Genomic DNA, 72,089 nt, shown 5'->3' with positions numbered 1-72,089 from the left:
ACAAGGAGTTGTTATTTGATTAACGGGATCACATCATTAGGTGGAATGATCTGATTGACATGACCCATTCCATTAGCTTAGCACCCGATCGTTTAGTATGTTGCTATTGCTTTCTTCATGACTTATACATGTTCCTATGACTATGAGATTATGCAACCTCCCGTTTGCGAGGAACACTTTGTGTGCTACCAAACGTCACAACGTAACTGGGTGATTATAAAGGAGCTCTACAGGTGTCTCCAAAGGTACTGTTGGGTTGGCGTATTTCGAGATTAGGAATTTGTCACTCCTGATTGTCGGAGAGGTATCTCTGGGCCCTTCTCGGTAATGCACATCACTTAAGCCTTGCAAGCATTGCAACTAATGAGTTAGTTGCGTATTACATAACGAGTAAAGAGACTTGCCGATAATGAGATTGAACTAGGTATTGAGATACCGAGGATCGAATCTTGGGCAAGTAACATACCGATGACAAAGGGAACAACGTATGTTCTTATGCGGTCTGACCGATAAAGATCTTAGTAGAATATGTAGGAGCCAATATGAGCATCCAGGTTCTGCTATTAGTTATTGACCGGAGACGTGTCTCGGTCATGTCTACATTGTTCTCGAACCCGTAGGGTCCGCATGCTTAAGGTTTCGATGACAGTTATATTATGAGTTTATGAGTTTTGATGTACTGAAGTTAGTTCGGAGTCCCGGATGTGATCACAGATGTGACGGGGAGTCTCGAAATGGTCGAGACATAAAGATTGATATATTGGACGGCTATATTCGGACACCGGAAGTGTTCCAGGTGATTTCGAAGAAAACCGGAGAGCCGGAGGGTTACCGGAACCCCCCTAGGAGAAGTAATGGGCCATATGGGCCTTAGTGGAGAGAGAGAGGGGCTGCCAGAGGTGGGCTGCGCGCCTCCTCCCCCCTGGTCTGAATTGGACTAGGAGGGGGGCGGCGCCCCCCCTTTCCCTCTCCCTCCCCACTTCTTTCCCCTCCTAGTAGGAGTCCTACTCCTACTAGGAGGAGGACTCCTCCTTGGCGCGCCATAGAGGGCCGGCCGGCCTCCTCCCCTGGATCCTTTATATACGGTGGTAGAGGGAACCCCTAGACACACAAGTAGATCCACATGATCATATTCTTAGCCGTGTGCGGTGCCCCCTTCCACCATAGTCCTCGATAATATTGTAGCGGTGCTTAGGCGAAGCCCTGCGAGGGTAGTACATCAAGATCGTCCCCGACACTTTGCTGGATCAGAGTCCGGGGATCGTCATCGAGCTGAACGTGTGCTAGAAATCGGAGGTGCCGTAGTTTCGGTGCTTGATCGGTCGGGCCGTGGAGACGTACGACTACATCAACCAAACGCTTCCGTTGTCGATCTACAAGGGTACGTAGATCACACTCTCCCCTCTCGTTGCTATGCATCACCATGATCTTGCATGTGTGTAGGAAATTTTTTGAAATTACTACGTTCCCCAACACCCACCACCATCATGGCAGTATGCAAGCATGTGCTTCGTTATTACAAGCCCCAAAAATGGTTCCTTCTAATGGTTGGACATCTAGGGCTCACGCCATTGTCAACATAGTCAATAAACGAGAGAATTACACAACGAGCGGCTGACACCAGGGACCCAGCAGGTTGCGCAGTTGTTATTTACTTTTTTTGAGGAACAAGCAGTTGTTAATTATACTAGTTTTAGCGATAGATCAGGGTAACAACGGGGCTGTGCGGGGGCTGTGGCACGTCTAGTCAGGGTTTTATTTATGTTTACCACATCATGAGCCCAGTTGTGTTTTTTCTTGCTGAAAATGGCTAGCCTGGTTCTATTTTTTTAAGAAATACCCAAACGAGGCCTACTTGCTTTATCATCCCCGCTGGGCTGCAAATCTTTCAAGACAAGGAGAGAGTTTCATTCAGTTTGCCTAGAAATGGGTTGTACATTTTAAAACACATCAAACCGGGAATTAGTTTCATTTTTTTTAATGCCAAGATTTTAAATTCCATTGATTTTTATGCATGGACTATTATTTGGATTTTATATTTATATAAATTATTTTTCAAAATAGTTTGAATGTGACTTGATATTTCGGGATTAAAAACAGTTGACCGCACCGAAATATGCAAATTTTCATATATTTTTTAACCGTGGCCACAATATGGGGTGTAATGCTAACAAAAAGAAGGTGGGCTCCAAAAAAATCTTAAGAATTTGCAAATGGGCTATACATTATTAGAAATAATGGCATATGGGATGTATGTTGTTTTCCACATATTTGAGGCTGACTTGTGCGCCTACTACAGGTTGACGCGTATGCTTTCCTAAAAAATAAGGTTGACGCACACGCAACACCATGTCAACTTAGTCAACACACGAGAGCAGTGTCTGTAGGATGTCCATCCAACGGCCGTCGTGCTTCTTTAATCTCTGCTCTTCCTGCTCCAGCTGCTCAAACAAGCGCCAACGGGACTGCCTGCTCCCTCCTCCCGCAGCCGGCTATGTTGCCGCGCAGGCCTCACCGCCCCATCGTTCTCCCATCGCTGGCCTAGCCATCCCTCTACTCACCCACACCTGCTGTTATTCTCCGACGACGGCAGACGAACCAGTAAACCCTCGCATTCCCCTGTGCATGGGAAACAACTGCCGAGTTTTCCCTGGCTCCGTGTCGTTCCCTTCCTAGGCCTCGCCGTCAGTGGTGGAGCTTGGCCCAATTAGTTGGGCGGGCCGGCTGAAGGAAATACGTATCTGGGCTTATTTTTCATGGCCCAACAGTAGGTATACAATAGAGAAAACTCATGGACTGGGTGGGCCATGGCCCACTCGGCCTTGCTGTACCTCCGCCACTACTCGCCGTCGTCCACCGCCCGAGTGCTCACGGCGCGGTGTGGTCAAAATGGTCAACGGACGACATGCATCAGAAGTGGACTGTATGTGGAGAGGCTGGCAGCTGGGTCCACGACTGCACACAAGGAAATGCCTCCTTATTACGCGCAAAATAATGATTCCTCCACCTGACAGCTGGGACCCATTGGAAGGGCCTCTGTATTTCGCAAAAAAGTTCCCCCATTGATAGGTCGGACCCATTAGCTATGTCTTCGCATGCAAGGAAGTGCCTCGTTATTACGCACACAAAAATGAATACCCCCCTGCTAGCTAGGACCCACCATAGTGGGAGGCTGACTTGTGGGCCTACTAAGATGACGGGGACAGAGGGCTTTGTCAACTTACTCAATATGAACGATCCTAGCTCTAGTGACCGTACGATGTCTATCCAACGGCCGTAGTGCTTCTTCAACCTCTGGTCTTCTTCCTCCAGCCGCCCAAACAAGCGTCGGCCGTGCCTCCTGCTCCTACCTCCCATGTCCGGCTGTGCTACCACCGCTGGCCATGCCATCCCTCTATACTCACCCACACCTCTTGTTATTCTCTAGCGATGGCAGCCTCACACCGTAGCCGAAGCAGTCAACCGATGTTCTCCCCTCCACGTGGGCATCCACTGCCGCGTCTTCCCCGGCTACGCGTCGTCCGCTTCCTAGGCCACGCCGTCGTCCACCGTCCTGGTGCTCTCGGCGCGGCGTGGTCAATGTGGTCAACGAACGACTTCTGTCGGAAGAGTACTGTACGTGGAGAGGCTGACAGCTGGTTCCACGGCCGCAGCAAGGAAGTGCCTCCTTATTACGCGCAAAATAATTATTCCTCCACCTGACAGCAAGGACCCACCGAACACGCCACCGTATTTCGCGAAAAAAATGTTTCCCCCCTGACTGCTGGGACCCACCAGCTACACCTTCGCATGCAAGGAAGTACGTCCATATTACAGGCAAAAAAATGATTCGCCCCCATGACTGCTGGGACCCACCAGCTACATCTTCGCACGCAAGGAAGTGCCTGACAGTCGGGACCCACCTGGTCGAAGCGTACGTGGCTTTGTCATTCTGGTCGCGAACGTGTACGTACATACTGGTCGATGTAGAGGCGCGCACGTGTTATAGTAGAGGCGCGCATGTAGCATGTACACGTACGTACAACGGCCAGGGTGCAAGAAAGAAAATACGGCCATGTACGTACATACGGGAGGGGTCTCGAACGCCTACTCGCGCATACATACGGCCAGGGCTCGTGTACATGCCTGGGTCGGAACGGAGAAGCTGCACCATTGTCGTGTTCATGGGGAGACAACAGAATGCATCTTGTTCATCGGGAGGCAATAGAACGCATGCTATTTATCGGGAGCCGACCGGCTTGGACGGAACAACCGATGGAAACGAGGCCTGGCATACCGTAGAACAAAGGAAACGGCCATGTGTTTGACTGGCGACGGTCGAAATGGGATCCTGTTCATCGGGAGGGGTCTGGCATACCGCAAAACGGAGGAAACGGACTTCTGTTGGACCTCCTATGGTCGAAACGGGGTCCTGTTGACCGGGAGGGGTGTGGCGTACCGCAAAACGGAGGAAACGGACTTGTGTTGGAGCTCTACGGTCGAAACGGAGGTCCTGTTCATCGGGAGGGGTGTGGTGTACCGCAAAACGGGAATCCACGGGATACTGTTCATCTCCACTGTCGACCTCCTCCACCCTCCACGGGGTACTGTTCATCCACCATCGATCTCCTCCAGCCTCCACCCGCGACTGTTCATTCACGGGCTCCTGTTCATCCAGCCTCCACCGCTTGCTCCTCCACCGGCTATTGTTCAACCAGCACTCTACACGAGGGTCCTGTTCAACCACCCCTCCACGGGCTACTGTTCATCCTGCCCTCCACTAGCTACTGTTCAACCAGCCCTCCACCGGCTACTGTTCAACCAGCCCTCCACGAGGTCCTGTTCATCCACTGGCTCGATCGGTTGAGGTACTGTTCATCCAGCGGCAACGGCCTCTACTACCACAGGTTCCTGTTCATCCAACCCCCACCGGGAACTTGAAAGTGCAACTATCCCTAGGTGGTTTTGGTAATTCATAACAACATATAGCTCATTGAGCTAATGCTATTCCAAGATGATTATTTCAGGAAAGCTCAATGATTGGCATGGCATGGATGTGAAAGTGGAACCCTCGAGATACTAAGGACAAAGGATTGGCTCAAGCTCAAAAGCTCAAGACTCTTCATTTTATATTTTAGTGATCCAAGATCACATTGAGTCTTTAGGAAAAGCCAATACTATCAAGGAGGGATGAGGTGTTGCTTAATGAGCCTCTTGCTTCATGTGCTTAGTGATATGCTCCAAAACCCTCAACTACTTTCCCATATCCACATATGACCTAAACCCTAAGCCAAACTCGGTCCTACCGATTCTTCCTATCCGGCGCCACCGAGTTTCACTTGTCATTAGCCACTGCCAAACCCTAGCAATTCGGTCCTACCGATAGGGATCTCGGTCTCACCGAGATGGGGTTGCAAACTCTCTGTTTCCCTTTCGTAACTTTTCGGTCCCACCGAAAGAGCAAATCGGTCCCACCGAGATTGCAATGTAAACTCAGTGTTTCCCCTTTGTAACTTTTCGGTCTCACCGAGTTCCACTCGGTCTCACCGAAAGAGCAAATCGGTCCCACCGAGTTTGCCTGACCAACTCTCTGGTTAGCTAATTACCAAATTCGGTCTCACCGAGTTTGTGTAATCGGTCTCACCGAGATTACGTTATGCCCAAACCCTAACCATATCGGTCCTACCGAGTTGCATGTCAGTCCCACCGAAAATCACTAACGGTCACTAGGTTTACATTTTCGGTCCGACCGAGTTTATTAATTCGGTCCCACTGAGATTGGAAAACTGTGTGTAACGGTTGGATTTTGTGTGGAGGCTATATATACCCCTCCACCTCCTTCTCATTCAGTGAGAGAGCCATCAGAACACACACACCATTCCAACTCATATGTTCTGAGAGAAAACCACCTACTCATGTGTTGGGACCAAGACATTCCATTCCTACCATATGAATCTTGATCTCTAGCCTTCCCAAGTTGCTTTCCACTCAAACCCTCTTTCCACCAAATCCAAATCCTATGAGAGAGAGTTGAGTGTTGGGGAGACTATCATTTGAAGCACAAGAGCAAGGATTTCATTACCTACACACCATTTGTTACTTCTTGGAGAGTGGTGTCTCCTAGATTGGCTAGGTGTCACTTGGGAGCCTCCGACAAGATTGTGGAGTTGAACCAAGGAGTTTGTAAGGGCAAGGAGATCGCCTACTTCGTGAAGATCTACCGCTAGTGAGGCAAGTCCTGTGTGGGCGATGGCCATGGTGGGATAGACAAGGTTGCTTCTTCGTGGACCCTTTGTGGGTGGTTGCTTCTTCGTGGACCCTTCGTGGGTGGAGCCCTGTGTGGACTCGCGCAACCGTTACCCTTGGGTGGAGCCCTATGTGGACTCGCGCAACCGTTACCCTTCGTGGGTTGAAGTCTCCAATAACGTGGATGTAGGATAGCACCACCTATCCGAACCACGGGAAAAACATCCGTGTCTCCAATTGCGTTTGAATCCTCCAAACCCTTCCCTTTACATTCTTGCAAGCTGCATGCTTTACTTTCCGCTGCCAATATACTCTTTGCATGCTTGCTTGAATTGTGTGATGATTGCTTGACTTGTCCTAAAATAGCTAAAATCTGCCAAGAACTAAAATTGGGAAAAGGTTAAGTTTTTATTTGGTCAAGTAGTCTAATCACCCCCCCTCTAGACATACTTCGATCCTACAGAACTGTTCATCCAAACCCCCAACAACGCTCACTGTTCATCCCGAGGTAGCATCGATCAGCTTGAGTTAGCAGCAATAGCGAAGGAATCGCTCGATCGGGTTCAGTTAACAGCCATCGATCGATCGCTCGGGTTCAGTAACGCGTAGCCTGCAGTGCAATCGCTCGGGTTCAGTTAGAGCCCAACGCCTCACTCGGGTTCAGTTAGAGCGCAACGCCTCGCGCACACGCGCGTACATACGAGAGAAACGCGCATCGCACGGCCCCCGACCAGCCACCGTAACCGGGAACTCCCCGATATTTTCCTCGCCCTCACTTGTACCATGGTGTTTTCCGTCATGGACGGCCCAAAGAATGTCATGCAGCTGCGTCTCCGGCCCGCCCAAGACGAAAAGCCCATTTTCTATCATGATTGTTTGTCATAGAATTAGGACCCCACCACATCTATGATGATACTGGGTTTTGTCACAATTATTGTCATAGAAGTGTCATAAGTATGACAGAAAAAAAAACGTTCGGCCATAATGTCATGGATGTGTCTTTTTTATAGTGTAACCAGTAGTCTTGGGGACTACACCCAGTGGGTGCACTTGGCGTGCCCCCACTGGTTCGGCTTACTACTCGACTTGGTCCAACCAGTTGAAAAAGAGAGAGAGAGAGAGAGAGAGAGAGAGAGAGAGAGAGACAGCAACTGCAACATTGATTCTCAAACCACCGCCGACTGCCCGCAGTCGTCCGCGGTCTCGGGGAGGACACCCAGTGGGTGCACTTGGCATGCCCCCACTGATCCTAGAGTTCACTCAACGCGATCCGTCCAAGACCGACTGGATATATTGCAGACAAACAAGTTCTATGACCCCCGCCGAATCAAACATTCGACGGTGTTCTCGAGGACTACACCCAGTGGGTGCACTCTGCGAGCCCCCACTAGTTCAAAGGTACACTCGACACGACCTAGTCGACTCAAGTGGAAGGAATACTCAGCAAACATTGAAACACCCAGTGGGTGTACAGATGCAAGATGCAGATTGACACTAAATGCACATTAAAGGTTTTTGGGTAGCATATCCTAACAGAACAAGTGACAAGTTAAAGATCAGTCGGAAATCAACTAACCAGGATGTTGGTCTGAAGAGCTGAGCTGGCATCATAAGCAGCTTGACTGGCCTCATGCACCGTCTTCAGCTGTTCCATCATAATGTCTGCTTGGCGTATAGCTTCCTTGGCAGCGCTCACTGGATCCTCTGGGACATGATGGGCAACAAAAAGCGGACTTAATGGGGCAGCCACAGTAGCCTGAGGATCCAAGGCATAGAGTTGCACGGACAAAACAGGGACTTGAGCAGTCGACACAGGATCAGCAAAAGTAACAGAGGCCCGGTTAAGGTCTCCAAACTACTGGGTCACTAGTTCTAGCACTGGTGTCGACAAGGGCGCCTTCCTGGCTGGCACCCTCCTACCCGAGGTCCTGCTCCTCCTTCCTGTAGGCTTCTGGGCATATCTTCATCGTCGTCTGGAAGGTCAATAACATTCTACGGCGCTGCAAAAGACTCGACCACAAGAGTTCAGTCGACCGATACTTCAATTGACAGAATGAAGGCAAGATGGCAAGAGTCATACCTACTTTGGAAGTGACCGCATCTTCCATCTCCTCATCATCTTCGTCCTTGTAAATGGAAGTCCCAGAAGGAGCAGCACTGCAAGTCTTCAGGACTCACTCGGTCAAGTTGGAGAATGAGTCGACTGGAATAGAGAAATTTCCGAACAACACAAGAGCAAAGAGATAAAGTAAAATACTTACGCATAGGCAATGGGAACGTCCACCTTGATTTTAGGTAGAGCCTTCCGAGGCTTTGCAGGCGCAACCTTGGGCTGCTTTGGAGCCTTCTCGGTCGGGTCGGGAGTGGATGTCCGAGTGCGCTTCGGGGCTTGCGTACTTGACGCAACGGCTTTGCCCCGTCCACCTGCTGGATTGTGTGTCTGCTTGGAATGTCTTTCAGAGTGGGGCGGTGATTCGTTCTTCGCTGCTGCTTGAGTCGCCAATCTGCTCTTCGTTCGAGTCCTCTGATTGCCAGGGAGTGCTTTTGTCTGCACTCGCATCTCCTTCCTGGGCCAGATCCACGTTCGGCATTGAGTACATTTCAGTGTATATCTACAAGACAAAGTGTCAAACAGACATCAATCAAATTCGAGGATAATTGCAAGTCAGAATTAGAAGACACTCGGTAACAAATGTCAGACCTTGTCCGGTTCATGTTCGGAGTCGAATGGCGCAACTCTTCTGGACCCCCTGGGGTTGTCCTTATTTCCAGTGATGCTCTATAGCCAATGCGCCACCGTCTCCTCGGCGACCTCCTCCGGGTGGATCCGAGCGGTGTCATTCGAGCTCGAGTACATCCACATCGAATGGTCTCGGGCCTGGAGAGGCTAGATGCATCGACTGAGGAACACCTCCAACAAGTCCATACCAGTCATGTCGTCACGGACTAGCTGAACTACCCGGTCAACTTACATCAGCACCTCAGCTTTCTCCTCCGGGGTCTCGAGGAATGAAGGGGGTTGATGAACTTGATCCATGGTGAAGAGACGAAGACCGGTCGACTGACCAGGAGTAGGAGCATCCTTGCAGTAAAACCAAGTCGACTGCCATCCCCTAACCGAGTCAAGAAGAGTCATGGCAGGAAAAGCACTCCTACCCCTCGTCTAAATCCCTAAACTCCCACACATTTGGATCACCCAGGTCTTATCGTCAGTCGGACTGGCCTTCTTCATAGACTGAGATAGGCAGGTGAAAATGTGCTTGAAAAGACCCTAGTGCGGTCGGCAACCCAAGAAGTTTTCGCACAAAGAGACATAAGCGGCGAGATATGTGATTGTGTTGGGGGAAAGGTGGTGAAGTTGGGCTCCGAAAAAGTTCAAGAAACCTCGGCAAAAAGTATGGGGAGGTAGAGAGAAACCATGGTCGATGTGAGTGGCGAGGAGGACGCACTCACCCTCCTACGGCTGCGGCTCGAGCTCGTTTCCCGGCAGCCTCGCGGATTCAGGGACAATCATGCTCCCTACATCCAGATCATCCAGATCTTCCTGCCAGATTGTGGACTGGATCCAATCTCCCTGGATCTAGCTGGGAAGCAATCCGTACCTTGAGGACGACCCGCGACTCGTCTTCTTGCCCTTTGACTTCGCCGTCGCCGTCGCCTTCTTGGCATGCTCCAGGGCCGTTGTCTTGTCCTTCCCCATCGCCGCAGGTTGCTCACGTGCGGAGCGGCAGCGGCGAGAGTGGAGAAGGGCATGGTGGAGAAGCAGAGGAGGAAGAAGGGCAATGATAAGCACTGTGCAAACGCATCTACCTCAACGCCTTTTATGGGCTCTCCTCCGAGTGTCTGACGCGTGGGCCCGAGCAATCCAGTCAAATCCTGCAACAGTCGCGCGCCCGATACGTGGTGATACGTCTCCAACATATCTATAATTTTTTATTGTTCCATGCTATTATATTATCCATCTAGGATGTTTTATATGCATTTATATGCTATTTTATATGATTTTTGGGACTAACCTGTTATATGATCCAACTATGTTATTATTGTTGAGAGAACTTGCACTAGTGAAAGTATGAACCCTAGGCCTTGTTTCAACGCATTGCAATACCGTTTGTGCTCACTTTTACCACTTGCTACCTTGCTGTTTCTATATTTTCAGATTACAAAAACCTATATCTACCATCCATACTCCACTTGTATCACCATCTCTTCGCCGAACTAGTGCACCTATACAATTTACCATTGTATTGGGTGTGTTGGGGACACAAGAGACTCTTTGTTATTTGGTTGCAGGGTTGTTTGAGAGAGACCATCTTCATCCTACGCCTCCCACGGATTGATAAACCTTAGGTCATCCACTTGAGGGAAATTTGCTACTGTCCTACAAACCTCTGCACTTGGAGGCCCAACAACGTCTACAAGAACGTTGTGTAGTAGACATCAGGTGGCGATAAAGGTGGTGCAAGAATCGAGGCGTCTCTGCCTGATCCACTCTGTTTACTACGGCGCTCTTCGTCCCGCGCGCTTCTCCAAATTTTGAATCTCGTGAGATCCGGAAACTGTAGAAAAACCAATCGTGCCCAACATTTCATACCATTCCAACACTCAAAGCATATCAGTATAAGTTCACTCGACAAACTATGAATGAATCAAGGCAACTGAAGATGGATTTGAAGGTTCGGCATGGTTCGTCGACCCAAGTAAAATGCCTCCGAAGCACAAAAGTCGGGTCGGGTCCATCTTCAACCCCTTCTCCACTCGGACCTCGATCCATTTGGGGGATAATGACGATGACATGTACCTAGGGTAGGGTAATATGCCTGACCTAAAACACCCTCCCCAAGGACATTGCCTTAACGTCAAAGACATTCAAAGTACATCAACAATTACCGACTGAAAACACCTCCGAGTGCAACCCACTCGACCAACAATTCCACTCGGATAACCCAATTCCATTCGACCAGGACATAGTCATTCGACCACACCAGGAACCACTCGGAGTACAGAAGATCTAAAATCACTCAGGATGGCAACAGTCAGACATTCACTCCGTAGTCTTAATAGTCATTTATATGTCTTTATTGTTGGCATTACCAGTAACGTCTCACCTTATTGTACATTGAACTCCTTGTAACGTGGGTTGGTTGGGGTTCTGGCACACTCTATATAAGCCACCCCCCTCCATTGGCACAAGGGTTCGCACCCCCTGTAACTTCACGCATAATCCAGTCGACCGCCTCCGGGCACCGAGACGTAGGGCTTTTACTTCCACCGAGAAGGGCCTGAACTCGTAAATCTTGCATGCACAACCTCATCGTAGCTAGGATCTTGCCTCCTCTTACGTACCCCCTATTCTACTATCAGACTTAGAACCACGACACAAGGCACCCTAAGGTAATATTCAAGGACAACCAAGAGCCTAAGTTGAGGCATCCCCTCTTTCGTCTTCGTCTATCGGTAACATTACTTGAGGCTATATTTTTATTCACCACATGATATGTGCTTTGTTTGGAGCGCCTTGTATGATATGAGTCTTTACTTCTTAGTTTGCCACAATCATCCTTGCTATACACACCTTTTGAGAGGGAGACGCATGAATTGTGATTTATTAGAATACTCTATGTGCTTCACTTATATCTTTTGACTTAGGAAATTTTGCTCTAGTGCTTCATGTATATCGAGCACGATGGTGACTTTATTTTATAGAAATTGTTGAACTCTCATGCTTCACTTATATTATTTTGAGAGTCTGTCTAAACAGCGTGGTAATTTTCTTTGGTTATGAATTTATTCCTAATATGATCGGCATCCAAGAGAGATATAAAAAACTTTCATATAAAGTACATTGAATACTAGGAGAAGTTTGATTCCTTATGATTGTTTTGAGATATGAGGATGGTGATACTAGAGTCATGCTAGTGAATAATTGTGGATTGTAGAAATACTTGTGTTAAAGTTTGTGATTCCCGTAGCATGCACGTATGGTGAACCGTTATGTAACGAAGTTGGAGCATGAGATATTTATTGATTGTCTTCCTTATGAGTGGCGGTCGGGGATGAGCGATGGTATTTTCCTACCAATCTACCCCCTAGGAGCATGCGCGTAGTACTTTGTTTTGATGACTAATAGATTTTTGCAATAAGTATGTGAGTTCTTTATGACTAATGTTGAGTCCATGGATTATACGCACTCTCAACCTTCCACCATTTCTAGCCTCTCTAGTATCGCGCAACTTTCACCGGTACCTGATACGTCTCCAACGTATCTACTTGTTCTCATGCTTTTCCTCTTGTTTTGGACTCTAATTTGCATGATTTGGATGAAACTAACCCCGGACTGACGTTGTTTTCAGCAGAACTACCATGGTGTTGTTTTTGTGTGGAAATAAAAGTTCTCGGAATGGAACGAAACTTCGCGAGGATTTTTTATATCAATAATAAGAATTTTTGGAGCCCGGGCGGGTTGTACCCACCTGGTGGCCCCGCTGACGACCCCCTGATACTATAAAATCACATATTTCTGAAAAAAATCATGGAAAAAGAATTATCGCGATCCATGAGACGGGGCTGCTGCCAAGACCTGTTCTTCCTCGGGAGGGCAGATATGGAGTCCGTTTGGGGCTCCAGAGAGGGGGGTCTTTATTCTTCATCATCACCAACCCATCTCCATCGCCAATTCCATGATGCTCCCCACCGGGAGTGAGTAATTCCTTCGTAGGCTCGTTGGTCGGTGAGGAGCTGGATGAGATTCATCATGTAATCGAGTTAGGTTTGTTAGGGCCCGATCCCTATGTTCTTAGATTGACAATGCTATGACTTTGCTATGCTTAATGCTTGTCACTTTGGGCCCGGGTGCCATGAACTCAGATCTGAACGGTTTATGAATTCATCATTATATCCATGTTTTAGATCCGATCTTGCAAGTTATAGTCACCTACTACGGTTATGATCCGACAACCTCGGAGTGATAACAACCGGGCCCACTCTCGATGATGACCGTAGTTTGAGGAGTTCATGTATTCACTATGTGTTAATGCTTTGTTCTGGTTCTCTACTAAAAGGAGGCCTTAATACCCCTTAGTTTCCAATATGGACCCCGCTGCCACGGGAGGTTAGGACAAAAGATGCCATGCAAGTTCCTTTAATAAAGCACGTACGACTATTTAAGGAAACATGCCTACATTATATCGATGAACTGGAGCTAGTGCCGTGTCGCCCTAGGTTATAACTGTCATATGATGAATATCATCCAACAAGTCACTCATCCAATGCCTACGAATTTATCCTTATTGATCTTGCTACGTTACTACTACTATCATCACTGTTACACTTGTTACAAAACTACTGTTGTCACAGTTACAGTTACAGTTGCTATTGTTACTACTATCAAAACTATCATATTACTTTGCTACTGATTACTTGATGTAGATAATTAATCTCCAGGTGTGGTTGAATTGACAACTCAGCTGCTAATACCTTCAAATATTCCCTGGCTCCCCTTGTGTCGAATCTATAAATTTGGGTTGAATATGCTACCATCGAAAATTGTTGCGATCCCCTATACTTGTGGGTTACCAAGACCTTTTTCTGGTGCCGTTGCCGGGGAGCATAGCTATATTTGTTGAGTCACTTGGGATTATTATCATATTACCACTATGAAGAATCTGAAGGATCCTAAGCCTTAGATGCTATGAATTCCAATATGTCGCAAGTTATTGATGATGCTACTTCTACTATGAATGATGCCTATGATGATGCTAGTACCTTGCTTGATAATGATGATGTGTCACTTGGTGATTTTCTTGATGAACAAATTGCTAGAGTCATACAACATGATGTTGTTGAATCTGATGATGAGCTTGAAACTGAAACTCCTGAAACACCTGCTAGAACTAGCCTTCCTAGATATGAATTGCCTAAGGTACCAGAAGGTTATGTTATGAGTGAAGAAGCAACTAGAGATATTCTTGCTTGCAATGATAGAGATGATCTAGAGAAATTATTACAAAAGTATAAAGGAAAATCTCTGAATGCTAGAATGAAATGTGATCCTCAGTTTGCTACTTCACCTATCTTTATTGATGATAAGGACTATGAATTCTCTATCGACCCAGAGTTAATTACTTTGGTTGAATCTGATCCTTTCCATGGTTATGAAACTGAAACTATTGTGGCACATCTTACTAAGTTGAATGACATAGCCACCCTTTTTACTCATGATGAAAAAACTCGCTATTACTTTACTCTCAAATTATTTCCTTTCTCTTTAAAGGGTGATGCTAAAGCTTGGTACAATACTCTTGCTCCTGGTTGTGTGCGTAGTCCCCAGGATATGATTTACTACTTCTCTGGAAAATATTTTCCTGCTCATAAGAAACAAGCTACCTTACAGGAAATATTTAACTTTGTGCAAACTAAAGAAGAGAGTCTCCCACAAGCTAGGGGGAGGCTTTGCCAGTTACTTAATGCTTTGCCTGATCATCCTCTTAAGAAAAATGAAATACTTGATATCTTCTATAATGGACTAACCGATGCTTCTAGGGACTTCCTAGATAGTTGTGCTGGTTGTGTTTTCAGGGAACGAACTGTTGGACAAGCTGAAGAATTATTGAATAACATATTCAAAAATTATGATGATTGGACTCTTCCTAAACCACCGACTAAACCCACTCCGAAGAAGAGGGGTATATTATATCTCAGTCCTGAAGATATGCAAGAGGCAAAGAAATCTATGAAGGAAAAAGGTATTAAAGCTGAGGATGTTAAAAATTTACCTCCTAGTGAAGAAATACATGGGCTTAATACACTTGTTACAAAACTATTGTTGTCACGGTTACTTTTAAAGTTGCTATTGTTACTACTATCAAAACTATCATATTACTTTCCTACTGATTACTTGATGTAGATAATTAATCTCCAGGTGTGGTTGAATTGACAACTCAGCTGCTAATACCTTCAAATATTCTCTGGCTCCCCTTGTGTCGAATTTATAAATTTGGGTTGAATATGCTACCATCGAAAATTGTTGCGATCCCCTATACTTGTGGGTTACCAAGACCTTTTTCTGGTGCCGTTGCTGGGGAGCATAGCTATATTTGTTGAGTCACTTGGGATTATTATCATATTATCACTATGAAGAATCTGAAGGATCCTAAGCCTTACATGCTATGAATTCCAATATGTCGCAAGTTATTGATGATGCTACTTCTACTATGAATGATGCTTATGATGATGCTAGTACCTTGCTTGATAATGATGATGTGTCACTTGGTGATTTTCTTGATGAACAAATTGCTAGTCATACAACATGATGTTGTTGAATCTGATGATGAGCTTGAAACTGAAACTCCTAAAACACCTGCTAGAACTAGCCTTCCTAGATATGAATTGCCTAAGGTACCAGAAGGTTATGTTATGAGTGAAGAAGCAACTAGAGATATTCTTGCTTGCAGTGATAGAGATGATCTAGAGAAATTATTACAAAAGTATAAAGAAAAATCTCTGAATGCTAGAATGAAATGTGATCCTCAGTTTGCTACTTCACCTATCTTTATTGATGATAAGGATTATGAATTCTCTATCGACCCAGAGTTAATTACTTTGGTTGAATCTGATCCTTTCCATGGTTATGAAACTGAAACTATTGTGGCACATCTTACTAAGTTGAATGACATAGCCACCCTTTTTACTCATGATGAAAAAACTCACTATTACTTTACTCTCAAATTATTTCATTTCTCTTTAAAGGGTGATGCTAAAGCTTGGTACAATACTCTTGCTCCTGGTTGTGTGCGTAGTCCCCGGGATATGATTTACTACTTCTCTGGAAAATATTTTCCTGCTCATAAGAAACAAGCTGCCTTACAAGAAATATTTAACTTTGTGCAAACTAAAGAAGAGAGTCTCCCACAAGCTAGGGGGAGGCTTTGCCAGTTACTTAATGCTTTGCCTGATCATCCTCTTAAGAAAAATGAAATACTTGATATCTTCAATAATGGACTAACCGATGCTTCTAGGGACTTCCTAGATAGTTGTGCTGGTTGTGTTTTCAGGGAACGAACTATTGGACAAGCTGAAGAATTATTGAATAACATATTGAAAAATTATGATGATTGGACTCTTCCTAAACCACCGACTAAACCCACTCCGAAGAAGAGGGGTATATTATATCTCAGTCCTAAAGATATGCAAGAGGCAAAGAAATCTATTAAGGAAAATGTATTAAAGCTGAGGATGTTAAAAATTTACCTCCTTGTGAAGAAATACATGGGCTTAATACACCACCAATGCCTAAGGTGGTAGAGGTAAATTCTCTTATGAAGTTCAATGAAAATGACAATCCTCACAATATGCATCCCAGTCAATGCCTTTATGAGTTTGAAAACTACATTAGAAAACAAGATCACTTTAATGCAAATGTTATGAAACAATTGAAATACAATTCTGATATGATTGCTCACTTGAGTGACTTGTTATTTAGAATCTCAAATGATGTTAGAGGTGTTGGAAAACATGCTTCTATGGTTCAAACTCAGTTAGAACAAGTTTCTAAGTCACAAATAGAATTACTAGATAAAATGAATCATAATATGCATGACTTTGCTGTTAGAGTTGCAACTAGAGGAGGTAAAATGACTCAGGAACCACTTTATCCTGAGGGACACCCTAAAAGAATTGAACAAGATTCACAAAGAGCCAACACTAGTGCACCTAGTCCTTCTAGAAAGAAAAAGATAAATTATAGGACTTTGCATACTTCTAGTGAACCTGAAATAGAAAAACCTCCTGATAATGAAAATGAAACTTCTATCTCTGATGCTGAAACTCAATCTGCTGATGAACACTCACCTAGTGATAATGAAAAAGATAATGATGAGGTTCATGACGACACTCAACGAAATAATAATAAAGAACCAGATAATGATGTTGAGATAGAACCACCTATTGATCTTGATAACCCACAACCTAAGAATAAAAGGTATGATAAAAGAGACTTCATTTCTAGAAAACACGGTAAAGAAAGAGAACCGTGGGTTCAAAAACCTATGTCTTTTCCCCTCAAGTCAACTAAAAAGAAAGATGATGAAGAATTTGAACGCTTTGCTGAAATGCTGAGGCCAGTCTTTTTGCGTACTCACTTGACTGATATCTTGAAAATGCCTGCTTATGCAAAGTATATGAAACACATCTTCACTAATAAGAGAAAAATACCGTAAGCTAAAATCTCCATTATGCTTGCTAATTATACTTTCAAAGATGGAGTACCTAAAAAACTTGGAGATCCGGGAATACCAACTATACCTTGTTCCATCAAAAAGAATTATGTGAAAACTGCTTTGTGTGATTTAGGAGCTGGTGTTAGTGTTATGTATTTCTCTTCATATAAAATACTTGACTTGAATAAACTCACACCTACTGAAATATCTTTGCAAATTGCTGACTAATCAACTGCCATACCTATCGGTATCTGTGAGGATGTGCCCGTTGTTGTTGCTAATGTTACTATTTTGACTGACTTTGTTATACTTGAGATGCCCGAGGACGACAACATGTCGATTATCCTTGGTAGACCCTTCTTGAATACTGCACGGGCTGTTATTGATTGCGATAAAAGCAAGGTCACTTTTCATATTAATGGTAATGAGCATACGGTGCACTTTCCGAAGAAACAATTCCAAGTGAATGGTATTAATGTTATTGAAAAATCTCCGACAATCACTATTGGAAGTTTTCAAATACCTCTACCTACTGTAAAAAAGAAATATGAAATGCTTATTGTTGGGGAAATGCATATCCCCATTGAGGTAACTTAGTGATTTACGAAAGTTCTTCAGTTCATGCTAATCGAAAGTGGTTGTTAATAAGGTCTGATCAACCTTATTAATGGATCATTTTTGAACGGTATGAAGTTGATGAATTTAGTAAGCACTGCCTTCTGTCCCTACCTTTTGTTTTCTGTTTTTATTAGTTTAATAAAATAAAATGCCATGTTTTGTCTGTTTTCTGAATTTCCCGTGCAATAAAAAAATGACCCAAAAATAAAAGTTCTCAGAATGCCCTGAAAATTTTATATGATTTTTTATGAATATTTAAGAATTCTTTGTGCAAATAATACTAGAGGGAGGTGCACCAGGTGGGCACAACCCACCTGGGCGTGCCAGGACCCTCAGGCGCGCCCTGGTGGGTTGTGGTCCCCATGTGGGCCCCCTCACTTATCTCTTTAGCCCACATCATCACTTACCTCCAAAAAAAATCACCATTGCTCTCTCTCCCGTGTTCTTGAGCTCAAGCCCGCGGATTTCGATTTCTTTGCTCGAAGCTCCGTTTCCGAAACTGTTTCAGGGGATTGTTGCTTGGTTTCTGACTCCAGCATTTGTCCAATTAGTTTTTGTTTTGGTGGTTTATACTTTGAATAATTAGCTACTCTTGGTGCTGTTGTAGATGTCCTTGCATGTTGAATTCTTAGTGTTCTAAGTAGTTTGAATGCTTGTTATGGCCTCTATGTATCCCTATGAGTAGTTGCTATCAATTTTGTGTAGTTTTGTTGAGAAAATTTTGTGAACTAAAAATTCATATTTTTGTTCATAGAAAAAATTGTATGCGGACATGAATATCTTTAGGAAATTTGGCTCAAAGAAGAACTCCAAGGGTGTTATTGGGGAGTCTTCTGAGAATGATCTCCACCCTCGGAGGTTGGCGGAGGTACGGCCGTGCGAATGGCCGCACACCCCGTTCTTGCAAGAGGCTGGAATTCATGAGGAGTTCATGCAATTCATTGCCAATGCTGGTCTCACCGACTTCATCGCACATGAGTGTGACGAGCACCAAATCCTCATGAACATCTTTGTTCAAAGCTTTACTTTCTTTCCTAGAAATAATCCTCCTGAAGTGAGCTTTAATTTATATGCTGAAAACCATCAGATACCACTTACTGAATTTTGTGACATATGCATTATCCCGTCTGATGGGAGCTTGGCTGAGCCTAGGCCGGCCGAGTTTGAGGATTTTTGTCGCACTTTGACAGTGGGTGATGAAAGAAGAGTGTCGGCCATCACTGCCGCTGTCTTACATTTTCTAGTTGTTCGTTACTTTGCACTTTTTATTACCAAACGCTTGCTTGCTAGGGAGAAGGTGGGTGCGCTTAGTTCACCGAACCTTGCTGTTTTACATTGTGCACTAGAGGGCGACAACACGTATAGCTTGGGAGCTATCGTGGCACGTCACCTGTACCTTAATAAATCACAGGGTAAAATACATGGTGGGATTTTTGCTACTCGTTTGGCGGCTCACTTCAAGGTTGAGATACACCCTCATGATTACCCTCTGACTACGGTTTACCTAGACCGAGCAGCCATGGATCACCATCACTTTCTTGCACATAATCGTCCTGATATTGCCATTCCTTATAACTTGGTCTATAGCGTTAGAACTCGTGATGTTATCCCTTTCCTGCACCTGCTTTGTTTGATTTTGTTGCCGAGGGCGGATATAGGATTATGCTTGTAGACATCATCGCTTACTGGAACGCTCACGCTAATGCAGAGGCTGCACAGGTACCTCGGCAGTGGGATGAGTGGATGCCCGCTCCTCAGGATCCCTACTACACTCCAGGCTACTGATCGATTACCAACTTAGGCCAAAAGCCTAAGCTTGGGGGAGTACGTGTTTCTCACCGACATTACATTCATGTCTACATATCATTCTATTTGTCGGTGTTCACACTTTTACATTGTATCATCCATGCTTAGACTTATTTTCTTGCTTTCTTCTTGTGTGTTTGAAAAACTTTAGAAAAACCAAAAAAATTAGTTGTAGTAATTTACTTTCTATGCATGCTTAGTAGTAATATTAAAAAGAAAACCCAAAAAGATTTCCTTACTCTTCTTTTGCTTGTTGGGAGCTTTCCTGTGTAAATAGTTTTTCTCGTTTTTGCTTTATATTTGCTTGTTGAAGAAAACCAAAAACTCCAAAAATATTTCAGTGTGTTTCTCTGAATTTCTTTTCTTTTTATTCGAGTTGGACCGAGGAGAAAACCACGACAAAAATGTTGAGTGGCTCTCATATGAATAACTATTGAACTAATAAAGAGCCCATTTTACCTTGTCTTCTCCTGTTGAATAAAATGTTTGCAGATTCCAGCTTAGTTCATGGCACTCTTGCACTATTATTATTTTCATATTATTCGGCCGTGCAAGTGAAAGGCAATAATGACAATATTCGATGAGCTGGCCGTGGCAAATAGAAACTAGTATGAACTCGACTTGTTCTGTTTGTGTAAATATGTTTAACCTAGTATCCAGGCTTCAGCCCATTATGATTAAACATGTTTGCAATGAAAATTAGAGATTATAGTTTCTCATGCTATGCATAAGTAGCTGGGAGTTAATAATGATTTATATTGGATATCAACATAGCGTTAAAATGATTGTGATGTAGTATGACGATATGGTATCCTCCTCTGAATCTTCGATTGTCTTGACTTGGTACATGTTCATGCATGTAGTTCAATCAAAACCAACATAGCCTCTATAATATTTATGTTCATGGTGTTCATATCCTACTCATGCTACTGTCCAATGTTACTTATGCATAATGCATGGTTATGATCGTTGTTGCTCTCTAGCTGGCCACTTCTCAATCTTAATTGCTAGCCTTCGCCTGTACTAAGTGGGAATTCTGCTTGTACATCAAAAACCTTGAACCCAAAGTTATTCCAGATGAGTCCACCATACCTACCTATATACGGCATTATCCTGCCATCCTAAGTAAATTCGCATGTCCCACCTCTAAAAACTTCTAAAAATATCCTTTTTGTGTGCCTGGATCATTCATGGAACGACAGGATGTGGTCGATATCTTCCGTGCTAAGCGATTTATCCTCAGGTCGAGTGTTTATTCACTCGCCATCGCACGAGGAAATGGGCGGTAACAGGGATGCCCAGTCCTAAACTGCAAACATGAAAATAGTTCATCTCTAAAATAACCAAACAAAAACTCCCAATGGATTCAAAACCTTTACTTTTATCACTTGGGAACCACCACTAGCGTGCTTAGCATGGAAGATGTTGATAACTAATGGTCATGAAGTGAATGAGAAGGGTACATGTCTTAAAGTATCATTTATCTCTGTTTTAAAAACTGAGCTCTGGCACCTCTGCAAATCACTGCTTCCCTCTGCGAAGGGACTTTCTATTTACTTTTATGTTGCGTCATCACCTTCTAAAAACAAGCTCCAGAAACTGAGTAGAGCACAACTGTCATGATTTATGCATTGTGTGTAGCTAATGTTGGGTGCATCATGACTAGATCTTTTCTACCATGAATTACAATGTTTAGTCGCTGCTTGAACTTTGGAGGTGCTCTACATTTATGTTTTGCGGTCTCGGAAAGGGCTAGCGAGATACCACTATTGTCATATTATATCATCGTTGTTTTGACAACATGTTACTATTTGAGATATCTTATTATTTCTCGCTAGCTGATTATGTCATTGATATGAGTCATTGTAATCTTTAAGAGTTATTGTCGACATGGTTAGTGATACGTCTCCAACGTATCTCTAATTTTTGATTGTTCCATGCTATTATATTATCTGTTTTGGATGTTTAATGGGCTTTAATATACCTTTTTATATTACTTTTGGGACTAACCTATTAACCAAAGGCCCAGTGCAAATTGCTGTTTTTTTGCCTATTTCAGTGTTTCGCAGAAAAGGAATATCAAACGGAATCCAAACGGAATGAAACCTTCGGGAGAGTTATTTTTGGAACAAACGTGATCCAGGAGACTTGGAGTAGACGTCAAGAAAGAACCGAGGAGGCCACGAGGCAGGAGGGTGCGCCTAAGGGGGTAGGCGTGCCCCCCACCCTCGTGGGCCCCTCGCAGCTCCACCGACATACTTCTTTCTCCTATATATACCCATATACCCCGAAAACATCCAGGAGCAACACGAAACCCTATTTCCACCGCCGCAAGCTTCTGTACCCATGAGATCCCATCTTGGGGCCTTTTCCGGCGCTCTGCCGGAGGGGGAATCGATCACGGAGGGCTTCTACATCAACACCATAGCCTCTCCGATGATGTGTGAGTAGTTTACCACAAACCTTCGGGTCCATAGTTATTATCTAGATGGCTTATTCTCTCTCTTTGGATCTCAATACAAAGTTCTCCTCGATTCTCTTGGAGATCTATTCGATGTAATTCTTTTTGCGATGTGTTTGTCGAGATCCGATGAATTGTGGGTTTATGATCAAGATTATCTATGAACAATATTTTATTCTTCTCTGAAATCTTTTATGCATGATTTAAATATCTTTGCAAGTCTCTTCGAATTATCAGTTTGGTTTGGCCTACTACATTGATCTTTCTTGCAATGGGAGAAGTGCTTAGCTTTGGGTTCAATCTTGCGGTGTCCTTTCCCAGTGACAGCAGGGGCATCAAGGCACGTATTGTATTGTTGCCATCGAGGATAAAAAGATGGGGTTTATATCATATTGCTTGAGTTTATCCCTCTACATCATGTCATCTTGCCTAATGCGTTACTCTGTTCTTATGAACTTAATACTCTAGATGCATGATGGATAGCGGTCGATGTGTGGAGTAATAGTAGTAGATGCAGAATTGTTTCGGTCTACTTGTCGCGGACGTCATGCCTATATACATGATCATGCCTAGATATTCTCATAACTATGCGCTTTTCTATCAGTTGCACGACAGTAATTTGTTCACCCACCGTAGAATTTGCTATGTTGAGAGAAGCCACTAGTGAAACCTATGGCCCCCGGGTCTATCTTCCATCATATTATTTTCCTATCAACTTGCTATTTCTATTTTGCCATCTTTATTTTCCAATCTATACAACAAAAATACCAAAAATATTTATCTTATTATTTTTATCAGATCTCACTTTCGTAAGTGATCGTGAAGGGATTGACAACCCCTTTATCGCGTTGGTTGGGAGGTTCTTGTTTGTTTGTGTAGGTACGAGGGACTTGCGTGTAGTCTCCTACTGTGCTTCATCATCCTTTCCTCTTCAAGGGAAAACCAACGCAAGCTCAAGAGGTAGCAGTTAGTTATAATGTTGGCTGAAAACTTGGGTGTTGTTTAAGCTTGTTTATGCAAACAAGAGCATAAGAGTTCGTAAAAGTTTTTCTTTCTCCCTTTTAGTTTATCAGCTGAATTGCTTGAGGACAAGCAAAGGTTTAAGCTTGGGGGAGTTGATACGTCTCCAACGTATCTACTTTTTCTCACGCTTTTCCTCTTGTTTTGGACTCTAATTTGCATGATTTGGATGAAACTAACCCCGGACTGACGTTGTTTTGAGCAAAACTACCATAGTGTTGTTTTTGTGCAGAAATGAAAGTTCTTGGAATGGAACGAAACTTTGCGAGGATTTTTTATATCAATAATAAGAATTTTTGGAGCCAAGACCCACCAGAGAGGGGCCCCTGGGTGGGCACAACCCACCAGGGCGTGCCCCCTCTCCTGGCGCGCCCAGGTGCGTTGTACCCACCTGGTGGCCCCGCTGACGACCCCCTGATACTATAAAATCACATATATTTAGAAAAAATTAGGGAAAAATTATCGTGATCCACGAGAAGGAGCCGCCGCCAAGCCCTGTTCTTCCTTGGGAGGGTAGATCTGGAGTCCATTTGGGGCTCCGAAGAGGGGGTTCTTCGTCATCACCAACCCATCTCCATCGCCAATTCCATGATGCTCCCCACCGGGAGCGAGTAATTCCTTTGTAGGCTCGCTGGTCGGTGAGGAGTTGGATGAGTTCATCATGTAATCGAGTTAGTTTTGTTAGGGCCCGATCCCTAGTATCCACTATGTATGTTGCTATGACTTTGCTATGCTTAATGCTTGTCACTTTAGGCCCGGGTGCCATGAACTTAGATCTGAACCGTTTATGAATTCATCATTATATCCATGTTTTAGATCCGATCTTGCATGTTATAGTCACCTACTACGGTTATGACCAGACAACCCCGGAGTGACAGCAACCAGGGCCACTCTCGGTGATGACTGTAGTTTGAGGAGTTTATGTATTCACTATGTGTTAATGCTTTGTTTTGGTTCTCTATTAAAAGGAGGCCTTAATATCCCTTAGTTTCCAATATGGACCCCGCTGCCACGGGAGGGTAGGACAAAATATGTCATGCAGGTTCTTTTAATAAAGCACGTATGACTATTTACGAAATACATGCCTACATTATATCGATGAACTGGAGCTAGTGTCGTATCACCCTAGGTTATAACTGTCATATGATGAATATCATCCAACAAGTCACTGATCCAATGCCTACGAATTTATCCTTATTGATCTTGCTGTGTTACTACTACTATCATCACGGTTACACTTGTTACAAAACTACTGCTGTCACTGTTATTGTTACCGTTGCTGCTGTTACTACTATCAAAACAATCATATTACTTTGCTACTGATTGCTTGCTACAGATAATTAATCTCCAGGTGTGGTTGAATTGACAACTCAGCTGCTAATACCTTCAAATATTCTTTGGCTCCCCTTGTGTCGAATCTATAAATTTGGGTTGAATACTCTACCCTCGAAAACTGATGCGATCCCCTATACTTGTGGGTTAGCAGTACCTTACACCCACCATATACCTTCCTCAAAACAGCCACCATACCTACCTATTATGGCATTTCCATAGCCATTCCAAGATATATTGCCATGCAACTTCCACCGTTCCGTTTATTATGACACGCTTCATCATTGTCATATTGTTGTGCATGATCATGTAGTTGACATCGTATTTGTGGCAAAGCCACCATTAATCATTTTTTATGCATGTCACTCTTGAGTCATTGCACTTCCCGGTACACCGCCGGAGGCATTCATATAGAGTCATATTTTGTTCTAAGTATCGAGTTGTAATTCTTGAGTTGTAAGTAAATAAAAGTGTGATGATCATCATTATTAGAGCATTGTCCCATGTTAGGGACAAATAAAAGAGGCCAAAGAAGCCCACCAAAAATGAGAGAAAAGAGAGAAGGGGCAATGTTACTATCCTTTTTCCACACGTGTGCTTCAAAGTAGCACCATGATCTTCATGATAGAGAGTCTCCTATGTTGTCACTTTCATATACTAGAGGGAATTTTTCATTATAGAACTTGGCTTGTATATTCCAAGGATAGGCTTCCTCAAATTGCCCTAGGTCTTCATGAGCAAGCAAGTTGGATGCACACCCACTTAGTTTCTTTTTGAGCTTTCATAAACTTATAGCTCTAGTGTATCCATTGCATGGCAATCCCTACTCACTCACATTGATATCTATTGATGGGCATCTCCATAGCACGTTGATACACCTATTTGATGTGAGACTATCTCCTTTTTTGTCTCCACAGCCATCATATTATATTCCACCTATAGTGCTATGTCCATGGCTCACGCTCATGTATTGCGTGAAAGTTGAAAAGGTTTGAGAACATCAAAAGTATGAAACAATTGCTTGCCTTCTCATCGGGGTTGTGCATCATTTGAGTATTTTGTGTGATGAAGATGGAGCATAGCCAGATTTTGTGATTATGTTGGGATAGCTTTATTTGGCCATGTTATTTTGAGAAGACATGATTGCTTTATTAGTATGCTTAGTATTACCGTTTTTATGTCAATATTAAACTTTTGTTTTGAATCTTATGGATCGGAACATGCCACAATAAAGAAAAATTACATGGATAAATATGTTAGGTAGCATTCCGCATCAAAAATTCTGTTTTTATCATTTACCTACTCGAGGACGAGCAGGAATTAAGCTTGGGGATGCTTGATACGTCTCCAACGTATCTATAATTTTTTATTGTTCCATGCTATTATATTATCTGTTTTGGATGTTTTATATGCATTAATATGCTATTTTATATTATTTTTGAGACTAACCTACCAATCTAGAGCCCACCAGGGCCAGTTTCTGTTTTTCCTTGTTTTTTAGCTTCACAAAAAAGGAATATCAAACGGAGTCCAAACGGAATAAAACTTTCGTGATAATTTTTCTTGGGCCAAAAGACACCCAGGAGACTTGGAGTGCAAGTCAGAAGAGCCCCATCCTACCTCCTCTACCTTTTTGACAGCCCATCTTTTTGTCTCAGTAGAGTCTTTCAGTGGCATGTTTCAGTCCTCTTCCCCATTACTTAGAAAAAGTGAGCCACCGGTTCAGGTACAAGATAGTATCATTACCGCCTGGACAATTAGACACGAGGCGGCGGCAAGGGTGGAGGGCGCGCCCTGGGGGGCGCTCCCGTACCTTGTGGGGATCAAAACCCGCATCCACCTAGCTGGTCAACGGACTAGGAGAGTACATCCTGACTACCCCCCAAAAGGCATATAAAGATAGCATTGAAACATAAGTCTCCCAGGTTTTATTATAGGAAATCAAAAAATAAAATCACACACCATGAGTTGTGCACCTCCTCTTCCAACTGTGGCATCTAGGTCGGCCAACCTTTTCCGCTTGAAACACCTCAGCAGCGACTTGCTCCAGAAGTTTTGCACCTTGACGGAGTGCCTGCTTTTCTCCTTTTCGTCCTCCTTCACTTGCAAAGAGCTCCAATAATTAATCCAATGTACACTACTGAACATTACAGCAGAAGGATCAGAGGGCCACTTATTCTCAAAACATGCCCGATTTCTTGCTTTCCAAATCCCCCACAGTACCGCAGCTACCCCAACTGAGTACATTTTCCTCTTATGCGGTGGTAAATTTCTAAGCAGGACATCGAAACATAGATGTGTATCTAAGTATGAAAATTCCACTCTGAAACTACATTTTACCAACACCAAATATATCGGGCCAAAGGATAATTAAAAAATAAATGATCAATTGTCTCTTTTTGGCCACAACATAGGCATTCGATCAGTCTCACATCCCCCCCCCCCCCCCCCCCCGTTTCCTCACCACTAGCCAGATAAAAATTCTAATTTTAAGTATAATTTTAACCTTCCACAGAAACCTATATGGCACCTTGCCCCCTATCTACATGGTAGAATAGAATGATTTAAGACTATATACTCCAGATTTGTCCAAAATCCAAGACAGCTTGTCCTCATTTCTGGATAAAGTAATAGGAGTACAGAGTTCCAACAAACTAGACCAGAGATCTTTCTTTCCCCAACCAAGGCTATCCTAAAAGAAAGATTTGTGAGAACTTCAGTCAAGACCTTATAGACATTAACATTGTGATCAAGAGAAATGACATAAAGCCTAGGAAATTTGTGAGCTAGTCTTTCTTTGCCAATCCATCTATCTTCCCAGAACCTTGTTTTCTGTCCATTCCCAACACTACATCTACAAAAAGACAAGAATAAATCCTTTATTTTTAGCAGGCCGTGCCAAAAGTGAGAATCTCCTTGCCTATGTTGTACCTGACCAAGAGTGGTATTAGAAATATATTTATCCCACAAAAAATCATGCCACAAACCATGTTCATTGAATAATTTCCAAAGCCATTTAGCTAAGAGAACAATATTCATTATCTCCAAATCTTAAATCCCAGGCCCTCCAAGGTCTTTGTGTAGACAAAAATAGGGCCAGGCCACTAGATGATATTTACTTTTCTCTTTCTCCCCACTTCACAGAAACCTAGATCTAGGCCTATCATATTTCTTCTTGGCCCCTTTAGGGAGACCATAAAAGGACATCATGTACAAAGGCAAGCTAGAGAGAGAGAGAGGAATTAGCCAAAGTGGAACGGCCAGTAATGTTTAACAACATCCCCAACTAGCATCCCATTATCTTTTCCATCTTAACCACTGAAGGATCCCAATCACTGGTTTTCAGTCTTATCTCATCAACAGGGATACCTAAGTATTTCAATGGTAATTGTGCTTTTGCACAAGTAAAAAGTTCTTCAAATAGTTTGACTCTTTGTTTTTCTATCCCAATCACAATAGCCTCACTTTTATGGAAGTTAATTCTTAACCCAGACATCAATTCGAAAAGACACAGAAGGAACTTCAAATTCCTAGCTTGTTCAAGATCATCTTGTAGTAAGAGTATCATGTCATCTGCATATTGCAGAATTGCAATATCTCCCTCTTTGTTATGTGTCGCCAAACCAGTGATCAGACCCTGATCAACAGCTGTCCCCACCAATATTGACAGGGCATCAACTGCCAGGTCAAAGAGAAGGGGGGAAAGTGGGTCTCCTTGCCTTAGAGCAACTCCAACGTGCCGACCCAAACGGACGATGCTTTTGTCCACTTTTTGTCCGTTTGGGTTGGCCGCCCACCCGGCATCCGCCCTATTTTTTATTTGTGTCGGCAGTGCGCCCAACGCGCTGACCCATATGTGCCAGTTTGGCCGGCTGGCCGCCCTTTTTCAACATATAGCTCATTTTTTGCATTGTTTTCACACACAACTTTTGCATTCAAACATATAGTGAAGAACCAAAAATAACATAGTTTCAACCGAATAAAATAGCATAGTTTTACAAGCCGAATAAAAGTAAAAATGTCTCACATAGTTTTGCAAGCCGAATAAAGATACATCTATTGGTTTCCAACATGAGCCCGCATATGCTCAACCAAATCATTTTGCATTTGCATGTGAGTTCCCCAATCACGCATGTCATGATGAATTTGGGTGAACTGTTCAAACGTTGCCGCTCCTCCATGCTCAGACACAACATTCTCACCCTGAAACTGAAACCCTTGATCGGATGGCGGCAGTGCATTTTTTATAAGAGGAGAAAGCAATTTTTCCAACGGCATCCTCTTTGCACTCGGAATAGTCATCATAGCCGACCACTCCCTCTCTAATACGGTTCAAAAGATCCCTACTCATACGGAAACGACGGCGGAATTTTTGATGTTTGAACAACGGGTTTGTTGTGTCAAAGTAGTCCTTTCAAAGAAGGAAATGCCCGCTCTCTCGGTTGCGATTCAACGCCGTAAGGTGCCCTGGAATGGAGCCACATAACGATGGGCGCTGGCTATTGAGGTGGTGATGGACCAACATGCAGCCAAGATCTCCTCATCATCATCGAACGAGGAATCCTCGGAGTCGCAAAGGAAATTATGAAAAAGGAACTCGTCGGCGGAGTCCATTTTGTACCTTGGCAAACTGTCGAACAGCTTGCGAGCGAGATGGCCGGCGAACGGAGTCGCGCCGCCCTCGGACCAGCTAGCTGCCATGGCAGCGTCCGACGAGCGTGCTGGTGAGGATCTGGACGGGGCGGCAAGGCCGAATTGGTCGCGGTCGCGGCTGTGTCGGGGGGAGCGGGGGTAGGAAGCTTTCGGTTCCACGGCGGCAAGATGGCGGTGGCGGGTGGCGTGGGAGGTGGCGGCGTGGCAGAGGGGATGTTGTGGCACCGGCAGCTGGCAGAGCCACCGGAGAAATGGGCGGTGTGGGCGGCGGCGGCGACGACGAAGGAGGCTGACGAGGGCTTGTTGAAATGGGAGAGGATGGCCAACGTGCCACCGACCAGCGGACCAGAGGGAAGAGAAGGCGAGCGCGCATATGTCCGTCTCGTGTCCGCGCCGACGCAAATCCGGCTCAAAAATGGGTCGGGAATGGGTCGGCAGGCGGACAAAAAGTGGACGGCGTCCATTTAGGTCGGCGCGTTGACGGACGACCACGGTCGAAATGGGTCGCCCCATTGGAGTTGCTCTTATTCCCTGGTGAGTCTTGAAGAAAGGCCCCACCTCCCCATTCACTTTTAACACCCACACTCCCACCAGATATTATTTTCATGATCCATTCATTCCATTTATCAAGAATTTTTTTTCATTTCCAAGATTTGAAGTAGGAAAGGACATTTTACTTTATCAAAGGTTTTCTCTAAATCAATCTTGAAAAGAACCCCTGGTTTTTTTTCTTTATGTAGGGTATTCAAGGTTTCATGTAAAACAAATACCCCTTCCAAAATGTATCTCCGTTTCAAAATGGCAGATTGAGTGTTTCGAATTACATCTTTGATCACACAGATTAACCTATTAACAAGAATTTGTGTGATGATTTTGAAAAGAACATTCCAAATTTCACCATGGCGGCAAATTTTGTAATGGGACCTTCCTCTTATGCTAGTTGCAACTTTAGAACATATACTAACTCATATCTCTTTCTCAACGATTTCAATTGTGATTATGATTCATTTGATAACCGTATTAGTTCGTAAACTTGGGGGATTACGTGATTGGTCACAAAAGGAATGCTAGTTGCTTTTTTCTCTATAACAGAATTTTTAGTTTCTCGTTGGGCTTCTTCGGGACATTTTCTTTTTTTGCGGGATAAACTTCCAATCTATTCATCTTCAATCGTGGTAGTACAATAAACATTAGAAATAATAAAAATTACATCCAGATCTGTAGACCACCTAGCGACGACTACAAGCACTGAAGCGAGCCGAAGGCGCGCCCCTGTCATCGCCCCTTCATCGCCGGAGCCGGGTAAACCTTGTTGTAGTAGACAGTCGGGAAGTCGTCGTGCTAAGGCCCCATAGAACCAACGCACCAGAACAGCAACCGCCATCGATGAAGATTGTAGATAAAAAGGATCCAACCTGAATACACACGAACAGAGACAAACGACGAACCGATCCGAGCAAATCCACCAAAGACAGATCCACCGGAGACACACCTCCATGCGCACACCGACGATGCTAGACGCATTACCGGAACGGGGACTAGACGGGGAGACCTTTATTCCATCTTCAGGGAGCCACCGCCGTCTCGTCTTCCTAAATAGGACACAAATCCTAACAAATCTCTAAAAAAAATCTAAAAACGGAGCCCTCCCACCGGCAAAGGCCGGGATCCATTTCGCCCCCATGGCACTAAAGCCACAGGAGACGGGGCGGACCGGCAACAGCGCCGGCGGGAGACAGAGAAACCTAGCTTTTTGGTAGGCGGCGGCTGGCTAGGGTGATCTCATGTGCCCAGCCCTGCGGCGGCCGTCACGTGCGCGGGTGTGCGTGAGATTTGAGGGCGGCCTGGCAGCCAGCCCCTTGTGTGCGTGCGCCCTTCTTCGGGACATTTTCTATTAAGTAATTTATATAAGAATTTGATCTTCCTTTCACGGACTTTGTATATTCTTCATACAGCACACTGGATGATTGAATCGCCCTGGCAAAGATGAACTAAGATTTGATGGACTATCGCCGGATGGAAAACGACGCATGTAGAAGCAACACACACACAACGAATCAATGATATTTGCAGCCGGCCTTGCCGGTGACGCTTGCGCATATGTTGCAGGCTAGGCGAAGCACTGCGGTGGTGACTGCCTCGGCGTCCCAGGCCTTGGCGAGGACGAAGGAGATGTACGAAGTGTCTCACGGCTGTTGTGGCTACCCCACAGTGTGGAGCAGTCGCCGAATGACGCGTACGGATTCAAATGTCTCATATTATTATCAAAACTCCTTTGAGATTGTGTTCTCTATTTGTGTATTTTTGTTGTATTTAGCAGGTCTGATGAAGCAAGGTGATGCACCTGACCTGAGGACGGGAGTCAAGTGCTGAAGGCAACGCGTCGAAGATGATGCGCATTTGCGCTGCTGTTCGAGATGGAGAGGGGCCCGAGTGATCTATGTTCGTTCGCTGCTGATCGTTCTCCCACTCCCAGCCCAGAGCGACTCGGGCGCACGCCCTTGCCCTAGCGCCGCCACCCCTTCTACTCCCTCCTCCCGCCGCGCCGTCGGAGGACGACGCCGTCGCGGCGAAGCCCGCGCAGCCGACGGCGGCGGCGGGGTTACGTGGAGTTGCGTTGACGCGACCCGTCGATTGGCGATGGGACTTGGCGTCCGGTGGCGGGGCTCGGGCGGCGAATCCTGGTGGTGGGGTGGCGCGGCTCTATGCCGGTGGCGCAGGGCTGGCTGCAGGAAGCAGATCGTTTCATGGTCCTCCGTCATGGCTGGCTGGCTGCCGGCTGGTAGCGCCCAACATAGATGCGATCGGCTGGTTTGGCTGTTGCTTGTCGGGTGTCTCCTACATCGAGTCGCCGGCGTGGTCCGGCTTGCGTGGATCTGGCCATGGGGGGCTGGCTGCGCGAGGCCCTAACGTCCTAGTTGGATTGGGATTCTCTGCTGCGCATCCGAAGACGGCAGCACAAGGGGGGCATTCATTGATGTTGGCAAATTGTTCCAGCAAGCAGCTACTCTACGTGCTTGGTGATCAAGCCCCTCTACCTTACACAAGCAACACATCCGAAGACACTACGTCACACGTCGTTCCCTCGCTTGTATCATCACCTGCCTGGCTGCTGCTGCCTGATGGTCAAATTCCATCGAATCAAATGAACAAACAAACTGATGATAAACCAACTTTATGACCTTTGACTAGCTCCTCTCTTACACCCACTTAACTGATGATAATACACCACAGCAGTATCTATGATGTAAACTCCATACATACTATCCGTAACTGCATAGTAGTAGTAGTAGTAGTAGTAGTAAATAATAGAATCGATCCACCAAATATGTAAGTAGAGTTGGAGTGGATGAAGCCGTTGGAAGGACAGTTCGTCAGGTGTTATTAGAATCACAAATAGCAAAGCAAATACAGGTGGATCTAGCTCTGTATTTTTGCATACCAAACTATAAGTATATGCAAAAATACATTGTTCATTTTCAGACAACCAATGATGGCATATCTCTGTAATTACTCCCTCCGATTCTTTTTTCTTTGCGTCTAAGAGCATCTTCAACAGTTTGTATGTTGGCTTGTTGGTAAAATATGTCATGTCATCAACCAACACCTTAACATACAACAACTCCAATGGGTTGTATCTAGTTTGCCTAATAGGATGTAAGATAATAAATAAGGTACTCTCTCATTCTACATTGGAGCTTGTGCAAGGGGTGTTGGTTCATGTACATACAACCTTCCTCTCTTTCTTCATTTATTGTATGACACATCATCAAAAATCCTATGTGGCAAAGTCTACCAACAACTATCTTATAACCATTGGAGATGCCCTAAGACCTCTCCCAATGCATTGGTGCTAAAGTGGGGTGCTAAGTGCATTAAAATGCTTCGCAACTAATGTCCTCAATGCATTGGTGCTTAGGTTTTGTAGCTAAGCCTCCTCTATTTAATTGTTTAGCAATAAAACTCCTTCATGTATTGGTTGGTAGTCTTTTGTCTAGGTCCACGTGCTTAGCATTGGTTTTTATTGGGGTCACCATAATGCTCTCTCCCCTCTTTAAATGCTTTGCCACATCATATTTCTGCCTATGTGGCACGCTTAGCACCTGTACACCGTGGAGCATTGGGAAGGGCCTAAGGTCGAGCCCGCATACCAAGAAGAGAAACTTTCTGTTAAATCTGGACCAAATTGCCCCTGGTTTGCCATAAATAAAACGCTGGGTAATTATGATCTGCATGCAATTGATTGGCTTGACTCCTTAATTCTTGTGCGCACTACTCTCTTTCTCTGTGCATACGTTTCTCTCTCTCCTTTCCCTCTGCATGCACCCACGGAGAGGAATTAATTATTAGGCATGCATGTGAACAACGGGAAGGGGGGGGGTCCGCGGGGCAGTTTCGGAAACTGCGGCATAGAATGGGCATCGCGCAGACTATATAGGAAAAAATCAAAAAAAGTTATGCGCAGACTATTGAGGATCGGAAGGAGTACAAAAATGTATGCATAATTTGGCAGATAATTCAAGAGGATCTAGAACTAGATTTTCTTCTACAAAAAGAAAGTAGAAATGAAAGGCATGCTCAAAATTATACAAACAATGTTCCTTGTATGAACTTGGATCTCCTTTAGAATCCTTGCAATACTATCAAATCTGATCAACTTGGCAAAACCCTGTATTTATAAACCTCAATATGGAAGATGCATAGCATATGAACTAACAAAAAATAAGAAACAGTTTCATCGATCTCTGGAAATGAATTAACAATCCACAAGGAGATGGCCAAGCATCATTCATTTCACTGCCACCCCCACCACCACAACATAAAATTGGCATATACCATATCCAAAAATTACTGCCATAAGGCCATGTACAATGGTGCTATCTTAGGAGTGCCACGTAGGATAAATGATGAGGTGGAGGAGAGGGAACTCATAAAAGAAGGCTTGTCTTATCTTATTTAAGATAAGACAAGAGATGATCTCTTAGCACAATATGTCTCACCACATTTTTAGGAATTGCTAGTTATTGAAGATAAGGCTAAGAGATGATCCATTGTAGACATTTTTCTTTGTCATCTTTAAATTACATGCAAAACTTAAAATAAGACTATCTTATCAACCATTGTACATGCCCTAATATAACCAGGAACCAAACCAAGATCAGAAACTGCCATGTACAATTTTATATATGAAAATAATGGATGTTGATCCGTGTTCCACCTACCTCAAACCTCCATATTTCTTTCCCCCCATTTCAACCCTAAGAGCAGCATATCCCGGAGAGAAAAAGAGAGAACACATTGTATACTTCTCAGCTTTTTTACATGTGTTGGTAGGAAAAATCTTAACAGGGAGTTTCTCTTTTACTTCGGTGGTAAATCAATGCAAACATTGCTGGAGGTAGCTCAGTTTTACTGTAGCACTTTGGCAAAATGATATTCCACGTGAATAGCTAAAAAACAGCGCACACGCATCTGCGATGTTTGTAAAATTGTACCCTGCCAGCGATCATACGCAAAAACTTCGCTAATTCAAAACAGATCGACCTTGCTATATCATGAAATAGAAGGCGTGATCCACACCGGTGGTGCCGACAACGTACGGTAGTGGTGCCCGAGCGCCTCCATCTTCTTTATTGTGCCATCCTTGAGACGGTACACCCCAACAGCCCGAGCGTCGGACTCGTCAGCCCATAAGTCCATGGGCTTGCCAAGCGCGGCGGCGACCCTCGGTTCGTCGTCAGTGAAGTAAATGCAGCCAGCCTTAATATCTGAGCGCCCACTCGTTGGCACGCACAACGAGTTGTTCACCCCGACGAACAACGTGAGGTTGCCAATGTCCCTCGTCTCCTTCCACTGCCCGTCATCGCCGATGACATGCACCTTGAAGGAGCACGTCCACCTATACCGGCCGTACAGATGCTTGCCCTTGGTCACCTGGGCGTACTTGAGCACCACCATCAACCGCCCACCCGGCGCCATCGCCAGGTACTTGCGATGGCACGGCGAGCCGCCTTCCTCAATGGCCAGCCTTGGCGTGACAGCCGTGCTCGTGTAACCGCCAGACTCAGTGTCACGTTGCCACGCCTCCACCACGCCGGAATAGGAGACAGAGAGGAACCAGTCGTTGTGGTGGATAGCGTCCTCCACGCCGTCGAGCGACGGCGCCAGCATCCAGGCAGCGTCCTCCGCCGTGGAGGAGGCCGGGGCGCCGAAATCCAGGTCCAGGATCAGCATGGCCGTACCATAGCTGCTGGGCCACGCGGGGAGGCCGGCGAGAGGACAACCTTCCGATAGAACGACGTACGCATTTCGTCGGCGGTCAACACGTGGGCCCCGTACACCAGACACCTCGACGAATCACTAATGAACGACGGCCCTAAGCCGAATCGAATGGCCATGAAGCGCCATATGTCCACCATGAACCCCTCGTAGGGCGTGCGGAGGAAGACGCCCATGGTGGTGATGTCCGGGAGCGCGTGCTGCTCGCCGGTGGCGGGGTTGACGAGGTAGATCTGGCCTTGGTCGTCGGCCGTGGCGAGCCATCCGCGGCAGGAGCCGAGGACTAGGTGGTCGCGCGGGTACGGTGCACGCACCGTCGCTGCGCACCGATCGACAAAGGAGAAGACCGTAGCGGCCGCTGGGTTCTCCTCGTTCTTGCCGGGGAGGAGGAGCCACGGGGCCGACCGAAAATAGTCGTCGCCGTTGCAGGATGCGGCGAAGACCGCGGCGAAGGCAATGCGGTCGAGGAATCTCAGGCGGTCGTGGATGTCCGCCAGCAGCTCTGGAGGAAGGCTAGGCCAGTGTCTGGGAACGTCGGCATCAACCTTGGGGGCGATCGCTTTCCTAGCGGCGGCGGCCTTCTTTCGCCTGGCAGCGGCGCCCTTGCTTCTGCCCATTGGCACGTACTCCTACAGATCGATCGGAGAAGGGATTGATTTGTTTTTTAATGAAAAGAAATAAAATACACCTCCTACGAGAGCGACGGGCTTTTTTCTCACAGGATTTCATCTTGGGAGAGAATGGGCCGGGGCCACCTGGTGAGATTAGCCCAGCTCCAATGGCATTTCGTTGGTCCATGTCCTTTTGAGTCAGTGTCTCAAAAAAAATGTCCTTTTAAGTACAAACAAACAGAAAATACGGCCCAATGCGCAAACGCAAACGAATGGCTGTCTTTTCTTGTCTTATTGGACCCATATTCGGCCCAAATTTAGGTCTGAGTTACGTCGGTGCGGACACGACGCTCGCGCTGTCCTCCCCTGGTCAGCCGGTCTATGACATAACAAGCGGACGCCTTTCCCTCCTCCAAACCCTATATGGCGCCTTAAGCACCGGTTACAGTTCTTTCAGCAAACCGGACCCCCCCCCCCCCCCCCCCCCCCCCCCCCCCCCCGGTCTCTCCTATCTGAGCCGACTCATTCACCATTTTCTGTTTTAAAGTCCAGAAAACAAGCACTCGACGTGATTTCAACTGGGTAACTCCTAGTTTGAGGACCCAACCGATGACCAAGTGTCACACCCAACCTCTTGTGCCTAGGTTGTTTTTTCTTTTTCTTTTCATGCAAAAAATACACAACGGTTTCCTGTTTGGTTTCGTTTTAATTTTGGTTTTTTGTTTGCCCAGTTTTTCTTCTACTTTTTACTTTTCTACTTCTATTTATTTTTTCTTTTCCTTTTTAAATTTTGTGAACTTTTCTTCAACTAGTAAACCTTTTTTTCAAATTTGTGAACATTTTTCAAAATTGATGAGTAATCCATGAACTATTTTCAAATTTGTGACTTCTTTCAAAATTTATGAACTTTTAAAAAAATCGAACTTTTTCAAATACATGTTTTTTTCATATTTTGGTTATTTCTCCTTCTTTTTTCCTATCATTTATTTTCCTGGTTTTTTTCATTTCCTTGTTTTAAATTTTTTTATTTTCTTTTTTCACATTTTGGACATGAAAATTTGAACATTTTCTAAAATTCATTAATATTTTAAAATTTTATGAAAAATTTTAAGTCTGTGTTAAATTGTGAACCTTTTTTCCCCAATTTCGTGAACAATGTTTGGGATCCACAAATATTTTTAAATTCATGAACATTTGTAAAAATCCATTAAGATCTTTTGATTTAACAAAATTTCAACAATAAGAAAAATTATAGCTCACTTTTTCCTAAGCTTGCACTGGAGCGAGTGAAAGAAAAAACTAAGAGAGCAATGGGGCAGGAAGCCGAGCTAAGCGAGCGAGAGCTTCGTGGGCCGCATGGTATATAAGCAATTTCAAGGTTTCAGTGTGGAATAGGAACTCTGAATGGGTTCTCACACAACCAACACGAGCGGTCGAAACGTGTAAAGGACACCATAATCATGCAACGAGCAACTCCACTCTACTCAGAATAAATATCGTCTCCAACACCCGGTCAGAAAAAAAACATAAAATTCAAAAATAATTTTGTACTCCAGCTTTTTCATACACGTTGCACTCCCATCTATTATAGCTTCACTAATTTCCGAGTACAATCAACCCCTATAAGAAGCTTTTTCGTGGAGATGCAACATAGGGAGAGGGAGTTCGAGCGAGTCGGCACCGGGGCAGCGACACCATCACGACGTGAAAGGGTTGCTCGGGAGCTGGGCGACATTGGTATATTTAGTTGTAGGTGTACACGTCATATTTACTCCAGCAATTCACATTTTTTTTCCAACACATCAACTATAATGTTATACAGAATAGAATAGCTAAAATATAACTATAAAGAGAAAAACCGACAAACGTATAGCTATATGATATTGAAAATGGTGATATTTTGTATGAATGTAATCAAAGTTAATTACGTTCTACCTAAATAAACATAAATATTACACGTGTGGCAAGGAAAGAAACTCAAGTAGTGGCATGCTGGCGTGAGGTGATTGCCTGTATATATTGAGAGAGAAGTGTATGTCGTCGATATTTACCCCCAAGCCCCAACAGTCACTAAGTTGCATGCTATGCTTATCCTTTTTGTATTACAGTGATGGTTCCATTTAAAATTTGTTATTCCATGGCAACTCGCCATTGTATGTGTATATATGGACAAACTTGCTGATCGAGGGATACTTGTACAGATCGTTCCAATCGCAAGTAACGTATATTACACATGCACTCGGCTAGGTTTGTTAGGCTACGAAGCAACGGATATTACATACTCCCTCCACGCCAAACTATAAGGCGTACTTTTCTGAACTGTTTGTCATTCACGGTGAGTGAAGCTCGCGTGATGGCCAGATGAGAGTTGACTCCCATCTCAGATTCAGGTCGTCGTGTTTTCTAGAAAAAGAAAAGATTCAAATCATCGTGTGGGTAGTAATGTAGTATATCATAGTAATCGATGGAATAAATAGTTACTTTCGGAAAACGGAGCATCAAAGGGCATTTGGTCTAGTGGTATGATTCTCGCTTAGGGTGCGAGAGGTCCCGAGTTCAATTCTCGGAATGCCCCTTTTATTCCTCTTTTTTTTGTTCTTTTTACCGAAAAAATGAATTCCTTACAGATGCCATGAAAATCAATTTGTGCGAGGTAATATTTGCATTCAGAGATGCATTACGACTTGGGCAAGTGTGCATGTGCGGAGTAGTAGCTGGAGCGTTCTTGCGCGCACCTGCCGAATTCCTCTTTTTTTTGTTCTTTTTACCGAAAAAATGAATACCTTACAGATGCCATGAAAATCAATTTATGCGAGGTAATATTTGCATTCAGAGATGCATTACGACTTGGGCAAGTGTGCATGTGCGGATTAGTAGCTGGAGCGTTCTTGCGCGCACCTGCCGACGACACAGAAGGCAGAAACCAAGCTGAGACGACGAGGCAGTACAAATTATGATTCTTGCCACGACGAGAAAGAAACCCACAATTCTTGGTAAAAGAAAAAGGAAAAAGAAAGAAAAGGCCATTCAGTTTAATTGTGATTCTTCGATCACAGTGCGTCCACTCTTTCTTGCTTGGCAGGAAGTGTACACCACACATACCGATCGACATACATATGTGACTGGCATCGATCTTCTTTTCAAGAATGTCATACACCCACACAAAAAAAGATCTTCTTTTCAAGAGCCTTTCTCCCCTCAGTTATACGTAATACTTCATCGTCGTCTCATCAATTCACACCGGCGCACGGTGCCGTGTCCGTCCATATTTTGCAGCGGAATAATTGAGGGGCAAACTTGCCAACCGAGGGACATATGCACAAGTTGTTACAATCACAACTATTAGTGCTTATCTACACATGCATTTGGTTTGGTTTTTTAATAAAAGATGAGCTCTTGCATGCCTGACAAAGTCTATAAAAAACATACAAAATTTTACAATACCAAATTCGTCATGAAATATATATTTTATGAAATATATATTTACGGCGTTGGAAATCTATTAATAAAGAGAGGGCATTTGGTCTAGTGGTATGATTCTCGCTTTGGGTGTGGGAGGTCCCGAGTTCGATTCTCGGAATGCCCCATTTTTCTCTTTATATTTTGTACAGTACCATTTTTACATATAGTAGATTTACAGTATAGTCCTAGTACAATTTCTTCAATTTAGCTAGCGAATTAGATGTCATGAATTTCACTGTGTGAAGTAGCATCGCATTCACAGATATATCCTGTCCTGTCCAATGCAGGCCTACGTAATCGTTTTCTTCGTTAGAGCTCAATTGATTTGCTAGCTGCAATGCAAATCAGACTTTTCACTTCGAATTGAGTTAAACTTCAGTCTGATATGCCCGCAAGGAAAAACTTCAGTCTGATATACCCGCAAGAAAAAACTTCAGTATGATAAATAAATGACCACATGATCTTCAAAAGCAGAGCTAACGACAGCAAATCACACTGAAGTTCAACTAGTCGGGGTTTGATCCTCTGACAGTAATTAATCCATCCGGACAGCAAACCCAAAATGGGCAGCAATATTATTAATTTTCTAGTGCCAAAGTGTATTTTCTGAATCTAGGTGCATACTATGGGGCAACCTGGAAAATCAGTGTGGACGCCTTATGAATGAGAACTAATATATGTGCTCCCATGAGAAGGAAAAACGTAGCAATCATCAAGGAAAACCACTGCATCCTGGCAGCCTGAAATAGTGAACCAGCCTAGATAAATATCCACACAGAGCATCAAAATTCTCCAGGAGACAATCTTTTATGCCACTGGTCTTTTCGGTGACCAGGGCGTAGCAACTAGCAATGTAAATCCCACCCCCCAAAAAAAACATCTTATATATATCATCCAGTGCTTCACCTTCACCGTGCCCTTCACCAATGCCATTGCCTAGGGACAAACATATATAACTAGTCAGTAACCAATGCGTATTCTAATGGAAAACGACCAATACAAAAAGGAAGGGATTACAATAGGAGCACAGTTTAGATGAGCCGCAGCCGGTGCGTAGTTGTTTATCGACTTGGAAAAGTTATCACTCCGATACAATATTTTGGAATAGTTAAACAAATAAATTTGGCATGTGCATACATATAGTGCCCCAGCACAATTTACGAAAGACAAAAGTATGATCTGGAAATTATCTCAAGCAGACAAATTCCGTGTATGTCACAAAGCAAACAAAACTGGAACATGCCAGACCTCAAAAACATAAGTAGCTATAGGTAATTAGGCATTCAGATTTAAATAAGGCTGACAAGAGGCAAACTAAAGTGAATTTCATTTTCACTGGTACAAATGGAGCACTTGCAGCAGGGCTGTTCGACTTGTGAAAAAAAAAGGAACTACCATCTAAAAAGTTAAGGGCTCAAAGCAAGTACTTATTATCAGCTTAAGAGCTATAGCAATATCAAATGAGATTAAAGTACTGACGAGAGATTGTAACTAGCACCAAAGTACCCGATGTAACTACCAACCGAGCTACTTGTTTGACATTTAAGTTGGTCCAAGGATAATTAAATGCTCTTACATTTCTTTACAGAGGGAGTACTGCTCATCAGTTTCAAACTATTAGCAAACCTGATCCTGAAAGGGAACATGGTGCAGCTATCCACATAAGAATACTTCTGTAACACAAACTTATGCACATGGCTAAATAGACAAGAACAATACCCACCCTTGAGTACTGTTGTTATTAAAGAAATTCATCCGGCAGAAAAAGAAACAACTGAAACAATATGTACTAAAATGATAATTACAGAACTCAAGCATTATGACAGACATTTCATCAAGCAATTACTGAATATATCAAAAGGCTATTTTGTTATGCTGGAAAGTGATTATATAAAGTAATGCTATTACAAACGAGTGCTATTATGCAGAATCAAGCGAGCTAGGAGCCACCACATCACTAGTGCAAATGGACAGATGTCAAAAATGACGAGACACTACAAACTGTCAAAATGAAAAGCAATTCAATTTGGTGTACGCTAAATAAACGCCCTCACGATCTTCATAAGCACGTTCGATTATGTAGCAGTAATTAATCTGGCCCACAATAACCCAAAATGACCAGCAGTATTATTAATGACTAATGCCAAAGTGTAGTTTCTGAATCTAGCTGTTCGAACAGGTGTATACAGTTACTACTATCAATCCGGAAAATTTGTGTGGACGCCTTACCAATCACAGTAAGAGCTAGTAATACTTCCATGAGAAGAAGAAAAAATGAATCCTCAAGGAAAAACAACGCAGCTTGCCAACCTGAAATAGCAAATGAACCTAGATAAATATCTGGAGAGCATCAAGATTCTTCAGGAGAAAATAATCTTATGCCCCTGGCCTTTCCACTCACCAGGGCATACCTACCACCAATGTATATAACACCAGAAAAAAACATTATTATATATCGTCCACCGCTTCACCTTCACCATGACCATCACCAATACCATTGCCTAGTCACGAACTTAAGTAGTCAGTAACCAATGTGTATTTTGACAAAAAGTAACCAATACAAGAAGGAAGAGATTATAGGACAGTTTAGATTCAGAAACTACACTTGGGAAACGTTACTTGCTTTGGCACCAGATTAGGAGTAGAAAAACAAAAATTGCACAAAGTTGCAAATACAGGGCATTCATATGTGCTCAGAAATTGACCAACTCATTTTGGTACTCCACATCCACCTCACAACAATACCCATGGAAATGTTGTTCATAGACTAACAATAGATCGATACAAGCAGTAGTTGTTCATTTGGATAAGCTTATAAAGGTGACAATTGAGTCTATCATCATTTAACGTTCAAATTGGTTCAAGCTCAGCTTTCCACCTCAATTAGTACTCTTCAATTTTCAACTGTTATGTCTCACGCACCAAAAAGATCTCTAGCTGTATTACTAATTTATTATGTGCATGTACATACAGATTGTTATGAGCGGCATATATTACAGCCAAGGCAGTTAGGGGCCTGGCCCAGTTATCTTATCGTGTTAGGGGCTTAGCACAATTATATCATTAGGAGGATTATATAAACTAATGTAAGGACCCATTTTGAGATTAAGCAAGAAGCAATCATAATTGCTCGACTTCCTTAGGGAGCCAGGAGACCTAACCCTAGCCTCCTCCTCCCCTGCGCCATCTCCTTCCTGTCACAGCCGCCGCCACCTCCACCGCGCAAGGACGGCTCCCAGCCGCCGTCCGTCGCGCCCTCAGCCTCGTCCTCCTCCGTCCTTCCACTACAATCTCCGCCCTAGAACCGGCAGAACCCTAGCTCCTAACACAGATAGTACCCGAGCACAATTTATGCAAGACAAAAGTATGTTTTGGAAATTATCTCAAACATACTATGTCAAAGTGAACAAAATTAGAACGTGGTCATATACAAAAAAAGTATCCATAGGTAAGGTAATTCGGTATTCAGATTGCATAGCCTGATAAGAGACATTATTTCATTTTATTTTTTCACTGGTACAAATGGAGCACTTGAAGCAGGGCTCTTCGACTTGCAAAAAAACAAGAACTATCTGTAAACATTTAAGGGCTCAAAGCAAGTACCTATTAGAGTTATAGCAATATCAAATGAGATTAAAGTACCGATGAGAAAATGTAACAAGCACTGAGGTTCCAAATGTGCCTGCCAACCGAGTTACTCGTACGACATTTAAGTTGGTCCATGGATAATTTCCATGTACCAATCATCGATTTCCAACTGTTACCAAATCTGATGCTGAAAAGGATTATACTGCAGCTATCCACATAAGAATACTTCCGTAACACATACTTATGTAGTTATGTGTATGGCTAAATAGACTACAACAACGCCCTTGAGTACTGTTGTTCTTAAAGAAAATCATCTGGCAGCAAAAGAAACAACTGAAACGACATGTACTAAAATAATCATTACAGAAATCAAGGATTATTACAGGCATTTCAGCAAGCAATCATTGAACATATGAAAAACTATAATCTTGTCATGCTGGAAGGAGATTGAACATATGAAAAACTAGTACCTTGTCATGTGTATTACCTGCATCATAGAAACTTGAGAATGCATTGTAGATATGGATATCCCTGGCGCTGCCACTGTTGCAGAGTCTCTTAAACGTCATTGACTGGAGATGGACCAGGAAGATGCCACAAGATGTCCTTACAAGGGTCACATTGTTTTCCTCGTCGAATCCCACTAAGGCGAGAGGCTTCCTCTTGCCTGCTGCTCCTAGAGGAAGAAGCTTGTCTAGTTCAACGATCCTTCCCAGAACCCATGTCGCATCATCATGACAAACACCAGCTTTCCACTTCCATAGTTGGGCACGGAAGTCCAACACAACGATTAAGCCAAGGCCACCATCTTCAGCCGGCATAACCGCAAAAACGGTATCGTCGTGGGCATATGCATCTGGCGGCGGCTCTATCAATGCCAGCCTCTGCGCGTCCAAATCAAACTCAATTATGCAAGCTCCACCAAGAACATACGACCAATAGACTGAATTCCCAATCAAGATAGTGGGAGTGATGACAGGTTGAAAATATTTCATAGCTGTAGATGCCTTGATCCTGGAATGTATGAACGGCATTGAGATAATTTCGCCCCATTTGCTGGTCGCCGACGAGTAAATGGTTGCGAAAAGATGAGAATGGCTTCTTCTGACAGTGGCTATCAGAGCCACTTGGAAATGGCCGGAGCGACGACAATCGCCGTGCGCGTGTCCCTGGTCGCCGGCAGAGCAAAGCAGCGCCCCGGTCAAGATGACGGTCCCGTCTCCGTAGAGCTCGGGGGGGACGGCCAGGCGGGTCTGGTCCCCGGTGACGGGGTCCCACAGCAGGAGGAAGGGCCGCGGATACATGTTGACGGCGAGGGCGCGGCCATGGCGGCAGCCGAGGAACTGGAAGTGGTCGCCTTCCTCGAGCCGCAGGGAGAAGCGCGCGGAGGGGATCCGGTCCGGCGGGTCGAGTGCGGGGGTGAAGGTGGGGTTCCCTAAGGTGGAGAGGAAGCCGAGGACGGGAGGCCTCCGGTGGTGGGCGCGGAAGCGGCGGAGGAACGCGGGGTCGGCGACGAGGCGGCGCCAACGCTTACAAACGAGGGAGGCACGAGGGAGCGCCGACGGCTGCGGGGGCAGGCGGAGCAGGATCTCCCCGAGGAGGTCGTCGTCGTCCATCAGGGCCGCCGGCGAGCGGCGGAGGCGGCTCATCGTGATCGCGCCAGGGTGAATGATCGCGGTTGCCAGGCCCATCAGTGGCCCATGGATACCCATTTGAGCCCAGAAAAGAGGAGAGAAAGAAAGATGGCGCGAACCCACCTCGTCGTTCCCGCCAAAACTAAACCATTTCCGTTGTTACACATTTTGGTTGCAGTCTCCTGTTTCATCTGCTCGATTTCGGTCCTTGTTCTGTTCTTACTACAGTACTAATAGAACGCCCGTGCGTTGCTATGGGCAAAAGCCGAATACCCATGCATTGCCACAGAATAATAAAAATATGAACACATTGATCAAATTATTCTTATAATTTAAAAATACAGGTTAAGCATAGTTACATTCGGTTTTCATCATGCGACGAAGAATATAGATTCTCTTCCACTTTTCTCGGCAATCTTCATATCTCCTTAACCATCCTAATCGCTCGCCATCCAAGAACTCATAACTGCATATAGATTGTCTATTTTTTAATAGTATTAGTAGTCCCTCTAAAGAAATATAAGTGATGTAAACGCTCTTATATTTCTTAACGGAGGGAGTATCACTCAACTTCATGCATCCATGTGTCACTATTACAAGGTACATAAAGATTGACAGGCACTATTACAAGGTACACAAAGATTACCAAATTCATAAGCCTCTTATTTCAGCAATAATAGCGCAATCAACGCAACCTTCAACAATAAGCTCATTGTGTATGGGAATGGTTCCATTTATCTTGAATCAAAAGTTTTCAATAATAAGTTGGATATGTATCTAATGTTTGCGAAGCTCATTGTATATAGGAAAGGTTCCATTTATCTTGAATCAATATTTTTCAATAATAAGTTGGATATTTATCTAATGTTTCCGAAGTTGAGGGATATGTAAACAATTAGTATCTTTATTACCAACACAATGGTCATGATCATGATCGTGGTCGCGGCAGCAGGCGTCGAGCTCTTCACGACGCCACCGCTCTTCTTCCACGTCCCCACCAAGTTCAAAGAAGGAGCGACGGCGGCGAACCTGTCACCAGCCTTTAGGCCTTTAGGTCTGTCACCTTTCACACCGGCAACGGTGGCCAACCTCGCCTGGGGCTTCGACTTCTTTAGCTACGCGATGGCGGATGCCTCGCTCTCCCTCGGAAACATCATGATGGCCACGGTCAATCCTGCCCTACCCGCTGGCATGGTCGCCGTCGCACACATCACCTTCCCATCCAGCCTGCGCTCGCCGACCGTCTTTCGCACGACCAGCTCCACAACTACCCGGCTCCTGCTTGCATGAAAACGCCATATATTTCATATTCACCAAGAAGTAACAGAAGTAAGATCACTAATTAAATCCTACCAAGTAAACTTGGCACCGGAGTACACTTGGCACCGGAGTAAACCCCACATTAAACAATGTGGTAGATACTTTTTACCTGAACGCTGACAGAGGTATACCAAGTAACAAAGCTAGTTAGAGCCAAAGCTCAATGCCTCCAAGCCAAAGTTTAAGTCCTAACATGAAATGTATCCAAATCAAGCTAGCTACGGTCAAACTTTGGAACCTAAAAAAATGGAGGGGATAGCGAAATCATGAAAGGCAAGAGAAAGAAAGTCATATAGGAAAAAAATTATCTTACTGCTCCAAACATATACAGTACTACTAAGAAATCTCCTTATTAGTTGTTCTATAGGATTAACCCACTAATGAGATAAGATACTAAATATAGTTATTTATTACAATAATCTCTGGAAGATTAGTATTACAACAAATTTTGCCGAGAAACATACACATCGAGAGTTGAAGTGGTTTTGTTTCAGAGAACTAACTGAACAAAGAAACTACAATTGATAAAGTAGCACATAGTTCGTGATGTAATTTGTAGCAGTCAGGTCCATTGATGTGATTGCATCAAGAAAGTGGTGCAATTGATTCTTACCACACGAATACAAATTACCTGAAGCCTGCCAATCAAATCGAGTATGATACATATTAAGAGAACTAATGTGTGAGTCAAGGAAGCAGCATCAAGGACACGCAAGGAAGTCACTTGTCAGTACATTCTCCTAGTCTCACCAATTATACTGCATGCTCATACACTCTGTTTTTGCGTCCTATATTATGTTTGATACATCAATTGATCATGAATTACACCAGATAGAATATCAATTCTTTTGGAAAGGTAGACATCCATATAAAAGAAATGATGTTTAAATACTTCTGAAAGCCATTACTTAACTTTGCATAAGCAATCGAAAAAATGATCTATGGTTTCCATGTGCTCTAGATTGTAGGTTTATCTCAGGTGCAACTGAGAAATTTAATTGCTTTGAAGAATCTAAAGATAGCAAATGAAGAAAAAGTTGAACTATGCACCATTGAAAGAAAAATTAGGAAGTCATTCAACATCTATTCACAGAAGACAAAAAAAGGTCAGTCGATTTGCAAAGCACATATATGCATGGATATGTCACAAGTTATATGTTTGTATTAAGGTTACAGAATGGTGACCAATTCTCAGGATAAAACTACCTGTAACATGCCTCTCATTCTTATTCTTGTTGCGAAATTTGGACAACCATGTAAGATCTCAATATTGTTCTTGATTAAAAGGACAAAAGATAAAGAAATGGAAAATCTCACCATCAGTACTCAATAATGTTTGCGCGCAATATTGGCGGCGTAGTAGTACCCGGCCTTCAAACCTAAGGTATCAAATGGGCGTAATCTCTATCAGGATAACAGCGGTACATCTTATAAAGAAAATTATGTACAATACTAACTCTCAATAAAATCGATTACCAATTTGTATCGCTCCATCAACAACCTGACATTACCATGTTCACCGTGATGCTTCGGCGCACCATCGTGCACTTGTCCTTGCTGTCCTAACAGGTCTGGGAGATTCAAAAGGAGTTACCACAATAGATCACTTCAGCGATAGTCACACAAGCTTAGAGTTCAGAAACTGCTTTCGTAGATAAGTTCAGAGGGCCGTTGAACTTGGCATGAATAAACTACAAAAAGAAGACAATGTAAATTAATTAGTTCATCTTTGGAGGAGTGATTCTGCTTCATGGTGAACAACGCATTCACCTCCGTCACTTTGAGCTGAAGAGCAGAGAACTTATCTGTCATCTTGTTTATGTTAGTACGTACATGTCCTCCTGCATGAGGCTCAAGCGGGTCCTGGCGATGGCCACCTTCCTGTTGATCTCCGTGTACCGGCGCTGCAACTCCAGCAGTAGTGACAGCCGGACAGACCCACATTCGGCGACACTCTCCACACCGTCCTCCACCAGCCTTTCAGATTTCAATTTCAGTATCAATGAGTACATGCCTGAATTCTAAACACCAATACACACCACGTGACTGAACCGGACAATATATTTCTTACTCTCGGAGACTACACATACATAATGCTAAGATGTAGGCTACATAGATAGAAATCTAAAGCATCAAAATTGTGTACTACCTCAGTAGCTTGGGAGCCCTGGGAATCACCCCAAATGAAAAAAGCTGCTTAGTGCATCTACGCTAGTCAAGCAGAGCACATGTCAACAAGGAGAGGAGAACTCTGCAGAAGGAGAAGCTGTATACCGATGTACCCGACGACACGGCGACCGCCGTGGAGCACTTTCCACTGCTGCATGTGCTCGTCTGCGCACATCTTCACCAGTGCCTCGTGCCCGGCATTGTTGCTGTAGAACATGTGCTGTAGTGTGTCAAGGAACCTGAACGTCAGCAGAAAATGGTGATTTTCCTCTACAACTTGATTCAATCACACAACTTCTTATACGGTAGATGATATCAATTGTTGTCCAGATGTTAGTTTCTGGATCGAAATTGACAAGAATACAAAAGAACTCATTGAAGAAAAGAACAAAACTAAAAGGACATGTATCAAGCGAATTAAAATCAATTAGTTTTAGGGGTTATGCACAAACCTCCAGTCTAGCCCGGCTGCCCGCTTCAGGCGCTTGTTCTAGCGTATACTGTCGCCCAAAAAAGATACAGTTCCATTTTTTAAGATGACATTCCATATTGAGATGATGTACTGAATGATTCTTCGACATCTGGAAGTAGTTTTCGCTATACCATAAAAGCACAGCATTTCATTAGGAGGCAAACAGTTAGTTTTTCTTGTAGCATAAAGCACAACATTTCATCATGATTCACTAATCCTCGGACTGTATGAATTAAAGCTAATTAGCATTACCTTAGCATACCAAGTGTACCCATAAAAAAGCAAATGAAGTGGAAAATAAAGAGTCACTGCTCCATGCATACACATTGTTGGATCTGATCTGTACAAAAAGTACACCACCAGGAAATCATCAGGGCTTTATAAAAAGACCAAAACACATAAGTACATATTTTCTCTAGAAAACATCACGAGTCAAATTGAATGTTGCACAAAAATTTCAGAACACGATCTCCCAACAGTATTGACAAAAAAATTACATGTATACTGTTACATCAACAGGAAAGGCGAATGCACGCATCTATAGATGTACATAGAAGCAGTTGTGGAGCTAGACAAGTTTTTTTGTATTACCTGTTTCGAGGTTTCCATGCCTATGTGGCAATCCTTCCATCAATGGCGACAGTAGACCCTACTCGAGGAAGCAACATGCTTCTTCAATTTAAGAAAAACAATACAAAGAGTCATACCATTTCGAAATGCAACAGTATTGTATAATACCTCAAGCAAGCAGTTCACCATGCCCTGCGTCCATCCTTTTTTGAGCACTCACTCGCATAGTTGTTTCACTTGAAAATACCGCCTATTCCTTTCCATTTTTCTCAATATCACCAAGAAATAAAAAAATGGATAGGTTGTGCACCATTAAATTCCTGGTCATTGTACAGGTAGTAGGCCAGATTAAGATGTTAGTTCTAGGTTGCAGACTTAGAGTAGATAGATTCAGTTGCATAATTTGAGAAGGTACTCAAACTTGCAACCCGTGATCTGTGATAGACACGACGACAACAATAGTAATAGTAAGCACGTCGATCACGAGCAGCTACTTGATAGGACGGACAGTACAATAACAAATAAGAGGACATTCCAAAATATAAATACCGGAAAGATGACTTTTCCGTACACCATTCCATAGTTAGAAGAAAATAAAATAACCTCTTCCTTTAACCTCTTCCTATGCATGTTTTCTTTCTAGTTAGTGTCTTTCCAACTGATGTAGTTTATTCAGTAGCCATTAATTGGTACTTCTCCATTCATTTACAGATTGAAACAGAACACTTGCAAGAGGGACGGCAATTCCATATGCTCCAGCGGGCGGCACTAATTATTTCCATCAAGAAGGAGAGTTGCAAATGCCGCTTTGATACAACTAATGGCTACAAGCATAGATAACTGAAATTAGAAATCAGCATTGCCTTGTTACATGCTAAACAGGATACAACCTGTGATCTTGGGGAAAATGGATATGATTTTGTAGTACCATTTGCAATATCAATTTGAGACCATATGCTTTCGGTAGAAATAATTGTTATGATCAAGACATAAAGTAATAACTGGACGACTTCTTAAGTGTGAGCTAAAGCTCATTTATGATAGGACGCTACTCATTTTGAACTTTGAAGAGCAAACACCTCCCTTACTATCACAAACCTTAGAGCAAGTCGTGGATTCCCTTTGGCCAAAGACTGTAATGTAGGGAGCAATAACCTAACGTCTTGTCACCCTAGGCCAATGTTGTGAGCAATCACCTATATCCACAACCATTTATGTGATGTTTAGTTAGCCCAGCTAATTCACAGAAGATTTGGCACTGGTTTGATTTCAGTTTTGAATTTAGAACAGTGGCAAATAAATAAAAAACAGAGAAGAAAAGAAAAAGAAAGAAAACCAAAAACATACCTGAAGCCAAGCCAGCCCACGGCCAGGTCTTCTTGAACATATGCCTGTAGGCAGAGGCGTGTTGCGCGGGCTCACCCTGCTGCCACCTCCTGCTTAGCGCTGTCCCCCACGTCCTCGTCCCCATCCGCTCGTCTGGGAGATGCCCTGCACCCCCTCTCACTTTCCCGTTGCTCTGGAGCTCTCTCCCTCTCCTCTAGCGCTCGATCTCAAGCTCGCCCGAGTGCACAGCCGTAGCCGCCGTTAATCGTCCGTGTGAGCACCGCCGAAGAATTGCCGCGCCTTCGTGTCCACAAGCATCACCAGGCCTCGCAGTGTCTCTCCGCGGAAGCATTTGAGAAGAAGAGCGCCGAGATGACGCCATCGACCACAACTTCGCCCCTCTGCCCGACGATCGCCTCTGACTGATTCGGCCGCTGCAGAGCCTCCCCTAGCCCGATGGGCGCCTCTACATATTCCCCATTAGGTCCTCTTCGATTCCAATATAGCATATGCTCAATTACGTCCTGTAGTCGCGTCGCCCGCAAGTCCGATCGCCATGGTCCCTATCACAAAATCTGAATAAAAACTGAATACACTTGGATGGAGGTGCACAGGAGCACATGCGGTGGGAGGTACATGGCAAAGAGGTGGTGATTAAGAAGAAGAGGAGACTTACCATTGAGGAAGGAGTGGATGATGGAGGGCAAACGTCGGACGGAGCGCGGCCACCACGAAACAGTCTAGGAGTGGATTATGAAGGACAAGAGCTCGTCCATCCTCTGACCCGCGCGCACCAACCGCATGTTGGAATTTTGCTAGTAGGCCTTTGGCCCAAAGCCCAACTAAAATTCTGAAATTCTCTTGGCTTATTCATGCACACATGTGAGTGGAGTGAGTGAGGCTGAAGTTTAGTCCCACCCCGAAAGTTGAGAGAGAGTTGCACCTCTTTATAAGGTGAGCTCTTCTACCACTTGTATGAGCATGAGAAGAGGAGACCTACACGCGCGCTCCTCCTCCTCGCTCGCCGCGCCGCGGGTTGCGGGATTGAGCCGAGCCGAGGACAGAGCTATGCACGTTGTCTACCCTAGCCGCCGCCGCTTCATATGGTTTCTCACCACCGTTCGCGCCGCCAAGCAAGTCTTCTCCATCCCTCCTTCCGGCGTGCACCGCGAGAAGGGTAGAATTCATGCTTCTAGTATGTGCCCTAGATGTGATATGTTCATCTGCTATGCTAGTTCGCATGATTAGTTTAATCTCTGCTGCTGTGGTCATGATTTATCTTCTGTTTATTCGAATTAAATCTCGTAGTAATTTGCTCATATTTCCAACAATCCAAAAACCTGATTATAGGCAATTTACTCCGAGTGGTTTTGCTGCGCATCTGAAGCCGCTTGCCTTTAAGGGGGCGCAATATAAGAGGTGGCGCACGAGAGCAGTCTACTGGTTTCAGACCATGGGCTGCTACGATGCCACCAAGGGCAAGCCTGAGGGCGATCTTAATTCAGCATAGCTGGAAGCTTTTGAGAAAATCGATACCCTCTTTAAAGGCGCTCTTCTGAGTGTTCTTGATGACTCCATTGTGGATTCGTATATATCGTTTGACAACGGCAAGGACATGTGGGCTGCGCTCGAGGCCAAGTTTGGTGCCTCGGACGCTGGCAGCGAGTTGTACGTCATGGAGCAATTCTATGACTACAAGATGACTGATGAGCGCCCTGTTGTACAGCAGGCTCATGAGATACAGTCGCTCGCAAAAGAACTTGAGTACTTCAAGTGTGTGTTGCCGAACAAATTTGTTGCCGGAGGCATCATTGCCAAGCTTCCACCTTCGTGGAACAATTTTGCTACTTCCCTGAAACATAAGAGACATGAGTTTTCCGTTGCGGATCTCATTGGTACTCTTTATGTTGAAGAGAAGGCGAGAGCAAAGGACACACGTGCTCGAGTTGCTAAGGGAGGTTCTAGTGCCCACATGGTACAGAAGAAGAACTCTCAGCCCAACAAGTTCAAAAACAATAAGAACAAAACTCAGGGCAAAGGCAAGTTTGATACAAAGAACAAGCCATCACATTCTACCAACTTCAAGAAGAATTCTCATAAGAAGGGGAAGGGACTTTGTCATGTCTGCGGTGATCCTAATCACTGGGCTCCGAAGTGTCCTAACCGCTTTGAGGAGCGCGAACATGAGAAGAGCGGCAAGTCCGCTAATGTTGTCATCGGTGATACTGATATGAAGGAATCAGGGTATGGTATTTTTCCTATCATCATTTCAGTATTTCAATCCCCTGATTGGTTAATTGACACTGGTGCCAATGTACATGTTTGTGCCGACGCCTCCATGTTTTCTTCTTACTAGGCAACAGGGACTTCACCCGTGCTGATGGGGAACGGGTCACATGCCATCGTTCGAGGTGTTGGTACGGTCGATCTGAAGTTTACTTCAGGGAAGACTGTGCGTCTGAAGAACGTTCATCATGTGCCATCCATCAATAAAAATCTCGTTAGCGGTTCCCGTTTATGTCGAGATGGTTTTAAGTTGGTTTTCGAATCCAATAAATTTGTAATTTCTAAGTGTGGACAATTTGTTGGAAAGGGCTATGAGTGCGGAGGCTTGTTCCGCCTATCTTTGTCAGATATTTGCACTAAAGTTATTAATAATCTTTGCCACAATAATGAGTCTGATATTTGGCATTCACGACTCTGTCATATTAACTTTGGTTGCATGACGCGGTTAGCCAATATGAATTTAATTCCGAAAATCTCTACTGTCAAAGGCTCCAAGTGCCAAGTATGTGTGCAAGCTAAGCAACCTCGCAAGTCCCATAAGACTGCAGAGGCAAGAGACTTGGCGCCACTAGAGCTTATACATTCTGATCTTTGTGAGATGAATGCTGTGTTGACAAAAGGTGGAAAGAGATACTTCATGACGTTGATTGATGACTCCACTAGATATTGTTATGTGTATCTTCTAAAATCAAAAGATGAGGCTTTGACTTTCTTTAAAAACTATAAAGCTGAGGCAGAGAACCAACTTGATCGAAAAATTAAACGGCTTAGGTCTGATTGTGGTGGAGAGTATTTTTCCAATGAATTTGATCTATTTTGTGCGGAACATGGTATAATCCAGGAGAGGACGCCTCCCTACTCACCCCAGTAAAATGGGGTAGCCGAAAGAAAGAACCGAACTCTAACTGATATGGTTAACACCATGTTAGACACTTCGGGTATATCCAAGGAATGGTGGGGGGAGGCGCTAATGACTGTGTGTCATGTCCTAAGCCGAGTTCCCACAAAGCATAAGACCATGACTCCATTTGAGGAATGGGAAAGGAAAAGGTTGAAACTCTCTTACCTACGTACTTGGGGTTGTTTGGCGAAAGTCAATATACCAATTCCCAAGAAGCGCAAGCTTGGACCAAAAACCGTGGATTGTGTTCTTCTGGGCTATGCTTTTCATAGCATCGACTATAGATTTTTGATAATAAAATCTGAGGTATCCGACATGCATGTTGGTACGATTATGGAATCAAATGATGCAACTTTCTTTGAGGACATATTTCCTATGAAGGATATGTCGAGTTCATCAAATCAGGAGATACCTACTCCATCTAGTGAGGAATTCACTGTAATTCCTGAACCCACCATTGCGATGGAACACGTTGAGAATCCTGTTGAGGGTAACAATGGAACTCCTGTGAGGAGTAAGAGACAGAGGACTGCAAAGTCTTTTGGTGATGATTTCATTGTGTACCTCGTGGATGACACACCCAGGAGTATTTCAGAAGCCTATGCATCTCCTGATGCTGACTACTGGAAGGAAGCTGTACGTAGAGATATGGATTCCATCTTAGCTAACGGTACCTGGGAGATCACTGACCGTCCTTATGGGTGCAAACCTCTAGGATGTAAGTGGGTGTTCAAGAAGAAGCTTAGACCTGATGGTACGATTGAAAAGTACAAGGCACGGCTTGTGGCCAAGGGTTATACCCAGAAAGAAGGTGAAGACTTCTTTGATACTTACTCACCCGTGGCTAGACTGACCATAATTCGGGTTCTACTATCACTGGCTGCCTCACATGGTCTTCTCGTTCATCAAATGGACGTTAAGACGGCTTTCCTCAATGGAGAGTTGAAGGAGGAAATTTACATGGATCAGCCAGATGGTTTTGTAGTACCTGGTCAGGAAGGAAAGGTGTGCAAGTTATTAAAGTCTTTATATGGCCTTAAACAAGCTCCTAAGGAGTGGCATGAGAAGTTCGAAAGAACATTAACTGCTGCCGGCTTTGTAGTAAACGATGGTGACAAGTGCGTGTACTATCGCTATGGTGGGGGCGAAGGAGTTATTCTTTGTCTGTATGTCGATGACGTATTCATCTTTGGAACCAAACTTGATTTAATCAAGGAGGTTAAGGATTTCTTATCTCGCTGTTTTGAGATGAAGGATCTAGGAGTAGCTGATGTTATCTTAAACATCAAGCTGTTGAGAGATGAGAATGGTGGGATCACACTGCTTCAGTCTCATTATGTGGAAAAGGTCTTGAGTCGTTTTGGGTATAGCGACTGCACGCCTTCTCCAACTCCATATGATGCTAGTGTGTTGCTTCGAAAGAATCGACGGATTGCTAGAGATCAACTGAGGTATTCTCAGATTATTGGCTCGCTTATGTATTTGGCGAGTGCCACGAGGCCTGACATCTCTTTTGTTATGAGCAAGCTGAGTCGGTTTGTGTCAAAACCGGGAGATGATCATTGGCATGCGCTTGAGAGAGTTATGCGCTATTTGAAAGGCACCGCGAGCTATGAGATTCACTACACCGGGTATTCAAGGGTACTGGAGGGTTATAGTGACTCAAACTGGATATCTGATGCTGATGAGATTAAGGCCACAAGTGGTTATGTTTTTACACTTGGTGGTGGCGCTGTTTCCTGGAAGTCTTGCATGCAAGCAGACCATCTTAACGAGGTCAACTATGAAAGCAGAACTCACAGCATTATACACTGCCACTGTTGAAGCAGAGTGGCTTCGTGAACTCTTGATGGACTTACCTATGGTTGAAAAACCAATACCCCCTATCCTGATGAACTGTGATAATCAAACTGTGATCGTCAAGATAAACAGTTCTAAGGACAATATGAAGTCCTCAAGGTATGTGAAGAGAAGACTAAAATCTGTCAGAAAATTGAGGAACTCCGGAGTTATTATGTTGGATTATATCCAAATGTCGAAAAACTTGGCAGATCCCTTCACAAAGGGTCTATCACGTAATGTGATAGATAATGCATCGATGGAGATGGGTTTGAGACCCACCGCATGAGTTGTCCATAGTGGTAACCCACTCTATGTGATCGGAGATCCCGCGAAGTAGATGTGGGAGACAAACTGTTGGTCAGCTGGGAGGAGAGTATCCCTATATTAATTATCCCACTCCGTGAAGATGCAATACTCTCCTGATCTGCATGGCAGGTTGATACTTATCTTAATGTGTTCCAAGTGGCTTATTCGGGTAAGCAGAGATGTTGTCATGCAGAACATCTTCTGAGGAACACACCTATATGAATTTGACTGTTAACATCGCAGTCTGTGAGAATTGGGTGTTCTCTAATAAATTCATGAAAGGCCCTGGAGTATGACATATACGCTCCACCCGCGGGGAAGCCTTGCGGCAGCCCAGTATCGGTCAAGAATTTGTGTGAAACTAGTTTCACAGAAAACTTGTAGTTCAAGGCATAATCCACTATTCAAGTTGTGATCTAGTGTAGCATAAATTTCTAAGTGAAAGTTCAACTTCACAGTCTCCACTAAGCACCGATATATAAAACAATGTTTTGGAACTAAATGATGAGATGTGCCAATGAGACTTTATGGGGGATTGTTGGAATTTTGCTAGTAGGCCTTTGGCCCAAAGCCCAACTAAAATTCTGAAATTCTCTTGGCCCATTCATGCACACATGTGAGTGGAGTGAGTGAGGCTAAAGTTTAGTCCCACCCCGGAAGTTGAGAGAGAGTTGCACCTCTTTATAAGGTGAGATCTTCTACCACTTGTATGAGCATGAGAAGAGGAGACCTACACGCGCGCTCCTCCTCGCTCGCCATGCCACGCCTCGTCACGACGCGCCGCGGGTTGCGGGATTGAGCCGAGCCGAGGACAGAGCTATGCACGTTGTCTATATTTTTGTTGCATGGAAAAATTAATGAGTCATTAATTAATAATTAACGGACGCGTTAATTACTGAACCGTTTCCGATTCTTTTGGATCGTGACAACTCGGACGCGGGGTTTACTCCCACGACCTACCCGTCCCGCACTATATAGTCAGGGAGACGTCTACCCTAGCCACCGCCGCTTCGTATGGTTTCTCACCACCGTTCCAGATCATTGCGCCGCCAAGCAAGTCTTCTCCATCCCTCCTTCCGGCGTGCACCGCGAGAAGGGACAGCAGGCCTCCGGAATCCCGCCTCTCGTGATCCTGTACGGGAGAGGGGCGGTCAAGTTTTTGGGGAGCGCAGCGCGCGACTGCTGGCAGCGACGACTTCGCGATCCCTAAGTTTCCAATAGGACCCCGCTGCCACGGGAGGGTAGGACAAAAGATGTCATGCAAGTTCTTTTCCATAAGTACGTATGACTATATACGGAATACATGCCTACATTACATTGATGAATTGGAACTAGTTCTGTATCACCCTATGTTATGACTGTTACATGATGAACCGCATCCGGCATAATTATCCATCATTGATCCGGTGCCTACGAATTTTCCATATACTGGTTCTCGCTTATTTACTTTCCCGCTGCTACTGTTACAATCAATACAAAATACCAAAAATATTACTTTTGCTGTCTTTACTTTTTTTGCCGCTACCACCACTATCATATTACTTTGCTACTAAACACTTTGCTGCAGATACTAAGTTTCCAGGTGTGGTTGAATTGAGAACTCAGCTGCTAATACTTGAGAATATTCTTTGGCTCCCCTTGTGTCGAATCAATAAATTTGGGTTTAATACTCTACCCTCGAAAGCTGTTGCGATCCCTTATACTTGTGGGTTATCATATGTCTGAAGACAGGTGCTGCTTGCCGATGTTCTTCGCATAACTATAGGCTGACTGTCAAGTTAGCATTACAGAAAGCGAAAAGGAATGTGGGGAAGACATGGCAGCCTATAGTTATGCTGAGAACATAGACAAGCAGCACCCGTCTTCAGATATTGTTGGCTTGCAGCCGCAGGTATCCTTGCTTCAAGTTAGGTCTAGGAACTCTTTGTGTGCAGATCAAGGCAGAATAGCAGCCTCAGTCGTCCAGCCGCACTTCGCTGCAGGAAAACAAATAAATGGCTGAATCATCTTGGTAGGAACATAGTAAAAAAACTGCTAAATGGACACTAGCAACAAAATGAATATTTTACAATCCAGTTTAGTGGAGTCCTTAAACAAGCAATGACATTTTATCAATGTTGAACAAGCAACTCCAATATAAATTTGAACAAGCAACTCCAGTATATATTTGAACAAGCAATGGTATTTGTCAATGCTGGAGATACAGTCAAACTGTAATCACAAAGAATGATTGAGTGCATTGGAGATACAGTCAAACTGTAATCACAAAGAATGATTGAGTCCATGGCCAGTCTGCTTCTGGTAATATATTGCGCTGCACATTTCAGTTTACATCAGCATGCAATATTTAAGAAGTTCTGCTTTACTGATTTTTTATAAATCAACATATTTTTAGTCACCGAGCATATGTCACAGTACTAGTCATGATCTTTCAATAAGCATCGATTGTGGAAACAGTAGCACTGGCTACTATGGCTACAGCAACACCAAGCAATTCAACGAAGCAACGACCACCATAAAGAGCTAAGCACTGGCTACTATGGCTAGGAAGTGAGTCGGTCAAATAGCCCTACGTACTTCTTGTTGATATGCAGCAGTACTCCTTGACAAATAGCCGATCAGATTCTGAGCCATTCCTGCTTTTAGATAAACACGTATGTATTATATATTACTCCTAAATATAAGTCTTTTTAGAGATTCCAATGCGGACTACATACGAAGAAAAATGAGTAAACCTACACTCTTAAATACATCTATAGATACATGTGCAACACATATTGAAATCTCTAAGAAGTCTTATAACAAGTACAGAGCTGACCAACAGCGTACAGCAATAAAAAACCTGCAAGCCCTAACAATGTTTTCCAGCATACAGCAACGCTAGGGAAGAAACAAATCTACAAATCCTAAAACACAACCGCCCACGTCCCAGTATCAGTATGCAGTACCAAACACGAAATTCAAAGCCCCTAGGCACAGGCAGGACCTGGCGTGCGTTTCAGCCATCTCAGAAAATGTGCACATGCAGAATTTGCATATGTGAAAGCAGTCATATAACAAGAATCATCTACCTAAACTGTCTCAGATCTTGTCCACAGGGTTCTGTGATGTCGCTACAAAACTCGGATGCAAAAAGGGTATATACAAAAACTTGTGTTCATATAGGTTCCTATCATGATAGCATTGGCCGATATAACATGCCACAGCTGTGAGCACAAAAAGCTGGGATAAAAGTGGAGGTGGCAGCACGTAGACATCTACAAGTGGTGACATGTTTTGAGACTTCAGTGCATACACAAGCTTTCTTCTATATGTCCACTCAATATTATTTGAAAATTCTATATTAGAGAAAACTTCAGTGCATACAGAAGTTCTCTCAAGTCTCATTGCAAATATCAAGTGCATACACCACTATTAGGAAAAGGGCTATAGATGGAAATGACACTAATGGCGCACCAGACATGTGGTGCCCATTAGTATATACTAATGGCGCACCATGTGTTGGTGCGCCATTAGTGTCCAAATACTAATAGCGCACCACATCCATGGTGCGCCATTAGTAACAATTTTTTTTAATTTTTTTTTCAAAACTACTAATGGCGCACCGTGGGAGTGTAAAAACTAGTAATGGTGCACCACTCCCACGGTGCGCCATTAGTAACTTGGCCAGCACTTCCACCGAATGCACCCCCCCCCCCCCCCCCCCCCCCCCCCCCCCCCGTGGACTGCCTTTTTAGTTTAAAAAAATAAATAAATGATGGAAATGTCAAAAAAAAAATAAGTTTTCCATATGATATGTGGTCTAGTTGTTGTGAAAATTTACAAATATGAATTCCGACTTTATTTGCGAAATCTCTCGAGAATTTGTAAAATGGGCATCACTTTTGCGTACGAACTCGGATGAAATTTTTTTTATATGAAAAATCATCTACTCGAAAAGTTACATCCGAATTTAACAGGGGGAGCCCCGTTAAACATTTTCAAAATCCCCAAAAACCTAACAGAAAAAAAGTTACGGGGCTTCTAAGATCCGGAGGCAAAAAAATTCAAACTTACTAGTGGCGCACCCTATGCTAGGTGCGCCACTAGTAACAGAAAAAAATTGGTTTTGAAAAAAAATTGAATTATTTTTCAAAATATGATACGTAATATGATCGGGAAGTTTGAAATATTTTTTTCAAAATTTCATCATACTCATGAACATGAACAAAGTCCTAGACATCAGCAAGGTTTAATAGGATTGATATGATAGATATATCAACAAGTGCCTGTGAACTGAGGTGGTGCTGGGGTTGGATAGAACTATGAAGTTAAGCGTGCTTGGGCTGGAGTAGTGTGAGGATGGGTGACCTTTTGGAAAGTTTGACCACAGAGTGCGATTTGACCTGAGATTAAGCATATTGACTCGAGATTAAGCCATAGTGACCTAAGATTAAAAAAAAAAAATAAAAAAATTGATTTTTTTTTTAAAAAAAAATGAAAAAAAATGATTTTTTTAAAAACCACAGAGTGCGATTTGACCTGAGATTAAGCATATTGACTCGAGATTAAGCCATAGTGACCTGAGATTAAGAAAAAAAATTAAAAAAATTGAATTTTTTTTAAAAAAATGAAAAAAAATGATTTTTTTAAAAAATGAAAAAAAAGTTTGAATTTCTTTATTACTAATGGCGCACTTCTATGTGGTGCGCCATTACTAAGTCAGATAGTAATGGCGCACCTCTAGGCATACTAATGGCGCACTACTGGTGCGCCATTAGTATCTGGTATACTAATGGCGCACCAGTGATGCGCCATTAGTAAAAAATACTAGTGGCGTGATACTAATGGCGCAAAACTGGTGCGCCAATAGTAGGCCTTTTCCTAGTAGTGCACAAGCTTTGATTTGAGTGGGAATGGTATGAAAGGGGCATATAAGGACAATATACTCAAGAGTTGCATATCTACATAGAAATGATGTTGATCACTTAATTAATTAAGTGAGCAGGCAACAAAGGCAATTGGAAATCTAGGGGCAGGAGGTAGTGAGAGCAACACATGAGGGATCGTCAAGATGTAGGGGATGGAGGTGTCTCACTTGGTTTCAAAATAAGATGCACACAAAGACAACCACATAATTATAGCAGTGCATAGTACTGAGGAAAATAGGGACATCTCTTTGCAAACATGTATAATTCGGAGCAGCAAGAGAGAGCAGAGGAAGATGAGAGGGAGATGGAGATGCTACCTGTCGTGGTGGGTCGGCGTGGACGTGCTTGAGCTCGGGGCAGGACCTCTTGGTCGCCCTAGGAGAAGAGCAGCAAACCCCTCATGGCCCTCCTGCTCGCGATGCCGTATAAGCCCGCCACCTAAGAATAGCAAAATATAAGTCTGAACCAGGATATGGATTCAGCAACAATAACCATCGTCAACAAGCACACTTCCTTTCATGTAGGTTTAAAATATGAAACAAACTCACGGTTCAGTTATATATGATAAAACAGAACATATGGTTCAGTTATAGTCATACCACCTATACAAAGATCAGGCAAAGATATGGATTTTGCAGTCTAAGTGAGATCACTATATACTAATTGCACACAGTTGCAGCAGCGCCATCCAACCAACGGACGAACGAACCGACCCAGTCAGACCAAGAAGGAAAACAAGCAGATCAGATGGGAGGGGGCTGGTTACAACCCAGGTCCGTTCGCCCTTCTCCTGGATGGCATCATCCTTGAGCACCCTCTCCATCTGCCCAACCACAGAGAGGAGAGAAAAAATGTCAGGAACGCGTCACGCTGAACCAGCCACGGAGAAGAGAACTGACTGGGGTCGTCGGGCGGGGTACCTCGGGGACGGACGATGGGGCCGATGCAGGAGAGAGGGAGGAGGGACGTCGGGGCGTGGTAGGGCGCGGCGTCCCAAGCACGGGATGGCGTCAGCAGGGAGCAAGCAGGCAATCATCTGGTGACGCGGCCGGGCAGACGAGACGCGTTGGCGTCCCGTGACGGAGGTCCATGGCGTGTGCACGCGGGAAGCCCACCTCACTCTGCGTGTGCGCCTCTAGTGAGGCACAGGCTGGCTTGCTGGATCTTGGATCTGGCCGCCACATGTGCTGTTGGGCCTGGGTGCTACTAGGGGTAGGGGGAGAAGGGGAGGTGGAGAGGTTGGGGCGGCAGGCGTGTGGGAGGGGAGTGAGCGGAGGCCGGCGGCGATGCGTAAGGTCATCGGCAAGTTGGATGGCGGTGCCGTGGCGGGTGGGTGGGAGGGGAGGAATGAATGAACCAGGGAGGCGGTCTGGTTTGGGAAATCGGCAATGGCGCGCGGGAGGCGTGGAGGGAGGAGGAGCGGGCGGAGCAGGAGGGCGTGGGGGAGGCCATGGACGGCGGCGAGCTCCGCTAGAGGGAGGTGGCGGCGGCGATCTCTTTCTCGATCTGGAGGGAGCCAGAGGAAGGAAAGAGACGAGCTTTCTCTCGATCTGGAATAGATGGATGGATTGGGAAAAAGGAGGTGGGGGTGGATGCAAAATGACCACAAGAACAGAGCTAGGGGTGGTGTGGAAGGGTTGATGACTACCGTCGGATCCTCGAGCATCGACAGTGTATAATCCATGATCCGCGTGATATGCCCATGGACCAATTAGAACGCAACAAACAATTCGAAGACCTTATAACCATCTAAATTGGTCGACATCAAAGATAAGTTTTTTTAGAAAAAACCACTTTTCACTTTTCAGTGCTTAAAATGAGTTTTTTTGCAAAAGACCTACCAAATATTTGTTCAAATGATATCATACTTTTCACAAGTTTACATCTTAGATTGGCAAACAATGTTGCCTAAGAAAATTTTCATTTTCTTTGGACAAAAAAATCATTTTCCATTTTTCGAGTGCCCCAAATGAGGTTTTTTGTGAAGAACCTACCAAATAATTGTTGCAAAATTGGACCAAATCATTTTTCTAAAATACTAGGCCATATTTAATTCACAATTGACCAAATGGTTGGGTGTAAAAAGATTTGATCCACCGGTGGTGAAAAAGACAAATTTCCGCCGATTCAGGAGGAAGCGGGTCAAATTTGAACTGTAGCTGCCTCATAGTTTGCTCTTTACTTTTTCCAAAAATCATTTCTAGGTACATAACTATCTATTTAATCAGAGAAACATCAAAAGGTTTCCAAGATTCAACAGCTAGCTAGGAACGGTCAAGCTCGCCGTTTTGACCGCATTTTGGAACGGGCATAAAAAATTCAAAAAAATAAAAAAAATGGAAAACCTTCGCATTGTGTCATCATATGTGACCAAGTTTTCAGTAAAAATAATAAACTTGTAATAAGCCAATTATTTTAAAAAGTGTTCTCAGAAAGGAGCTATCATGCATGAAGATTCATGGCTTTCAAGCCAAATGATCAATCTTATGGCCACATTCATGGCATAGTTTGTTCAAATGATCTCATATTGTGCACAAGGGTGCATCTTGGAATTCCAAACAATATTGCCTAAGGGAGTTTTCATTGTCTTTGCATGGAAAATTCATTTTCTATTTTTCGAGTGCCCGAAATGAGGTTTTTTGTGAAGGACCTACCATATATTTGTTGCAAAATTGTACCAAATCAATTTTCTAAAATACTAGAACATATTTGATGCACAATTGACCAAATGGCTGGGTGTAAAAAGTTTTGATCCACCTCTCATGAAAAAGACAAATTCCCGCTGATTCAGTAGGAAGCGGGTCAAATTTGAATTGTAGCTACCTCGTAGTTTGCTCTTTATTTTTTCCAAAAATCATTTCTAGGTTCATAAGTATCTATTTAATCAGAGAAACACCAAAAAAATTCCATGATTCAACCACTAGCTAGGAACGCTTATTCCCGCCATTTTGACCGCATTTTGAAACGGGCATAAAAAATTCAAAAAAAAAATCAAAAAATTGGGAAACCTTCACATTGTGTCATTATATGTGACCAAGTTCCCAGGAAAAATAACAAACTTGTAATATGGCAATTATTTTAAAAAAGTGTTCTCAGAAACGAGCTATCACGTGTGGAGATCAATGGCTTTCAAGCCAAATGATCAATCTTATGGCCACATTCATGGCATAGTTTGTTCAAATGATCTCATATTGTGCACAGGGGTGCATATTGGAATGGCAAACAATGTTGCCTAAGGAAGTTTTCATTTTCTTTGGACGAAAAAACCATTTTACATTTTTCGAGTGCCCAAAAGGAGTTTTTTTGTGAAGGACCTCCCAAATAATTGTTGCAAAATTGGACCAAATCAATTTTATAAAATACTAGGACATATTTAATGCACAATTGACAAAATGGTTGGGTGTAAAAAGTTTTGATCCACCTCTCGTGAAAAAGACAGATTTCCACCGATTCAGGTGGAAGCGGGTCAAATTTGAACTGTGGCTGCCTCATAGTTTGCTATTTATTTTTTTCCAAAAATTGTTTCTAGTTACATAAGTACCTATTTAACCATAAATACATGGTTTGGTGGCGATACGTCGAGGTTTGGGCGGTGGCCGAGGGACCCAACTCTAGAGCGCGTAAACTCGCATGCCCGCCTCGTGGTCACCGCGTGACCGTGGCGTTTCCATGTGTTCTGGGCGGCCTAGGCATGTCTAGTGGGTTGGGCACTCCCCAGGTAGGTGCTAGGAAGAAAATTACAACATAAGATTCTCACGAGGAGACCGATCGATGCTCAAACATGAATTAGCAGCCAAGTGTTTGATTAGCGGTACGGGAAATGTACATGGCTATTGGGCGTGAGTTTTGGCTGAGGATGATCAATTACTAAGAAGACCGTCTTCACAAATTTTCAGATCAAAAGGAGGAGCCTAGGTGGTACTTGCCTTGCAAAGTACCACACTGGACATAAATACGAATGTTGAAGCTGGGCTCAAAATAATGAATGGATTGAGCTGGCATTTGGTGGAGGATGGTTATTTGGGCATAGGAAAGCACTGTAGAAAATGGATACTATTTGGAAATGCCAAAGTGGTACTTTCTTCACAAAGTGTTGTTCTGAACAAAATAGGAAAATGAATACTATTGAATTATTTTTCAACTAGGCAAGGAAGATTTTTTTACATATTTGACGAAGATATGCCCCAAAGAATTTATGATATTTTTTTGGGCATTTTAGGAATGAAAAAAATATATGTTGCTTCACAACCTGGGGCAAAAAAATGCCACATGGACATGACACATAGGCAAAACTGATGAGGTGGCGCCTAGTCATAGCAACCCACCACAATTTACAAGGTTATGACCATCTATATTGGTCGTGATCAGCTAGAAATAAGGCAGTGGACCAGTGCTATCTGCTTTATGACCATTTCGTGTAAGGAAATTATGACCTTTCTAACCAAAATGGTCGTTATAGTTTAGGGTTTGGAGCCCCCCGAACAGCTTTTGACCAATTGGTCTGAAATGGTCATAGATCTATGACCAATTCTTCCAGGGTCACTGACAGAAGGTCACTAGTTGACATATTTCTTGTAGTGGCTGCTTTAGCTCTCGCTCGCGCTGCTGCTCTGCTCTTGCTTATGGTCCCCTGCCTGGTCTGCTCTTGCTATTGCTCTTGCTCGCGCTGCTGCTCTCGCTCTTGCCCTTGCTTGCGATGCTGCTCCAATTTAGCTACACTTCAGTCGACTGAATCGACTTTTGGGTCAGTCGATTTTCAGGTGGTGGGGGGGCTCGCCGGGGTGAAGGAAGAACCAGCCGCAGCGGGGAGGGGGGCTCGCTGGAGAGATACCCCACTATCTATCTTAGGGTTCAGGATGGGGGCGGTGGTCGTCGGCGATGGCGGGGCGTTGGCGGGGCGGTGGCGTGGGGATCGCCGGAGAAAAATCTTGGCATGGGGTGGCCTAGAGGGATGGCCGGGGCGGCGGTGGACCGGCGGTGGGGAGTGTTTTTGGGGCGGGCGGGGCGGTGCACCATCGGCCACCGGCGGTGGGGGGCTGCTGTTTGGCCGGCTCAGGGGGGTGGAGGTTGAAGATGAACCGCAGGCCCTTGATTTCGTATCCAACGGCTGCAAAATCGACTGACCAGAGATGAAAAAGTCAGTCGACCGACGTGTAGCCTCACCTTGCTAGTGCGTTCAGTTTCGACAGCAAAATTCAGTTTCGACAGCAAAATTCAGTTTCGACAGTTAAGTTCAGTTTTGACAGTTAAGTTCAGTTTCGACAGTTAAGTTCAGAGATGAGCAGCTGATGTATTTTACATCTAGCACTTTGTGGTTATGTTTTTTACGTCATGTATTGGAGATGCTATTAGAATTCCACTCAGGTTAACGTTGTTCGTTGTCTCTCTTGTCCTGCTTCAGCCTCGGCGTCGTACAACTCACCAGAGCTGATCCAACGATGAAACCCTCCATCACAGCGGAGCAGTACCTCGGGCTCCATCTCCAGACGCCTAAGATCTTTTTCCCCTCCTCCGACAGCCAAGTCAGCCGGAGCATCCTCACCGGCCAACCCAATCACGCTGAGATCGACATGGCTTCGCCAAAGAGGTTCTACACTTGTTGCATTTCTTTTTTACTCTACATGTTATATATATTGTCCACTGAGCACACGGATTTGTGCCTTTAGTGTCTCCTTGAAAGAAAAAACGTAGGAATTTTAATTTTCACTTGTCCTCCTTTTCAAATTCCTATTCATGAAGCACAAGACTAAGAGATAGTAGCATAATAGCATTATAACCGTACATTTTCTTGTGGTTTGACTTAATGTCACCATGCTTCTTTGCATCCTGTGATCTTCCAATTGTTGTGAATCAAATACCCAGATTGGTAGAAATCCTGTGTTTTTAAATTCTCTATTTTGCACGTGCATTCCTATCATATTCCTGTCTATTTCCTGTCCCTGCATTGTTGGAATCCTCCAATTCAAATGAGCCCTTACAAAATTACTTCTCTTATAGATAGTTGTCAAAGAAAACCTTGCGTGGTTTGTCCCTCTCCTGTTGCGCCGTCGTCCACCCCAGCTCAGCTGCTCCAACGACAGAAGGGTCCAGCACAGCAAGGATCTGGCCTCCAGACTGTCTTTCGCCGCCTCAAATCTTCTTACCCGCCACTGGCAGCCATGAAAACTGCACTACCATCATCAACCGAGCAGATGACCTCAAGGACTACACAGGTCCGCAAGAGAGGTCTCACTCTTTCGTGTCTGCTTACATTACGCATCGCTTAATATTACATGCTACTTTATTGTCCTGTTCACCGATTAGACTCTGAGTGAGCTCCAAACTAATGGTCAAACTTGAGTTTTTAAATGGTTGTGGGGTACATATCGGGGCCACTATCAATAGTATCTATCTACTATCTGGTTAATCTCCGGTGTCTACTATGAGTTTCATGTTCGGTGGGAAACAAACAGTAAAGAAGCCATTATCTGGATTTTTTAACTGAAGTCATTATCTGCCTGCTATTATTGGTTTTGGGTCTATCCACAGGTTGCTACCATCACTCTGGATTTCTGCATGCACCCCTTACATAATCTCACTATGTTTTATTCCTATGCATGACAGTTATTGTAAACAATGGAACTGAACATGTAGAGCAAAAGAGACGAGCCTTGCGTGGCAATAAAATTTCATGCAGACGTCGCTCCATGGTAGGCGCAAAGGCAGCCCCCCTCCACGCATTTCAGATTGTAATCAGGAGGAAGATATCTGTTCTGAGGGGGATTCAGAAGGAGAAGACAACTCCTATTTACCCCCTGAGTTCTTCGCTCTAACTTGGCATGCTGATGTTGGTTATATCATGCATATGGTGTCTTGCATTGCTTACTTTATACATCAAATATGTCATCTGCTTAGTTTAGACATCCTTTGTGTGAATGCCATCTCTTTAGTTTATTCATCGTTTATGTGAATTATGCAATGCCATCTTGTTTAGCCAGGCATCATATATGTGAATTTTGTAATGCCATCCTGCTGAGCCAGTCATCTTATATGTAAATTATATCAGGCCATCCTTTTTTTTGGTTACATATTACATTTGTCAAAAATGTTATTACATTCAACTGCTCTTCGTGTGCATCAGCCATTTGACACGGTGATGGCAAATTCTGGAGTGAAAACAAGGTCTTCAGAGCAGACTATGCTATCTGACGAAGCGCATATCTCGCTGGTTACGGATAGCTCCTCAGAGGAGGATTCAGAGACAGATGACCAGTCCTATTCCCCCCCGAGGTGTATGCTCTAACTTGGCAGGGTTATGTTGCTCGTATCATGCGTATGGTGTCTCACATTGCTATGTCATTTGATTAGTTTAGACATGCTTTGTGTGAATGCCACCTGTTCAATGTGTAATTACCATATATGTGAATTATGCATTGCCATCTTGTTGCAAGACATTATATATGTGAATTATACAATGCTATCTTGCTGCAAAGGCATTATATATGTGAATTATGCAATGCCATGCTGTTTAGCCAATCATCATGTATGTGAATTATATCATGCTATCATTTTTTTGTATTACGTGTTCCATTTGTCGACAATGTTTGTATATTCAACTACTCTTCCTGTGCATCAGCCATTTGAAGCGGTGATGGAAGTATCTGGAGTGAAAACAAGGTATTCAGAGCAGACAATGCTACCTGCTGAAGCAGACATCTTGCTGGTTATAGAGAGCTCCTCAGAGGAGGATTCAGAGACTGATGACCAATCCTATTTTCCAACTGAGGTCTATGCTCAAACTTGGCAGGGTTATATTACCCATGTCATGCATGTTGTCTTGCATTGCTTAGTTTTCACATCATATATGGATTGCCATCAGCTTACTTGCTTACTATATAAATCATATATTTGAATTATATCATGCCATCATGTTTACATAGTATATACACATCATCTATCTGAATTATGGCACGGCAACCCATTTAATAAAGACATCATATAGTTATATCATCTCATCCTGTTTAGTGTTTACAGTCATCATATTTTGAATTATGGCATTCTATCCGTGAATGTATGTGAATTATGGCATGCCAACCTATTTAATAAACACATTATATAGTTATGTCATGTCATCCTGTTTACATAGTCTCATAGTTTGAACTATGTCTTTCCATATTTTTTAGTTAGCCATCATAATGTGAAACTGTGTCATGCTATCCTGTTTAGTTAGCCATCATATATGTGAAATTGGGTCATGCTATCCTGTTTGGTTAGACAACATAAATATGAATTATTTCATGCCCTCTTTTATTCCCCACTATCCATTGCACCTGTCTATCATACAATGTCTATACTTTCAATTACTTTTCTTGTTTATCAACCATTTGAATTGGAGAGCGTGATGGCAGTATCTAAGGGAGTAACAACACGGTCTTCAGAAAAGATAGTGCTACCAGTTGATGCAGATAGAACCACGGTTGTACTTGCCCAAGGACCAGATCCACCGCACATAACCCAGACTCTCGCAGATTGTACCCCTACCCAGTTGGACAGAGAACCAGCTACACCCCTTCTAACCCCAACCCCGGCAGATAGTAATCCAGTTCCAGTTGACACAGCACCGTCTCCACCACAGAGCACCCAAACACGAGCAGTTAGTAAGGGAACTGCAGTGCCCAAAGCACGAGGACCACCACTCCGAATCCCAACTCACCGCTTAAAGGAGAAGAAGATTTGTTCTCAGGTCAGGTTTTGTAGCTATGGTTCATACTCCTTTGCTCTTGCATGACTGTATTTACTCATACCAACTATTTTCAAATTTGAAGGATGGAATTGAAACTCCAATGGCACAACAGGTATGTTTTAAACTTGTTTCTTTAACTGGTTTGCTGTTGTAACTTGCTCTATGTTGATTTCAGTTTCAATCGAATAAACAGTTATGTTCTCATGTCATGCACATTACAAGTGTTGTTATTTCTCTATAGTTACCCACACTTATATTCTGTCTATTATGCTTTGTCTTGAACAAATATTATTTAAACTATGTCTCTATCTTGATTTGGCAACAAAAACTAGAATGATATAGACCATAAAGTGACCATGATACATAGATATATGTTTGTTTCATGTTGTTATCCTGTCCACTTTACTACTGAACTCATTTACCAAAATGAGTTTCATATACAACATGGTAAACATGTGATGTGTCTGCTTGTTTCTCTTTTAGAATGCGGAAAAAATATTGGAGAACAGTACCGCGTTATCCAATGGTAAATGAAGTAATGCAGATAAGGTTCAAGATAGTGAGACATCCCTGTTGGTCTCCAAGAAAGCTGATATAAACTATCTTGACGACAGTGAGGGAACCCAAAAGTCCTGTCTTGATGTAGTGTTTGAGTTACTGGCCACTACTGCTGGCACAAACTCTTCGAACTCACTGCCTGAATCAGTTCGTCTTTTTGAGTCTCAACTTCAAGTTGAAAGACATTGATCAGATGTGCTACGATAGGAAGCTGAAGGACTGAGGAAGTCCTTGCAGAATTCAGATGCATATTTTCTGGTGCAACAGCAAGCGCTGGAGGATTTAAGCGCCAAACAAGAGAAAGTTAATAAGCTTGCTAAGCATCTTGCCAGCATTATGGGTACCCAGGATATTGTTTCTTGAGATCTTCTGAAGTGGTTTCAGTTCTGGATTTGTTTTGCTGCGGTGTTTATTTGCGCTGGTCGCCAACTTTGACAACCAGTGTATATGATATGCTGCTTTGTTCCCTATATTTGCACTGGTGGCGCACTTTGATGCCCAGTGGATGTAATATGTGTAATAGCCATGATAACCTAGCGTTAGTTGCTTGCGTATTTATTTCCTTGTTGTCTTGTTTATTTGTTTGCTTGTAGTCATTGCAGTTCTTTTTCCGCGGTTAGCTAGTGGCTGCAATAACCTATTTTTTAAAACTAGGCCACAATAACCATGGGCTAATATTTACTGTAGTGACACTCGGCCTCCTACTGGCCATAGAAACAGTGGGCCTTCTACGGACTGTAGAAACAATGGGCCTTCTACGGGCCGTAGAAACAATGGGCCTTCTGCGGGCCGTATTATCAATGGGCCTTATACGGGCCGTATAATCGATTGGCCAAACATGGGCCAAACAGACCGCATTATGGCCGTAAACGGGCTAGAGTTGGAATCGTCCGTTCATGGGCCGACCATAACGGGCCATCGTTAATAGGCCGTATTTGATGACGCTATGAAATCGGCCCAACGTATTAACGGACCACAAATGGGCCGACTGTAACCACGGCTGAATTTGGCCCACAAGCAGAAAATGACAGTAACGGGCCGTAAGTAAACGAATGCTGGAAATGAGCTCAAGAATAAATGGGCTCTGAGAAGGCCGAAAGATAATATGGGCTGGAAACGGCCCAACAGAATAACGGGCCGTTAATGGGTATAAAGTGATACACTGTTCATTACAGGCCAGTTTCACCATGGGCCGTTAATGGGTGTAAAGTGATACACTGTTCATTACGGGTCAGTTTCACCACGGGCCGTTAGTAGGCCAAGAGTTACATAGGGCCTCATATGGGCCGAAAGACGTCATGGGCCATACATGGGCCAGAAGTGAAAACGGGCTGGAATCATATTGGATGGCCCAGATGACGCTACTGGGCCTAATTCGGATAGGGCGTAACGGGTCTTGGGTTAGCGGGCTGTAAATGGGCTATATTTGAACAGGCCGTTAACAGGCTTTCCATGGGCCGGCCCGCCAGCTTTTGACCAAGTCAAACGGGTCGGCCTTTTCACAGGAATGGGCCTCTGTTGGGCCGTGCCATGTGTCGACGTATCATAGGCGCCTATCTGACCCACTGACGAGCTGACACTTGTTTCGTCCGGCCAATAAGATATTTACACGTGGAAATTTCCCATTGGTTGGGGCTGTTAACGGGTTATCGGATCCAAAACCCGACCCGATAGCTTAATGGCGCTCCGTTACGGTGGATGCCACGTGTCGGTCACCCTTGACGAAAGCAGTTCAGTGACGCCCGATTTATCGTCATGGAAGTGGACACTTCCGTGATGATAATTTTGGTAATGTCATGGAA

The 72,089-nt window shown here is 43.9% G+C and overlaps 3 long non-coding RNA genes and 2 other non-coding genes across 5 annotated transcripts; 2 read left to right on the top strand and 3 right to left on the bottom strand.

The window, feature by feature from the left end:
• Positions 1-38,724: 38,724 nt before the first annotated feature.
• TRNAP-AGG lies at positions 38,725-38,796 on the top strand. The gene has a single exon. It is a non-coding gene; the product is annotated as a tRNA-Pro (tRNA).
• A 939-nt stretch (positions 38,797-39,735) lies between these two features.
• Positions 39,736-39,807, top strand: TRNAP-UGG. Its single transcript has one exon. It is a non-coding gene; the product is annotated as a tRNA-Pro (tRNA).
• Positions 39,808-46,613: 6,806 nt separating this feature from the next.
• LOC125522319 lies at positions 46,614-47,921 on the bottom strand. Its single transcript, XR_007289720.1, has 2 exons — positions 47,702-47,921; positions 46,614-47,604 (listed from the first exon to the last, which is right to left on the bottom strand). It is a non-coding gene; the product is annotated as an uncharacterized LOC125522319 (long non-coding RNA).
• A 2,578-nt stretch (positions 47,922-50,499) lies between these two features.
• LOC125523793 lies at positions 50,500-51,547 on the bottom strand. The gene is made up of 3 exons (XR_007290421.1): positions 51,439-51,547; positions 50,784-51,337; positions 50,500-50,632 (listed from the first exon to the last, which is right to left on the bottom strand). It is a non-coding gene; the product is annotated as an uncharacterized LOC125523793 (long non-coding RNA).
• Positions 51,548-57,690: 6,143 nt separating this feature from the next.
• Positions 57,691-62,605, bottom strand: LOC125524702. Its single transcript, XR_007290920.1, has 3 exons — positions 61,928-62,605; positions 61,325-61,830; positions 57,691-58,073 (listed from the first exon to the last, which is right to left on the bottom strand). It is a non-coding gene; the product is annotated as an uncharacterized LOC125524702 (long non-coding RNA).
• Positions 62,606-72,089: the final 9,484 nt, after the last annotated feature.

The sequence above is a fragment of the Triticum urartu genome, chromosome 7, assembly GCF_003073215.2.
Source record: "Triticum urartu cultivar G1812 chromosome 7, Tu2.1, whole genome shotgun sequence".
In the NCBI taxonomy this organism is placed as follows: Eukaryota; Viridiplantae; Streptophyta; class Magnoliopsida; order Poales; family Poaceae; genus Triticum; species Triticum urartu.
Note: the sequence above shows the minus strand (reverse complement) of the source record. Positions and strands in the feature narration are given on the sequence as shown.